At 32.8% G+C, this 56,790-nt stretch overlaps 7 protein-coding genes, 2 non-coding genes and 1 pseudogene across 9 annotated transcripts; 7 read left to right on the top strand and 3 right to left on the bottom strand.

Moving 5' to 3' along the window:
* The first annotated feature begins 4,240 nt into the window (after nt 1–4,240).
* Nucleotides 4,241–8,078, top strand: LOC105435455 (ankyrin repeat-containing protein ITN1). Its single transcript, XM_011656595.2, has 5 exons — nt 4,241–4,305; nt 5,700–6,176; nt 6,315–6,467; nt 6,560–7,011; nt 7,128–8,078. Exons 1-5 carry the CDS (start codon nt 4,263–4,265, stop codon nt 7,878–7,880), a joined length of 1,878 nt encoding a protein of 625 aa, XP_011654897.2. The 5' UTR covers nt 4,241–4,262; the 3' UTR covers nt 7,881–8,078.
* A 2,446-nt stretch (nt 8,079–10,524) lies between these two features.
* Nucleotides 10,525–15,374, top strand: LOC101206772 (monocopper oxidase-like protein SKS1). The gene is made up of 9 exons (XM_004143574.3): nt 10,525–10,879; nt 11,639–11,748; nt 11,891–12,161; nt 12,241–12,379; nt 12,736–13,102; nt 13,590–13,955; nt 14,055–14,133; nt 14,775–14,974; nt 15,090–15,374. Exons 1-9 carry the CDS (start codon nt 10,733–10,735, stop codon nt 15,190–15,192), a joined length of 1,782 nt encoding a protein of 593 aa, XP_004143622.1. The 5' UTR covers nt 10,525–10,732; the 3' UTR covers nt 15,193–15,374.
* Nucleotides 15,375–16,844: 1,470 nt separating this feature from the next.
* On the top strand, nt 16,845–20,578 carry LOC101206527 (probable mediator of RNA polymerase II transcription subunit 36b). Its single transcript, XM_004143573.3, has 7 exons — nt 16,845–16,985; nt 17,193–17,503; nt 17,809–17,904; nt 18,003–18,080; nt 18,159–18,335; nt 19,956–20,024; nt 20,118–20,578. The coding sequence occupies exons 1-7, from the start codon at nt 16,970–16,972 to the stop codon at nt 20,292–20,294; spliced, it is 924 nt and encodes a 307-aa protein (XP_004143621.2). The 5' UTR covers nt 16,845–16,969; the 3' UTR covers nt 20,295–20,578.
* Nucleotides 18,770–18,841, top strand: LOC116404205. The gene has a single exon (XR_004217141.1). It is a non-coding gene; the product is annotated as a small nucleolar RNA snoR60 (small nucleolar RNA).
* LOC116404206 lies at nt 19,759–19,830 on the top strand. Its single transcript, XR_004217142.1, has one exon. It is a non-coding gene; the product is annotated as a small nucleolar RNA snoR60 (small nucleolar RNA).
* A 305-nt stretch (nt 20,579–20,883) lies between the features above and the next one.
* Nucleotides 20,884–22,729, top strand: LOC101207249 (aspartyl protease family protein 2). The gene has a single exon (XM_004143654.3). The coding sequence runs from the start codon at nt 21,125–21,127 to the stop codon at nt 22,502–22,504; it is 1,380 nt and encodes a 459-aa protein (XP_004143702.1). The 5' UTR covers nt 20,884–21,124; the 3' UTR covers nt 22,505–22,729.
* A 7,930-nt stretch (nt 22,730–30,659) lies between these two features.
* On the bottom strand, nt 30,660–36,724 carry LOC105435456 (pentatricopeptide repeat-containing protein At4g13650-like). The gene is made up of 6 exons (XM_031884975.1): nt 36,423–36,724; nt 33,350–35,866; nt 33,127–33,191; nt 32,981–33,038; nt 31,900–32,024; nt 30,660–31,130 (listed from the first exon to the last, which is right to left on the bottom strand). Exons 1-2 carry the CDS (start codon nt 36,535–36,537, stop codon nt 33,570–33,572), a joined length of 2,412 nt encoding a protein of 803 aa, XP_031740835.1. The 5' UTR covers nt 36,538–36,724; the 3' UTR covers nt 30,660–31,130; nt 31,900–32,024; nt 32,981–33,038; nt 33,127–33,191; nt 33,350–33,569.
* Nucleotides 36,725–40,603: 3,879 nt separating this feature from the next.
* LOC101206050 (transcription factor TCP7) lies at nt 40,604–42,243 on the bottom strand. The gene has a single exon (XM_004143572.3). It carries the CDS (start codon nt 42,093–42,095, stop codon nt 41,325–41,327), a length of 771 nt encoding a protein of 256 aa, XP_004143620.1. The 5' UTR covers nt 42,096–42,243; the 3' UTR covers nt 40,604–41,324.
* A 6,366-nt stretch (nt 42,244–48,609) lies between these two features.
* On the top strand, nt 48,610–50,865 carry LOC116403723 (annotated as a pseudogene).
* A 2,770-nt stretch (nt 50,866–53,635) lies between these two features.
* On the bottom strand, nt 53,636–56,010 carry LOC101206773 (sugar transport protein 10-like). Its single transcript, XM_011656598.2, has 2 exons — nt 55,061–56,010; nt 53,636–54,954 (listed from the first exon to the last, which is right to left on the bottom strand). Exons 1-2 carry the CDS (start codon nt 55,514–55,516, stop codon nt 53,863–53,865), a joined length of 1,548 nt encoding a protein of 515 aa, XP_011654900.2. The 5' UTR covers nt 55,517–56,010; the 3' UTR covers nt 53,636–53,862.
* Between the last annotated feature and the right edge of the window lie 780 nt (nt 56,011–56,790).

The following is a 56,790-nucleotide window of genomic DNA, read 5'->3' on the forward strand; positions in this document are numbered from 1 at the left end:
CTTCATAAGACATCCTCCAAGATTGCTTCACGACGCTGCCAGTGAAGGAAATGTGGAGTTTTTGTGTTTTACTGATTCGTAGATATCCAGATATTGTATGGGAAGAAGACGATGATGGTAAAAGTATATTTCACGTAGCGGTTGAGCATCGACTTGAGGACGTGTCCAATCTAATATATGAGATTGGTGGCCTTAAGGACTTTTCTGCAAAATATAGAATAACTGTCAAAGGAAAATATAATATTCTACATTTGGCTGCAAAACTAGCTGCTCCTAACCACCTCAATAGGGTCTCAGGAGCAGTCCTTCAAATGCAACGTGAATTACTTTGGTACAAGGTAACTTACTTAATTATCAAGATGAATATACCATCCAAAACTTTTGGGACAATTAATAATTAAGTAAGTATGGGTTATTGGATTCACTGCCACAATAATGCAAATGTATGGGTTCCTAAAATAGTGGCTACCACAACAATTGATCCAGTTTGCTGCTTTTGCGTGCTGCAGTTTAAACTATGGGTGGATATATATCACAACACCTATTTGTCTAAATATCTTTTTAGACAGTCTTTGCCCTCTCGATTGCTTATTGGATTCACTGCCACAATAATGCAAATGTATGGGTTCCTAAAATAGTGGCTACCACAACGATTGATCCAGTTTGCTGCTTTTGCGTGCTGCAGTTTAAACTATGGGTGGATATATATCACAACACCTATTTGTCTAAATATCTTTTTAGGCCTCGTCAACGTAAATTGTCATCATCTCCTTTCACTTTACCCTTACCTAAGGCTATTGCTTGTTCTGAAGCTAATTCTGCAAGTTAATAGTTCTGCATTTTATTTGTAGGATACTACATTTACTATTCTACGCCTTCAAAACCAAATTGAAGGTTTTTTAGAATACAAACTTAGTGAATTAAAATCAGTTGAAAATTTCTGTTGAGATGATTGGTGTTTATATCAACTATAAAAGTGAGTAAAACAGAGAGCGAGATAGTTGTAAGAACTCATCTGAGAAAGAATTGAAATCTTCTCCAAGAAAGTACAAAAAATCTGCTCCAATCTTCCCATGGACGTAGGTCTTTGCTTCTCTATATTTCTTCAGAATCTTCATAGATCTTGTAATTTCCTCATCAATGTGTGTAGTTATCTTCTGCCACGAAACGAGGAGTATCGCCAAAGCCGTGAATAAGTGGAAGTTCTTTGTTCTTATTATCCATAACCTCAGCATGCAATTAATAATTACAACTCCGGAAGCAGCTGCAAAGCATAATGCAGCGTTCTTATGTCTATTTTTCTTACAGACTTCCTCTTTGATCATTTGTTTTACAAGCTTTTCCACAAAATTGATGTGCTTTGCTCCTTGTCTCTCGTTAAACAATGATTCGTTATCGTCCAAAATAGATAGAGCATTTTCCCAATCACCCACAAGTGCAGTTCGATGCAGATTAATCCTTTCTTCAAGATTTTCAATTCTTTCTCCTGAATTAAAACATATTGACATGTTTTATTTTCTAATGTAATACAACACGTTTATATAGTCTATTTTGTGTTGTGATATGCTTCTATACAACCAAATATTATACTTCAAAATGATATACTTCATCATTTTCAGATCAACAATATGATATATATATTTGCTAATTTCAGTATGTCAATCAGGAGAGAGTCATTGAAAAGATAATTAGATGGATTTTGTATATATTTACGAGAAGAAGAGGTACAATATACATAAAGGCTCATCTAAAACCAATCGTAGTTTACTATGTTCACCCCCAGTATGAGCAATTATGGGTTTATAACCGAACTAATTGAACCTTTCGTTCAACTGAAATGGAAAAAAAGACAAGAAAAAGAGTTTAGAAATGATATAGATTTACATACTTTGTTGAACAAAATGGGAGGAAATGTTGGAGTGAGGTGAGGGGGAGGAGCTTCTGAACCGTGGGTGTGAATTTGAGTGGTAAAATTAGCAAGTGGGTTTTGGGGAATCGAAGCTGGAAAAGTCGAGATTAGGAAGGTGGAAAGTAAAATTAGTTGATGAATTATTGTTATTGGTATTTTGTTGCTCTGTAACCTTCATTCTTCTCAACAACATGCAACAACAATGATGGAATTAAAGTAAAAAGTGGAAGGAGCAGTTAGTATCTTCCGCTCGTTTCCCCCCGCAACTCACAAATTCAATTTTCTTACTGAAGGAGAAGCTTCAGTACTGCACTAGCCCTCTCCCTCTCTCCATTTTCTTTTTTGTCTCTCTGAGCTTTTTTATGATGCAAATCTTCGTAAAGCTTCTTGTTTGGTGAAGTTGCAGTCAGTTCAAGGATACAACAATGGCAGCTTCCATTTCGCTCACTAGAGGCCAAATGTGATGATTGATGATCCTCTCAAGTTGACACCACAGGAGTTATTCACTAAAGAGCACAAAGATCTTCGAAAAGATGGGGGAGGCGTGTGAACAAGAAGCACAACGAAGTCTTGCACGTTTGTTTCAACTTTAATTGTTACATTCATTTTTGCATCAGCTTTCACATCCTGGTGGTAACAAAAGTGAAGTCACCCATGCTTGGCACGATCTTTGATCGAGAAGTGGGAGAGTTCGATCTCATTTTCTACGATTGTTGTATTAAAAAAATAAATAGTTTAATAGTTTTTTTAGTACAATTGTTGAATGAAAGTTTTAACATTTCACATATAAAAAAAATGAAAAATTATGTTAATTATCAACTAACCATTGCTTTTTAAGAAGACGATTTTGCAATCTATCTAAAGATCATGAGTTCAGTTGTCATCAATTTAGAGTTACATTAGAATAGCCCATTCATTCAAGTCCATTTACTATTTGTTTGCTTTATTTCATATATGTCTTTCTTGGCTCAATGTATTAAAACCCATATGTGTGTTGTAGATTCAAGCTGTTCCAAGAGACATGATTTGACGTGATGAGCGCAGTGCAAAGTTTTTCTTCTCCTTAAATATTTGAAGATTCGTAGAATATCATATATGAAATGATAAGCTTTAAGTTAGACTCGAACATTTATTGACGTATAAAGACGGGAAGAGAGAATTGCAATAATATAGTTTTAAAAAATACAACATTTACAAAAAAAAATCTGGAAAAAAATTTGCTGTTAATATATATGTTTTGAAACTAAAATTATGTAAAAAAGAAGACTACAAAATTGGGGTGTTTTGTTATTATATTCCGAAGTCGATGCCTCAAAGGCTAGAGTCATTAGTCACAAGTTGGCCACTAATTTTGAGTTGGAAAATTTGAAAATGGTTTACCCTACAAATTTTCTTTTCATTTTTTGTTTACAATAAAAAGCTTATAAAGTCAACTAATAAATGAACCTAATTGGAAAGTTCACCGAACCTCGACTATCCTTATATTGATGCTTTCGTTATTAGATATTATATTAAATTTGATTTTCACTTAAATGGATAATTTATTAAAATGATTATGTGTTTTAATGGTGTTTTATAAAACCACTAAAACACACGACAAAAACTCATTACTTATTTTGCTAGTTTGTCAATTTTACCATTTTTTACAGCTCCCCTATTACTACTTATACAATTTTTTTTAATATTAAATTGAAATTTGTATAATTTAAATTACAAACTGCATTTTCAATAGGTAAATTATAAAGATCTTATATGACAAAATATAGAAAATCTCACAAGCAAAGATGAACAAAATTTCCAGGCTATTTAATTAAAGCAATATCCCTAATTTAATATAAACTTTAAATAAATAATACTACAAATATATTAAACATAAAATTATATAAAAAGAAAAATCACCCAATGAAAAACGAGAGAAAAGAAGAAAAAAAAGACAATTGAAGAAAAATCCTGAATTTCCTTGTATATCTTACTAAATGGTTATTTAAAGAGAAAATTAAAAGGTTTGAAGTGATTTTACAAAGATTTGTCACAAAACCAACTTACTAAACCTATAATTAATTACCCAATTGCAATAACTAAAACATATATATTGTATATTATAGCAAAAAATTCATAATATCAATTATACGTGTTGAAGTTGGAGGCTAGTTTCCGTGTGCTTCCCTGCCCTAACATGTGAAGAGTAATTTGTTTTTTATTCAAAGAATTGACCAAGAAAATTTCCTAGTTTTCGCCATGTTCTTAATTAATTAATTAATTTCATGGTAATATATATATTTTGGTGTGTTCGTAGCCTTAAATATTCATCATTCTTGAAATATAGTAAGGAGAAGGAGGTGGAGGAATAACAATGAATCCTACACCGCGGGTCGTCGGACATATTTTGAAACAAAGTATGTAAATTTCTAACCCCAACCAACCATTTTTTCTTTCTCCTCTCTGTGGGCATGTGCTTCACCTCGGTTAACCTTTAACCAGAACTGAACCATGCACTCGTCTATCTCGTCATTATCGTTGTTATTGTTATTTTTTTTTAGAAGTCTTTCCTTTTGAAACCAATAAAAGTGGATTATTTGGTTTCAACGGGGGCTTAGTTCGAACTTAAATCCATTTTTGCTTTGTTTTTTTTAAGCTCAATCTTCAACATGATGTTAATTTTATGAGGAAAAAAAAACTGGGAAAATGGTTAGAAATAGTTTCATTTAATTTCAACTTGTTTTCAATTTCAAAACTACTATGTTTTTTTAAAAAAACCCTTTTTAAAATATATTAATTTTTTTAAAAAAAGATTTGTTCCTTATGATCAATATATAGCAAATTTTAATTTCATTTTTTTAAATGGTTCCAATGTATATATATATATATATCAAATCTATTAATTTTTTTTAGAAAATTAAACTGAGTTTATCAGTTTTGTTTTTTAAAATTTTTTGTTCCCTATATATATATATATTTGTTGCCTGCATATATATATATATACACACATATATCAATTTTTTCTAAAGTTGGTTAATATACCAAAATCTATATAAAAAAAAGTTTAAACAAATTTAAAGAGGAGTGGTCATAAATAGAAAAAAAAAATGGAACCTAGTTACAAAATATAGTTTAAAAAAAAAAAAATCTAAAATGAGCTACATAAATATGGATGATTTTATAATTGTAAATAATTTCAATTTTTTTTGGCTGAAAATGTCCCAAAATTAAACGTGAATATATCAATTTTATTTCTAAATTTTGTTAGTTCTCTGTATATATTTTTTTAAAAAAATTTAAATGTGAATACGTCAAAATCTATTAAAAAAATTAAATACGAACTTATGTTGTATACAATAAATGTCTATATTTCTATCGATGATTTATAAAATCAAATCAAAATTTGAAAATGGTCAAAAAGTTATTTTGTTTTTTAAATTTAACTAAAAGAATTTAATCTTTCCATTTAAGAAAGATACAAATGAGAAAATAATAATTTTTAAAAATAAAATGGTCATAGTAGGTTAAGAATTAATTTAGCTTTTTCTATGTTATCAGTTGTTTTTTCTTTCTCGATCGATGAGATATCGGGTAGTACTAAGATTAATTAGATTTTATGATTTTCTCAAATAGTATATATATTTCCAAAATTTATATCAAATGTTATATGATGATGAAACGTAAAAGTGGTCTATATATAAAAAATGTTTGAATTGATCTATTTTAGTGATAAATTATCAAAATATATAGTTTTTATCTATGATAAAATCGTATTACAGATGAGTTGATGATATGATTTTAACTAATTAAGGGGAAAGAAAAGAAAATCTTGAAGAAAGGATTAATCTGTATCGAACTGCACTTGACGGTGATTGGGATAATGCTCTATACATTTTGGACCATAATCCATCGTTGTTAAGTGCTTCAATAACGAGAGACAAGGAGACAGCTCTTCATATTGCTGCTGGAGCCAAGCACACCAATTTTGTGGAAGAGCTTGTAAAAAAAATGAGCAAGGAGGAAGTTGGTAAGAAAAATAGACATGGAAATACTGCCTTGTGCTTTGCTGCTGCTTCTGGAGTTGTAAGAATTGCTGAGCTGATGGTGGAGAAGAACCAGGATCTTCCACTTATTCGTGGCTTTGGGGATGTTACTCCTCTTTTCATGGCAGTTTCTTACAAATGTAGACCCATGGCTTTGTATCTCTTGTCTGTCACTGAACTCACTGAGCTAACCTCCCAAGAAAAGATCGAGCTTCTTATTGCCACCATACATAGTGACTTTTTTGGTAAATATAGTCAACTTCTTCATGCATTATCATACATATATATAGTATATACACACAAAAAACCAATCACATCACACATGTGGTTATCAAAATTGATGAGACATTATCATATTTATTTTTAACTTGTTTTCTTTACAGATATCAGTGTAGAAATCTTGGAACATGATACAACTTTGGCTACTAAGAATGACACAAAAAATAACAACGAGACAGCATTGCATGTCATGGCTAGAAAACCATCAGCAATTGATAGAGGAAATCAGCTAAACTTTTGGAAAAACTGCATCAATTGTTAGTTTATACGTTTATCCTTTTAAATTCTTCATTTTGTCAATATTAATGGCATATAGAACCTTTTTTTTGCTTCATCTTTGATTGCACAGCCGTGAAAAGAGTCTCCAATAATGAAGAAGAAGAGATGAAGACATTAGCCCGTGAGTTAGTTGAATCATTATGGAAACATGTTGTATATGAGTTGCCACAAAAAGAAATGTTGAGCTTCATAAGGCATCCTTCAAGATTGCTTCATGATGCTGCCAGTGTAGGAAATGTTGAGTTTTTGGTTTTGCTCATTCGTAGATATCCAGATATTGTATGGGAAGAAGACGATGATGGTAAAAGTATATTTCACGTAGCGGTTGAGAATCGACTGGAGGATGTGTTCAATCTAATATATGAGATTGGTGGCCTTAAGGACTTTTCTGCAAAATATAGAACAACTCTCAAAGGAAAATATAACATTTTACATTTGGCTGCAAAACTAGCTGCTCCAAACCATCTCAACAGAGTCTCAGGAGCCGCCCTTCAAATGCAACGTGAATTACTTTGGTATAAGGTAACTTAATTTACCAATTCATACACACATTTGTGTTAGCTTCAGCTTAAACTTTTGAGACGGTTAATTTAGCACAAACTTTTTTTTCTTATTCGCTTTCAAATTGAATAATGAAGGAAGTGGAAAAGATAGTTCTGTCATCCCAACTAGAGGCCAAATGTGATGATCCTCTTAAGTTGACACCACGAGAGTTATTCACTATAGAGCATAAAGATCTCCGCAAAGATGGCGAAGCGTGGATGAGAAACACAGCAAACTCTTGCATGCTTGTTTCAACTTTAATTGCCACAGTCATATTTGCAGCAGCATTCACAGTTCCTGGTGGTGATGATATTGAAGGCACTCCTATATTTCGAAGGAAGTTTTGGTTCACTATTTTTGTTATATCAGATGCAGTTGGTTTGATCTCTTCATCATCCTCTATTTTGGTGTTCTTGTCAATCCTAACTTCACGGTACGCCGAACACGATTTCTTGCACTCCTTGCCCTCTCGGTTGCTTATTGGATTTACATCGTTGTTTGTCTCCATTGTGTGCATGGTGGTGGCGTTTAGTGCAACCTTCTTCATTCACTACCACAATAATGCAAATATATGGGTTCCTACAATAGTGGCCACAACGACGATTGTTCCAGTTTGTTGCTTTTGCATGCTTCAGTTTAAACTATGGGTGGATATATATTATAACACCTATTTGTCTAAATTTCTTTTTAGGCCTCGTCAACGTAAATTGTCCTCATCATCTCCCATTACTGTTTTTTTCTCATCTACGACCATTACTGGCTCTTCCACTTTACCCTTGGTCGAGGCTATTTATAATGAATCGTCTGAACGTACATATATTGAGCATCCCCACTCTACCCCTCGTTGAGTGCCTTGCATGCTGCAATGTTGTCATCTACTTGACCTTCGGTCACGGATAGATAGTAATGTATAGGCTATCATTCATAACTTAAGTATTCTTTATTATTATTACCAGTGATAATCTTCTATTTTTGGTGTATAAAGTAATAAAAGTAATATATCCTTCTATCATTAATAGTAGTAAGAGCGATAGTTTCTACGATTATCTATTAGTTCTCTATAACTAGTACTAGTGATAGAAAGTTGCGTGTTTAAATTATTAATAATCAATGATCAAAGTCTTCAAATATTGTCTATTCAAATACGTTGAAAAATGTACTTCTTGTCAACTTTATTTTAGTATCGTTAACTTCCATAAACCAATATTCTATTGATAGAAGATAGTTATTGATAACTATGATGTTGGATTATATTGGATTATATGAATAATCTTTTAGGTACAGTTGAGGTTGGATTATATCAATAATGTGTAAATAACACATTATCAAACTATTAGGTTGGATTCAATTTCTTCCCACTTTTCAAGCTTGTATATTTGATTTTTGTTTCTCTTCTCAATTTGATTCTCTTGGTCATTATCATCGTAAACTTACTCATATTACAAATACACATATGATTAGTAATTTAATTAATGAGTCACTTGTAAAAATGACAAAATAAGTTATAATAATTAAGTTCATGACACACACATTTTATATTTGCAAAAATGACAAAAATGAAGTCCAGCCCACACATGAAGAAATAAAATGTCACAAATGTCATTGTTACTCATACAAGTCTAATACACCTTATACAAGTCTAATACACCTACTAACACTCCTTAATATACCTGATACTTCTTGATATATTTGATTGATATACTTGATGCACATGATACTTTTTGATACACATTTGAAACATTACTAATATATGTATGATATACTTGATACACTGAATTCTTTACTTATACAATTGATTGATTAAGTGCACTTGATATGTTTGAAGTTCTACTTATACACTTGATATACACTTGTAAACTTGATTTATATCATTGATAGTAATGATTCACTTTACTGATATGTTTTAACAATATATTGTTGATATACTTGATAATGATACACTGAGTTACATCATTCATATACTTGATAATACTCTAATGAACTGCATAAAATTTGAAAAAATAAAAATCACGTAGTAAGTATATTAGCCAACTAATACATGTAATATAAGTACATCACACAACACTGATATACGAAATTGTGACAAAGTAAAACAAAAAAATTAATGTAAAAAAATAAAACAAAATCATTTGGAATCAGATTCAATTCAAAATACACGAAGAAAGTAAAAAAAAAAAAATCACAAATGAAGTTAAATTACTCCGATCAACAACTATTATATTATATTTTATATTGCAATTATTGTACTATTGATATTTTAAAATTAAGATTTAGATAGAAAAATAAATAATTTTTTATAGTATACAAATAAATAAATAATTAGGACGTTAAAGAGTGAGAGAATAAATAAATAATGAGTAGGACATTCAAATGAGGAAGAGAAATAAGATATATTGAATAGTAGTTTAGTAATAATAACAAATTTAAGATGAAAAAAGTGAAAATTTTGTCATATTTGCAAAATTCTAAAATAATGTGCTATAATTGCTATATCATATTCTCAAAATGTCCTCCTATGCAATTTTCCATAAATAATATTATTTTATGGTTAAATAATTAAAACATTTTCAGAATTTTCATAATTAACTTCACAAATTTAATATAAAAACAAACTATTTCCATAAAATATCCTAATAATATTTTCATGCACAATTTCATTATAATCTTATGTGTAGACGAACATTTATAAAACCTTAAACCCAAACCACTCTACAAAGTTTATAAGATATTGAAATTGATGTTTATGTTAGTGGTGTGACCTACATCCTTGAAGTAAATTAAGGAGTGAAACTTACAACTTCATACACCTTATTCCAAACTTCTTGCACTAAATACATCATAAAATTGTTCATACACCTTATTCTAAACTTCTTGCACTAAATACATCATAAAATTGTTACTCAATGCAATTAGTCTATCCATATGTATGTAAAATTGAAATTTTCATGTGGAAATTGATAGTTTAAGGGTAAAATAAAGTTTTCATCCGTTGGACACCTTTAGTCTTCAAGTTTGGTTTGAATAATAGTTTTAAATGGTGGTGGAATGGATCCATTTGAGCGTTATAATTGCTACTTGCTACTGTCCATCTCCTCTCCTCTTGAAGCAATTCGTCTCTTTCGTGAACGAAGCTAAGACTTTTGAGAATATCAACAACAACTTCAAACAATCTCTAAAATGATTGGGATTTTTTTTTTTTTTGTCAAAATTTGAATCTCTTTGGGCAAGCATTGAAAGCATCACCCAGATGTTTTATCTTCAGTATATCAATTATTATGCACTTCCCTAACGCATGGGTAGAAAAGGGTGGATATGAAGAAATAAAGACATAATCTTTCAACACTTGATCATCTTATGTATGGAAACTTTTAGAATTATTGTAGCTTACTTTTGGACTAAAAGTGCCTATTTATAAAGGTTCTCTCAGTAATCAAATAAAATAGCTTACTTACTCACATGGTATATACCTCCAAGTAATTTGAATATTTACAACTTTGGCCATCACCTTTTCATATTCTCCTACCTTCCCTTTCGTTTCCCCCTCCCCACTCACAAATTCAATTTTCTTACTCAAGAACAAGCTTCACTACTGTACTCACCTTCTCTCTCTCTCACTCATTCTCTCCCAGCTTTTGTATGATGCAAATTTTCGTAAAGCTTCTTGCTTGGTGAAGTTTGCAGCAGGTTCAAGGATACAACTATGGCATCCATTTCTCTCACTACCTCTCTCTTCTGTCTCATTTTCACTGCCATTTTCCCCTGCTTTACCTTTGCAGGCGACCCATATGTTTTTTATGACTTTCGAATCTCTTACATCACTGCTTCTCCTCTCGGCATTCCTCAACAGGTCTGTTTTTTTTTCACTTTCTTTTTGTTTCAGGCTGTGTACCACGCTAGTTTCTGATTGGAACTTAGGATTTGTGGGTTGCTGTTTGTTTCTGCTTTCGATTTCGGTTCCCTTTGTTTGGTTATCTATTGGTGGTCACTTTCGTCCCAGATTTTGGTTTGGTGCTGTTGATTTTTCACATGGATTTGGAATTTCCTGAGTTGTTGACTTGTGGATGTATTTATCATTTTTTGGACTTGGGGGTTCCTTTTCAGTGATCTTCAAGATTAATGTCATCTCTAAAGTGATGGTTTGGGTGAACTTGTGTTTAAAGATTTCTAACTGAATCTTGAACTGATTTCAGAATCTTTGTTTTAGGACTGTCGTTTGATTAATTAACAGAGAATAATGCTGGAGAAAACGGATACACGTTTCTCACCGTGATTTTTATTTTATTCTTTCTGTGCCTCATTGATTTACCTTTTATGGTAGTTTTAAGACACTCTCTTTGTTCTTTAGGTTGATTTTCCTCTTCTGTTAATTTTTTCTATTTTATTTTATTTTATTTGAAAGGTTGCATCTTACTGCCTATGCTGGTGTTTTTTAATTGAATTCTTCTCTGATTCGATTGAATTTTCCCCTCTACTTATAACTTTATATTGGCCCTTTTCACCACATTTTCACTTTGTTAGAGTTTTCAAGTTTTGTAGATGTGAAATTGTTAGTGCATATATGATTTTGAGTGACTTAACCGAGTTTATTAATAAATTCTTATTGTAGGTCATAGCAGTTAATGAAAAGTTTCCTGGTCCCTTCATCAATGCCACAACGAATAACAATGTGGCGGTTAACGTTTGGAACCATTTGGATGAAGATCTTCTTCTGACTTGGTAGGTTGCTTTTGGAAACTGCATACTTTTTTACGCGTCTGCATCTTGCCCATGGCAATGATTTTGTGTTTAAGCATGCCACAACGAATAACAATGTGGCGGTTAATGTTTAAGCATGATTGGAGATGGTTCGTTTTGACAGGCCTGGAATTCAAATGCGACGTAATTCGTGGCAGGATGGTCTTCTTGGCAACAACTGTCCTATTCCTCCAAAGTGGAATTGGACTTATCAGTTTCAAGTGAAGGATCAAATTGGGAGCTTTTTCTATTTTCCATCTTTGAACTTTCAGAGGGCATCTGGTGGTTTTGGTCCTTTTATTCTCAATAACAGGGAAGTAATCCCAATTCCTTTTCCACAACCAGATGGGGACATTATAATGCTCATTGGTGATTGGTACACTCAGAATCATAAGGTCAGTCTTGAGAAGGATTTTTATGTTATGATGTGAATGAAAGTAAAATAACTAGCAGTTCAATTCTGTTCCCTCTCAGGCACTAAGGGCTACACTTGATGCCGGAAAGGACCTTGGAATACCTGATGGAGTTCTTATCAATGGAAAGGGACCTTATCAGTACAACTCAACTCTTGTTCGTTCAGGGATTGAGTACGAATCTGTTCCAGTAGACCCTGGTAATGTTTTATATAAGCTATCAAATTGTTGTAGTTCTGATGATTCTACTCCCTTTTTCAGATTTTTTTCCCATCTCACCTTGATATAGAATTTTGACTACATATCATTTTCAGAAATCACCTTAGATAGCTCTCTATCAGATTATGTATCACATTATAATATGCACAAAAGAAGACATGACTCATGAGGAACTTTATGCTATTTAGATATGTTAAAACAAGTGGCCTTGTTCTTTTGCACATGTAGCAGTGAGCTTATATTGGAAGCACTGCAGGCTTTTGTTACATGTGTGTTCTCCAAAATATTAGTTTTCGACTATAAGGATATTGATTGATGTTGACATTATGTGGTGCAGGTAAAACTTATCGGTTTCGTGTGCATCATGTTGGCATTTCAACTAGTTTGAACTTTAGAATCCAGAATCATAATCTGCTTCTCGTAGAAACTGAGGGACATTACACAGTTCAACAGAATTTTACAGATTTTGATATTCATGTTGGGCAGTCTTATTCGTTCTTGGTTACCATGGATCAGAATGCTAGTTCTGATTACTACATTGTTGCAAGTGCTAGGTTTGTGAATGGATCTACTTGGGAAAGGGTTACGGGAGTTGCCATCTTGCACTATTCTAATTCTAAAGGACCAGCAACAGGTCCTCTTCCTGACCCACCTAATGATACGTATGACAAAGATAGATCCATGAACCAGGCGAGGAGCGTAAGGTATGTTCTTAACTTGCTTCAAATTTTTAGTTCTTATAGATCAGCTACTGATGAACATTCAAAGCTTTGCTAGAGGGTTGATTACTTTTACATTGATGAACATTCAAATTTTTATGTTCTTAACTCGTTGTACAATGCTGATTATTTTTACAATGAGCATTGCAAGAAATGTTTTGAGGTTGGACGAAAGAACTTGGTTTACCAACTATTTTGGTTTTAACTATTCGATGGTATGTAGCAATCTTGCACTTTTGGTGCAATGTCAAATTCCACTATTTGAAAGTTTATCTGACATGGACATGTTTTCTTCTTTACGGTGTTATTATCTATATCTATCAAAGTCCAACTTTTTAGTGCTGTTATTGTCCAGATTGCTTTCCCTTGGGCCTTGTTACTAGAAGCCTTATTCTTAGTTATTATTTATCACTTCAACATGTTTCTGTTCTGGCTATGAATGTGTAACAAGTTTCTGAATTGGCTTTGTTAGGCAAAATGTAACTGCGAGTGGAGCTCGTCCTAATCCTCAGGGATCGTTTCACTATGGTCAAATTACTGTAACACAAACATATCTATTGGAAAGTGCACCATTGGTAACAATAAACGGGTCACCTAGAGCTACCCTTAATGGTATCTCATTTGTCAATCCCGATACACCCATCAGGCTTGCTGACCAGAATAATGTGAAAGGAGCTTACAAGCTTGATTTTCCTGATAGGCCATTTAACCGGAGACCACATACTGATAGATCAGTTCTTAATGCTACATATAAAGGTTTTATTGAGGTTGTATTTCAGAACAATGATACAACAATGCAGAGTTTTCATGTGAATGGTTATTCCTTCTTTGTAGCAGGGTGAATCCATTTCCATTAATGTTTTGGACTTTCAACTTACAGTTAATAATCATTCTTTTATTGAAACGTTTTTGAAATCTAAAAGATGCTTCTTCTCAGGATGGGCTATGGTGATTGGTCAGAAGACAAAAGAGGTTCCTACAATAAGTGGGATGCAATCAGCCGCTGTACAACACAGGTTGGTTTTGGTTTTTTCTTCTCTTCTACTATTAGGTTGGATCACTGAAAGCTCATTGTTTTTTCCCCCTTATACACAAAAGGTTCACTGTTATTTTAATTTATAGAATGTTCTACATGCTTAAAATGTGAGAAGTGAAGTAATTTAATAACTTACCCTTTAAAAATAAAAGTAAAATATTTTAAAAATAAATGAAATATAACTATATAGAAGCATGGATTTAGATATATTTTTAATATTGTATCATTCCGTAATTTTGTTCTTATACCATTTTAGACTTTTAGTCTTTGTACTGTTAAATGGTTAAATTCTTTCCTGTAATTTGAAATTTTTTACCAATACTTTTTCTTTACATATCAATCTCTTTTGACACAAACATCTAAAGTTGCATCACGCCATTTCATTCAAATGACTCAATTTAAGTGCATGGGTCAATGTATGAATGTATCATGAGCGGCAAGGTATAAGAATTAAATGTGCAATTTAACCAAATGTTAACCATGCTTGCTACGCCATGTCTTAGAAGTCTTCTTTAGTTGTGTAGTCAACCTAGACGACTATTGAATATTGCCATGCCATGTAGTAGTGTTGCTTTTGTTTCTTACAATTATTCTCTTGTATTATTCGTGTCATACTTTTAGGTTTATCCGGGGTCTTGGACTGCAATCCTCATTTCGCTCGATAATGTTGGAACATGGAATATAAGAGCAGAAAATCTCGATCGATGGTATTTGGGCCAAGAAACATACATGAAAATTATCAATCCTGAGGAGAATGGGGAAACTGAAATGGCTCCCCCTTCAAATGTTTTATATTGTGGTGCCCTACGGAGCCTACAGACGTAAGCAGCTTCAAAATTTGTTATAAACCCCTCCCCCAAAATCTCCATCCTACACTTTGAATTGTACTTTCCCTCAATGTCATTTTGATTCTCAGCTCATTTGTTTTCCTGTCAGGCAAAATCGACATAGTTCAGGAGGACCAACTTTCACAGGGACGTGGAGATTTGGCAACATTTTACTCATGGCATTACTAGGTTTCATCCTCATTTTTTATTGAATTAGAGTTTTGCTATGATTTTGTAGTAGGCTTCACTCTAATTGTGTGGGGTGAGATGATATTATTGAAATTGTTTGTCATGTAGACGTATGTACAAATAGATTTTTTTTTTTGTATCTTACGTTCGTGTAGTAGAGACTTCATTTGATCTTTAATATCAGTAAATTTTCACTTTTTCACTTTTTCACGTTTTCACATTTCCAAGATTAAGATTAGCACTTAGTTATGTGAAATTGATCATTCTTTATTCAACTTGCAATGTTAAAAGTAAGTCATCTGGCCAACTTTTTTATAATACCAGATATGGTCGCAATGTAATTTTTTCCACATGGAAGATATAATCTTTGATGATATTTGCAGTAGGATTGTAGAATATTGAACTGTTGGTTCAAGATTTATGATTGGACCCAATGAAAAGGTAAATATTGAACTAGAGTTTGTTTTGATGTTATTTCCCACTAAATATGCTCTCCAAGTCTCTTTTTTTAATTTATTTTTTCTTGTTGGACAAAGGGATCTTTTTATTTTTGAATTATTGATACTCAGAGAGCTTCACAACATAAGAGAGTTGAGTTGAGATTTAGATTATTTTAACTCTGTTAAGTTTCGCAAACACTTTAATTAGAACAACCAACTTAGCTAGTGATACATTTTTAGGCTTGTAATTTCTATTTTTTAAAACTCCAGCCCTAGGATTTGACTCGATTGTCCGTTCATCATGGTCACATAATGTCTAAGAAAAGATTTAGGATGTATTGATATATTTTAGTACTACACAATCTAAAAATAATAGATTATAGATCAAATAAGCTTTTACAAGACACAATGCACAATTTATCAAGCACATGTAGATGATACAAAGAGAATCTTGAAATTTTGGAATCAATTTGACTGATATTTGCATGAAAACTGTGAAATTGATTGCAATAGTAAAACGTCTTATCAGACAAGGAGAAAGTTCATATTACGTAATCAACCAATAACAATTAAAAAATGAAAATCGTTAACTGTTCTTGATGATTAATTTTTAAAAGATTCTCCATTTAGTCAATGGTAATGGCAAGATAATTAAGAAATAAAAGTCATGTTTTGATGGTCAAGTTTGTAAGTTTCACAACACAATTTTGAACTATAGTGGGATGACTTCTTGATATGATTTGGTGACTCTTCTTCAACTTTTACACCATTTTCGAATCAGAAGGTAGAGTTTAGGTACACTCTTGATTCATTTGATAAATCAGAGAAGGTTACGTCTAGATAAGAGATTTGGTGAAAACATTGACTAGTTGTTGATGAAATGATACATATCAAACTAATAAAAATTTAAGGGTCATTTTCTTGCTTACAAAGTGATAGTCCAATCCAATTTTGTGTGTTTGGCATCATTACCTTACAAAGTGTAGTCTAATTATGCAACGATATCTCTACAAGGGGTGTGCAAGTTTACCCGATTCAATAACACGTGATAAGTAGTTTGTCATATTTTTTTAAAGCATAATTCAAAGATTTTTTTATATTTAATTTCTAAGGTAATTAGTAAACTTAAAAAAAAAAAAGAAGAGAGAATTTAGTAAAAATCAAAGCTGTAGTAAACAAAAGTAAGAAAAATGAAAAACCAAAGACCAAAAAAGAAGTAATTGAAAAAAGAAAAGAAAAGAGAAAGAAAACCCTAGCTTCCTCCGCTACTTAAACCCCTCCAATTTTCAAACCGATTTCTCTGCTCTTCTCTCTGTTTCGCCGCGCCGCTCACTCACTCTTTTCTTTCTCGTTTACTAAAATGAGACCTCCTCGAGGTGCAAGAAACATCCACCTCTTTCGCTTCTCATGTTTTCAATTTGTTTGTATATGGCTTTTCAACAAAACCAATCTTCCTAACCGTGAAGAATAATGTTCATTTTTTATAGTTTGCTTCTCAATCTGCTTCTGTACACTTCCAATATCTTTTTCACTTCATATATTTATGTGGGTCAATAGTTTTGAATGAGTTAGGATATTTGCAGGCCGTGGTGGTGGTGGTGGTGGTGGTGGATTCAGGGGCAGGGGTGATGGAGGAAGGGGCAGAGGCAGAGGCGGTGGCGGTGGAGGCAGAGGTGGTGGTGGTGGAAGAGGTATGAGCCGCGGTGGTGGTCGCGGAGGAGGAAGAGGCCGTGGTGGAGGAAGAGGAGGTGGTATGAAAGGTGGGAGCAAAGTTATCGTTGAACCCCATAGACATGAAGGAATTTTCATAGCCAAGGGTAAAGAAGATGCTCTTGTCACCAAGAATATGGTCTCTGGTGAATCTGTCTATAACGAGAAGAGAATATCCATACAGGTGATTTGTTTTTAACTCTTAATCTGTCTTTGACATGTTTGTTTGTTTATTTCGATCCTACTCTTACACAGTCTGAGGCAAACTATACCTTTTGAAAATTCGGAGATAAGTCTTTGATGTATTATAGTTAGCAACAATGATTTCAAATTGTTTTGGGTGTATCTGTAACATCTAGTTAGTTCTTGTAAATTATTTTGAAGGGAATCATTAACGAATAGTTTTTTGTTATAACCTAAATTTATATAATTTTGGCAAGTTTGCAGCTCTATACTTTACTAAATGCTTTATTTTTACCGTTATTTCAGAATGAAGATGGAACAAAAGTTGAATACAGAGTTTGGAATCCGTTCAGGTCGAAGTTGGCAGCCGCTGTTCTTGGTGGTGTTGATGACATATGGATTGTATGTGCCTCTTATCTCCAAATTTGATGTTCTTATCTCTCGTCTGCTGGTTTTAAATTGTACTTTTTTTAATTATTATTATTATGTTTGAACTGTAGAAACCTGGTGCTCGAGTGTTATATCTTGGTGCTGCTTCTGGGACTACTGTATCTCATGTCTCTGATGTTGTTGGCCCTGTAAGTACTTAGTTATCGAGTATATGTAGTAGTATTTTATAAAGTGATGGTGCGCTTAACTATTGCTTTGGTTTGCAGACTGGTATTGTGTATGCCGTGGAATTCTCTCATAGAAGTGGCAGAGATTTGGTCAATATGGCAAAGAAGCGGACTAATGTTATACCCATCATTGAAGATGCCAGACACCCAGCCAAGTACCGGATGTTGGTTGGCATGGTGGACGTAATATTTTCTGATGTAGCTCAGCCAGATCAGGTTCATCCTTTTGCTTCTTCTGGATGGTCTTATTATTTTTGTATGTTAGAAGCGCCACATTTGTTGAAACTGATGGCATGGCTCTATGATTTTTTTTTTTTTTTGATAAGTATGAACTTACTATTATTTTTCCTTTTACCCGATTAATCTTTTTGAAAGTGGTAGGTGCGATGCAATTTGCTTTTAGGCTACGTTGTTTTTTTTATATCATTGGATTTGTTGCTTATCTTCTGTAATTTTCTTTAGGGTTTATACTCTTGGCTCAAAGCTTTTTTTTTTTTTTGGGGGGGGGGGGGGGGGGGTATAGTTTAGTTACCGGGGTTTCTTGTTGGAAGTTCTTTTCTTCCTTTTGCGTTTTGTATTCTGGCTTAAAAAAATATTATGTATCTTGGGTTTTTTTCAAAATTCCTTTGGGTTCAAAACTTCAAATTATTAAGCATATGACGAATTACTCGGATTCCCCTTCAAGACTTCTTGAATGATGCAACTTTCGAGTGTCCGATGCTTCAGGAAAGCTCACTTCTCTATTTTCTTCATTGATTATTTCTGAAATTATATTTTCCTCATACTTCTTACCGTGTTTTCCATTCCCAATCATGTTTTTCATTGTTTTAAAATGTATTCCAAATAGATGGTATCAAACCAATGCATTCTTGTTTATGTTATAGACCCCTTCTGATCGGATTGGAGTTTTTGAATTTCATTCTTCCTATTACTTCCGTTGAAGTTCTTTTTTTTTTTGGTTATTCCTATTACTTTTTCATTGCCATTTCATTGTTGGTTGGATTGGAAACACCTGTTTTTTAGTCTATATTTTCCCCATATATTGTTCTCTCAGCATTTATAGCAATTGATTCTGAATTTGTCTCCAATACAGTCATAATGCCATTCTCACCTGTACATTAGGACATCCTCATACTCACATGTTGCATCGTATACCTCTTTTTGGGTATGTTTGAAAGCCATGATCTTTAATAATTATTTTTGGAATCAGATGATGAATCTAATTATATCAACCACTTTGGGTCATTCAAGATGTGGTCTCTTTCTGTAGAACCTAATCTTTCTAAATTTTCCCTCTTTATAAAACATTTCATAGTTTTCCAACTATTATATTGTTCTTACATTATATATCATTATTTATTTGCGACAGTGATCTACTTTGGATCTTATTATATGGTAAGTTCAGATCTGGAGGCTTAGATTCTCTGTGTGTAGGTTCTTTATTACTTATTTGTTGTTTAGTTGTGTGATTGTACCACGTACCTATTTATTTATTCTCTAACCAATTGCAGTTATCATCAATACTATCACTTAGTAATTTGATCATTCATATTTCTGGTCATCCTGCTAGTATTATTCAAATGGGCATTATGCTATTTATCTGCCCACGTTTTTACATTTTAGGCTCTTTCTATTTGCTAAGCATGTGATGAATTACTCGGATTCCCCTTCAAGACATTTAGAGTGATGCACAACCCGAGTATCTGATGCAAACAAGTACATCTTGTTTGATATAACCTTTCATTGGTTACCAAAGTTGGATTTTGGCTGGGCAAATTCTTTTTTACTTGAACTCTCTAGTGTTTTCTTATGCTTTTAAGCCTCCCTTCAATGCAGGCAAGAATTTTGGCTCTTAATGCTTCATATTTTCTAAAAGCCGGTGGTCATTTTGTCATATCAATCAAGGTGAGTCACAATTAACTTTTTCATAAAAGTGAAAGATGGTATAGTATAACCCATACATCCAAAGATGATATGTTTTATATTTAACTTTTGTAGGCTAACTGCATAGACTCTACCGTTCCAGCGGAGGCAGTGTTTGCAAGTGAGGTGAATAAGTTAAAAGCAGATCAATTCAAACCAACTGAGCAAGTAACTCTTGAACCATTCGAGCGAGACCATGCCTGTGTTGTCGGTATTTATCGGGCGCCAAAGAAACAGAAGGCTGCCGCCTAAGTTTACAGAATAAGATTTGGATAAGTTCGTTTGGTATCCATCGAATAGTAGTTTATGGTTGTAGGCTAGACCATGTTGAAGATCATTATCTTATCCAGAGAAAGTTTTGTTTAATTTTCATTCTTGTGGAGACTGATGATAATCGGATGAAGGGGATATCTGCTCTTTATTTTGCTTTGTTACATTCTAGATTATGTATAATTTGGATGCTGGCATTTTACTCGGAACTTACACCATATGGGTTGTATTTGATAAATTGTTATTGTTTTTTTTCTTTTGTTTGAGTATTTGTTTTTGGATTTTGGTTCAGAATTCAAATGCTTGTAATTACATCGATTTTTCACTTTTTTTGTTGGAAAGTAACTACAGGGTTGTTTTTCAAAGATAATAAATGAGCAAAAACGTTTATAAATATTGCAAGGCTATCTTTTATAGTGAAATTATGGCCAATAATAATGAAGTGTATATGAATATGTATTGTAATTATAGTAAAATCTATAAATGATAGGTGATAGGTTGAGATTACATTTTAAATGTGATTAAAGCATCTCCATTTCTATAGCTCATTGCAAAAGTGCACCCAGTCCAATCTTTATTTAGAAATGTTATATACATAAATCAACCAATATCTTAGAAGGATCTATTTAAAATAAATAAATAAATAATAAAAGGAAAAAGGAATAATGAAAAATGAAAAATGAGATTGGATTGGGCCCAAAAAGAGAGCCCAACAGTTGAAAGAAGAAGAAGCAAAGTTGTTCCCTCGTGTGATCCGCTTTCATAGTCTTACAGATTTTGATTTGAGTTCGAGTGTTCCTTCCAAAACAACAATGCCAGTCCTCTCCATTTCCCCATTCTTCCTTCTCATTCTTCTCTTCTCCTTCTTTCTCACACATCTCCCCAACCCCAATGCCACCGCCGTCGCTGCCCCCGCCGACTTCCTGAAGCTCCCCCTTCTTCACAAACCCCCCTTCTCCTCCCCTTCCCAATCCCTCTCCTCCGACACCCACCGCCTCTCCCTCCTCTTCTCTCGCCCCAACCCCACTCTCAAATCCCCTCTCATCTCCGGCGCTTCCACCGGCTCCGGCCAATACTTCGTCGACATCCGCCTCGGTACTCCTCCCCAAAGCCTCCTCCTCGTCGCCGATACCGGCAGCGACCTCGTCTGGGTTAAATGCTCCGCCTGCCGCAACTGCTCTCACCATCCTCCTTCCTCCGCCTTCCTCCCCCGCCATTCCTCCTCCTTCTCCCCTTTCCACTGCTTCGACCCCCACTGCCGTCTCCTCCCCCACGCTCCTCACCATCTCTGTAACCACACGCGCCTCCACTCCCCTTGTCGCTTCCTCTACTCCTATGCCGATGGCTCCCTCTCCTCCGGCTTCTTCTCCAAAGAAACCACCACATTGAAGTCGCTCTCCGGGTCCGAAATCCATCTTAAAGGCCTCTCGTTCGGCTGCGGATTTCGGATCTCCGGTCCCAGCGTTTCGGGGGCTCAGTTTAATGGTGCACGTGGCGTCATGGGATTGGGTAGAGGCTCCATTTCCTTCTCTTCTCAACTCGGCCGCCGATTCGGCAACAAATTTTCTTACTGTCTTATGGATTACACTCTCTCTCCGCCGCCCACCAGCTTCTTAATGATCGGCGGCGGCCTCCACAGCCTCCCTCTCACCAATGCCACAAAAATCAGCTATACCCCTTTGCAGATTAACCCTCTTTCCCCCACATTCTACTACATTACCATCCACAGCATCACCATCGACGGCGTGAAATTACCCATCAACCCCGCCGTTTGGGAAATCGACGAACAGGGCAATGGCGGCACGGTGGTGGATTCAGGGACAACGCTAACCTACCTAACGAAGACAGCGTACGAGGAGGTGCTGAAGTCAGTAAGACGGCGAGTGAAACTACCAAATGCTGCAGAGTTGACACCGGGATTCGATCTATGCGTGAATGCGTCGGGAGAGTCGCGGCGGCCGAGTCTGCCGCGACTGAGATTCCGACTGGGAGGTGGGGCGGTGTTTGCTCCACCGCCGAGGAACTATTTTCTGGAAACAGAGGAGGGAGTGATGTGTTTGGCGATCCGAGCGGTGGAATCGGGAAATGGGTTTTCGGTGATCGGAAATCTGATGCAGCAAGGATTCTTGTTGGAGTTCGATAAGGAGGAATCGAGGCTGGGTTTTACAAGGCGGGGATGTGGGCTTCCATGAACGAACATCATCAACTTTTGGAACTTTGTTTCTTTATTTTTGTTAACTCGACTCACTGAGTTTGGAACTCGCAATCAATTAATTTTCGATTTGGTAAAATTATTATTATTATTATCATTATCATTATTAAAAAAGAGGTTTTTAAATTTTTAATAATAATAAGTTTGTACTTTGGATTGGATTCTCTTTTGTATACTACAAAAACTCATTGATTTTTGGACATTATGTTTTATTTGTATCACACCTTCCTTTTCTTTCCCCCCAACCTTACTTATATTTATATAAATCAATCCATTTATATCTTGGTACCTTTTCATTTCATAAAACTAGCACAACTTTTTAAATATCGTTCAAATAATATTTCTAGGTCCATTTTGAGTGAGTCACGACCGTAAATTTTTGGGTTTGTGTTTGAAAAGGTAATAAGTTATAATACTAAATCTACAAAGGACTTAGGATTTGGAAGTGTGTTAAAAAGCGTAAGTAACCAAAAATTGGAATGGAAGTGAGATCATGGAGGATGAAAACAATAAGAAAGAGGGTTGGATTGAAATATGTAAGAGTAAAATAAGAGTTTTGTATTATAAATTAGATCCAAAGTGTTGTTAGAGCTTACACAACTTTCAATTTTATGTTTAGTAGATTTTAATAATTTTTAAAAATGTTAGAATATATAGAGATGAATACACTTTTGTTTAACTAAAAAAGGTGGCTTGAATAATGGAATATTTTGAAAAGAACAGATCTTTCTTGATGCACATGTTACTTACTGTTATTAGAAAAAAAAGTTCAATTTACATCTCTAGAATTTAGAGATTGTCTTGAGCCAAATTATGTATTAATGTCAACATTCTCAAACATTAATAAGTATATCAATTAAAAAAGGTTTTTTAAAACTTTCGTTCGAAAAGAAAAATAGGAGTGAAACTAGATTATATTTTTAATATAATTATTGTTTGTAACATCTCATGTCTAGGATTTTCATGCACCTCCTGCGATCTGCAACATCATCATTCTTGCTTGTCACATGAATCCTACGATAATCACCTAATACATAATTGTTTTAAGTTAAGCTTGAAAAATGTACATTGTTGGTATAGATAGTGACAACACTCACCTGCATCATAGGAAAATTGTTCAAAACTAAGCAAACTTAACTTTGAAGTTTCTCTGATATTGAGTCACTGAAAAAGAAGGTGCATGTTGTTGGTATAGATAATAACATTTAATTCTTTTAAGCTTTTCTTAACCTTATTTCCATGTTCTCAGGATCTCTCTCATTCAGATGTGGTATCAATTAGTTCATAAATTTCGCTTAAACTCATAGTGTTGCAATTATAGTGTGAAATAAGTCCGGTAAACATTATGTAATTTAGTCATTCAACAAATTTTATTACTTTTAAACAATTTTCATTATTTAAGGATATCCTTATTATTTCAAAGATTTGTTCGAGTGTGTTTCGAATATTATTGAGTTGTAGATGAAAAAAGAGGTCATGGGTGTGAAGTATGATTGTAGATGGGAGAAAATATCTTATCAAATTATTCATTTTGAGAAAGCAGCTAAATGTTAGAGAATTATTTTACTTTGCCTTTTCTCTCTTGTTTTCTTTTGTTATATTTTCAACATGCACAAATTAAATCTAGACCACACAATCCCATTATACAAATTAAAATATCTGTTTTCTTTTTTTTTTTATATATAAGTATGTATGTATGGATATATAAACTCTAGGATTTAGAGAAGAAATCTTGAAATACTATATAGTTAGAATAAATCAATATTCATATGGGTAAACCTAAACCAATACTAGTCTTTGAAATGAACTATTTATAGCTTTGGTAAACATTGCCCATCAGGTAGCAGAAAATTGTTAGTCTTAAGTGAGGAATCATTTCTTTATTTCATGTCCAATTTGAGAGGCAAAGAAGAAATTCGAGATTCAAAATCGTATGCTAAAAAAGAATATTGACACTTGTTAGATTTTTTTTCTTTAATTTATTGTTTTTCATCATGGATTGTTCATGTTTTAGTCCTAAGTGATTGAACTCCATTTCATAGGGAGTAATGTAACATAATAGCTTAATTTTTATGTTTGATGTATTAAAAGACATTTTTTACATTGTTTCAACAATGGATATTAATCATTTAATTGTGTGTGTTTGCATTTTTAGTCTTCTAATCAAATATATTAATTATTATGTAAGTTTTAGGTCGAGAGAATCAAATTTAGATTACAGCAATGAATGCATGCATGATAGTTAGGTAGGGGTTTCCTTAGAAGTCATTAAAGAAGGATCACTAATGCATTTGTTATTAAAAGTTAGACAGATATATATGTTATAGGTTTTTATAGTTATGGGCAAATTAAAAGAGTTAATATTAAGCTCCAGTAAGTCATATGAATATAAATTTATTTCTTTTTTACTTATGATTCCATGCATGACAAATTTAGACTGTGAAATAAATCTACGACATACATCTAATTGATCGATACGAAGTTAAATCACGTTGAATTGTTTAATTTTATGAGAATAATATAATCCAAGATTCTCATACATAGATGAAACATATTTGAATTGTCACGTTTGTTTTTATTAATATAAGATACTCTTATATTTGGAGATTCTCAAACTCGCATCATACAATTTTCTTATGGAGGATATTGTGAGCATATTAAAGATATATTTTGAGCATCTAAAGATTCTAGCTAGTTTTTTTTTCTTTTTTTTAAGAACAAACGACTCCCAAAATGATTTATATAACTAATCCTACATACTTGAGTTGATATTCCGATTGCAAATGAAGTTTTCTTTGAGCATATATAGGAAATGCCCAATTGATATGTACACGTGTAGTGATTCGAATTCCCCCACCTTCTATTATACTAAAACAAAACAAATAGAGGACAGAGGGGTGGGGTGAAGTCGCAAGGAAGCTAAGTACTAATGTCGATCGATAAAAGAAACCAAATTGCCTCAGATGGTACGTAGAGTGTGTAATAGTTGGTTGAAGTCAATTTTCCTATACCAAACTGCCACCAAATTATCAATTATGATCAATTTAGTAAATGTTCAAACCGACTTCGACCATCGAGAAGTGCAAACCAATTACCATTGATCGGTTGATTTTATTCTTTATTAATATTTTATGAGAAAATGTTGGTTTGAATTTTTTCAATTTAATCATACTCACTCATACATAGAAGATTAAGTAAACAACAAATAGAAATAATGCAATAATCAGAGGTCATTCAACAACAAAGGGAAAAAGGGAAGACATCCAAACGGATGATTGTTGCCATGACGTCGTCTATAAAAACCCATACATTTAAACTATTATTGATTAAAACCCGAAAGCTTAAGCTAATGGATGTGTAAAGGTAAATTTAGTAATATATTATCTAACAATCACCCTCAATCGTGGAATTGTAATATATATATATATATATAACTCCCAAACAAGTGAAAATCAATAATAATTGAGAGGAAAAACATTGGAGCATTTGATCATTGGACTACATGCATGCTCTGTTATCACGTTAAGCTAACAATTAATCCGGCCAAAATATAAAAACTTATGTTGATAAACGAACTAGAAACATTAACAAATTATCACAAACTTGTGGTTTGCTTCAAAATATGTGCAAAGGGAGGTTTAGTTCCCAGCTGCACCTTAATCTGTGTCACAAGGAACGTTTGAGTGTGATTGGCTTTTGCTTAAGAGTTGGACACATTGATGAATCAAATATGTTAATAAATAAAGCTGGAAAGTGAAGCACATGCCAAGATTTCTTGACGGACTCGACAAAGATATTGGGGACATGGTAGATCCCTCACCCATACAACAACTCTTCCAACAATTCATTTATTTTACTTCACCATCCTTTGTGTGTGTATATATATATATCAATTAAGTACATCAAATTTATATATATTCTATCAACTCCTTATATTGGATCTTAAAAATTTGAAACTTCCTAAACTTAACACAACTCATTATTTACTATTAAATTCCTTAACTCCAAACACCTTCGATAGACTATTATATCACTAATAGACATACTAACCGATATCTAAAATGATTTTGATGTAATAGTATAGATTTTTTTAATCATCCCAACCCATTAGAATCTTGGTTATGTTTGAAATGGTTGGGAAGCTTCCCTAGGAAACATGAGGAGAAAAGAATCCATAAATGTGTCCAATTAGATTGGTTTGGAGTGGCATTTAATGTTGAAAATTAAGAGAACAAGAAAAGAAAGGACTCTCAAATGTTAATATTTATGTACCCAATCAAACATACAATGTTAAATAAATAAATATGAATAAGAAAAAAGAGGATGAAAACCCATAACCCACTTGCATATTGTTTTAAATAATTTTTTGCAGCTGTCTCCTTTTCTGTCTACTACATTTCATGTGACTTACATAATAATGTACCATCAATCTTATCCTATCCAATACACATATATAACACACACACATACACATATCTTTTCAAACTTTTCTAATTTCTATTTGTTTTCTCACGTTCTTCAAATATTATGCCCTTTTTTTTTTTTTTTACCAAAACAGAAACAAAATTTTTAAAACTATAATTGCATTTTTTTTTCTTTCAAAATTTGCTTCATTTTTTCTTACGAGCCTAATTTTTGTTAGAAAAAAGAAATAGTTTCATTCCCTATTTTTTGTGAAAGAATGTGAATTTTTAAACTCTTATTATCATCTAATTAAACCATTTAACTTTAAATAGGTGTTGAAAAAAATAGTATACTTGCTGGTTATTATGTCTTTGAAAATTATTGTAGGAAAGCTATGAACTCTTTTGCACATTTTGTTGCTAGGGGTTGTTGTTTTTATTACTCGGTTTAATATTTTCTAGTGTGATTTGGTAAGAATTAATTTTGTTTGATTAATTAATCTGTGTACAATAATGATCAATCGAGAAAATATTGAAAGAAATAATAGTATTTGAGGAACAAAGGACCAAAACTAGCTACTAGATATAATAACATTAGCAAGATATCACCCTCATTAATTAGTATATGAATCTTTTTTTTTTAATTTAAATTAAAGGGTTAGGAAAATATGAATTTATATCAATTAAAATTCCAAAATATATAATAATTAGATCAATATTTAAATTCTAAAGTCTACTATTATATTAAAAAATAAAAATAAAAATAATTACTTATATCGTAGAAGAATTACTCTTCTCATTTGTATGGTTTAAAGATAGAATGGTGTCATGAGTTATTGAAACTTAATAAAAGGTGGGTGACATATATTGGTGTTAAAGGACAAATGTACTTTATGCCAAACAAATAATAATTCAATAAGAATAGATAATAATAATCAATTGGAGACATGGAAAATTTAAATACAATCGTAATTATTATTCTAAAGGTTGTTTAAAAGGATCCCAAAACTTCTTCTTTTTTTTTTTTTTTTTGTAATAAAACATTTGAAACTATTCAAAATGATAAAAGCTTTTATAGTAAAATTTCATAATGTATGGATGATAAGAAAATAATGGACATCTCTATTTGTGTCTATTAAGCATTTATCCATGATAGATATGATAGTAGTCAAACTATCAGTGTTTATTATCAAACTCTAACTTTTACATAATTTTTTAAAACTTTAGATGCGTAGTGTGATCCATTTTAAGAAAATTGGTCATTATAATATAATGATAATAAAGTGACAAGCTCGGGAGATAAAGTTACAAAAGTTATACAAACCTATAACCATTTTTGTGTGAAATTTAATAGAAATAAAAGGAAATGTGATGACTAACAGGATTGAGTTAGGATTTGTATAATAGATATGATAATGTGTAATGCAATAAGTTATAAGAAGAGAAGGTTAAATTTTATAGGTTTGTAAAGGAAGGGATCATTAATAATTATCATTAAAAACATATGTGAAAAGGACATGGTAAAAAAGGAACCGAGAAATTGTGGGTATGGGGTGTGAAAAAAAAGTGTGTTTATCGTGAAGATAGACTAAAAGTAAAAGAGACAGTGTGTCCTTTTGCTTTACAACTCCAAAATCGCAAGAAAATGTTCATATGCTATTCTTCTCCATTACAGTTGGTATTCCATCTATTTACCCATTATACCCAAACAAAAGTGGGGGAGTTTGAAGAATAATTTTGTGGTATAAAAAACTTTGGTTCTCATCTCTGAGTTTTGTGTCTCTTTGACAGCTGTGTTCTAGGAGAAAATAACAAAAATAACCAAATAAATAAAAATGAAGAAGAAGCTTTAAAAATGGTAGTAGGGTTGGTGCTGTTGGATGGAGGGGCTCCAAATATGGTCTCCATGTTTCAAATACTCAAATCAGGATATGTATTTACTATTTGTCTTTGGATATGTATATATACACATACACACTTTCAACTTTATTTTAGAAGGCTAGCTAGCTAATATTATTTTGGTCGGTAAAAATTTTAATTAAAGGAGAAAGAAGGGGAAAATAATACAAGTATTTTTGCGTTGATTTAATAGGAGGTTGGAAGTGATTTTTAAATGATTAAAACTACGTTTAATTGTTGATAAAGGTCGGATGTTCAATTTTCTACTACGAACTTGTATATTAATCTTACAATAAACTTTAGTTGAGAGATGAGATATATGTGAAACAAAAGAAGGATATAAATGTGGGTTTAAAAAGAGTTTGACGTAGGAAATCTTTAAATTTAAAAGTTGGGATGAATTAGAAGACAAACTGTACGATGGAAATGCCAAATTGTATAGTTGTGTGGTTGGGGCCATGAGTTGTGTTTGTACTGATTAAAACACTGCTACTTTATTTATTGAGGCATAGTATAGTATAGTGGAGATGATGGGTTGTTGTAGTTTCTTTTGATGATTATGTTCAAATGAAAAACATTTTGATCCATAATTCAGTCATATCAATTCATTGCTACTACTACAAGTTATTTATTCATTCCCAGCTGCAATATTGCCATCAATTAGTACCTTCTTCCCTCTTCTCTCTTCACCACTTTCCTCTCACCTTCTCTTCTCTCTCTCCACTAATTTCTTCTGTCTTATTTGTCTTTTAATTTATGAGATCCCATCTATGTATATATATATATATATTATATTTCTGTTTTGCTTTCAATATGAATTCATTTAAAATTTGAACAAATCGTAAATAGCTAAAAAAAATAAGTGATCTTACAATGCCAAAAAGTTTTACATTTAACAAAATTTCTATAAAAGTGGGATGTAAAGTCATAGTTTGGATTTAGGGGGTGTTGGGTTTAATATATTTAAAATGTTTAACTCTTAGAAACACAAAGTTGCCAACCAATCCAAATAATTTTTTTAAAAAATAAAAATAAAATGAGTATAAGTTGCTTAGAACCAACAATAGAAATCAAATTTTAGAAAAAGGATGTTTAGTGTTTAACCGTGAATTTCTCTCTAATTTGTATGCTTTTTAAAATTATCAAACTCTCTTCAATAGTCCTCTATCTCACTTTCAGTACATTTCCGTAACCAACTCAATTGTTGATGATCATCGCCATTGACTAATGTAGTCTTTATTCTTGCCGTAAATGACCAATCAAATGATCAAGTAAGTACAAGTGACAAGATTGGGTTAGAAAGCATGAAGATTAATTTTTCAAAAAGTAATTATTTAGTTAAAGTGATAAATGAGGGGAAGGAGTTTGATGTGGTCTAAATGAATGTGCATAAAAGTAACGATAGAAATGCAATCAAACAAAATGTTCTAGCTTTAGAGGAGTAGAATCTCCAATGTCATTTTGATTATTAAATTATCAAGATATGATTTTTAACTCCTTACTTATGCATAGTTCAATTGATTATAAAAACTAACAAATTTAATTAGATGAGAAAGTATCCTAATCATTTAACTAACCAAATTATGTTTTAGGGATTAATTGTGCTAGGATAAATTTCTAATAGGAAAAGTCCAAATATTATTTTTAATTTAGTTTTCCGTAGGTCAATAGAAGAACAACATGCTTTTTGTTGTTGACCACAAAATTAAAGTCTAAATTATTACTTCTTAGAGATTAACATACAATTATATCTAGCAGCATGGAACTGCCAATCAAGCATTTGTTTTGTCAATCAGTAGCAAAATCATATATAGTAATCAATAGATAAAGATCAATAAACAAGAAATCTCAATCATATTATCAAAATACTCCTAAAAAATACGCAATGAGTTCTTCTAAAATCCTCAACATTACTAGAAAGAACGAAAATCTTACCTTTCCATAATAGTGGAAAAGATAGACGCACATTGTTTTGGGGCTTGATCACAAAGAATAGATAAAAGTAAACCTAATGTTGTAGATTGATTGAGGACAAAAAACGAATAAAATGAGTGGTCATGTGCCCAAAATACCCACCTAGATAAAAAATAGGACCTAAAAACAAATATACAAATTTATATCCACCCAACGGTGCAAGACAGCGTCGCAATGCCATCACAAAAACACAAATTTTGCATCCCTTTTAGTTGCAGTTTTGTAGTTTTTTAGCCTTTTGGCCTAATTTCTTTGTTAGGACTTCGAATTGGTTCGTTATCGCCCAATTTTCTCCTTAATGCTCAATTCTACCTCTTTAACTTCCAAAACCTATAAAATAACCAAATTGAATGTAAAGTCATAGTGCGATACCAAATTAAACAAGATTAGATATAACACAATCTTTACGCTATTACAAACACGAAGCTTTAGCAATGACCAACTTAGACAGCCAACTTCAATGACCATTATTTAACATTGACATTGATATTTGGTATCAATAATGAAGTTGTAACTCTCTGGAAAGAATAAAACAAATGCCCCGTAAAATAGAGAAACTAACACTAGTGTGGTGTTTGGCTACCACAACACTTACAATCAAAATCAGTAATTGTTAAGAGAAAACTACAGAGTATATGCATTCGGATGTATTTAAGTGTCACATGAGACCTCTCGATTATATAGAAATAGACTTTTGTTACGATTACTTACTAATTAATTTCTCGAATTATTAATCAAGCTGTTACTAATCATTATAATCAATCACACGTGATCTATATTTTACTAGTGACTCAAGCATTGTGCAACAAAAGGACAATACTTAGGTCGACCTCCATACTTGGGCATTATACGGCTTAATGGTCGACTCTTTAGGTCCGTTTTCATACTTAATCAAAGAAGTATTCATTTTTTCACCTACGACATTTAATATTTTATAATAATTCGAAAGAAATAGAAACAGGATTCCTACAAAGTTCATTTTAAATAGAGATTTTTTTTTTCCTTTTTATGAAAATCTTTGAAATGATAATGAATTTTTGAAAAGTTTTAAACCCTTGGATTTTAAATAGATATAAGATACAATAAATGGGTACCCTACCTGAGTTTGACAATACAATTGATATCCACGACCACTTTTTAGTTTTTATGGGAATCTGTTTATGCCTTTTTTGTCCTTTTAAAATGCTATTTTTCTTTCTATACTATTATGTCCAAATGAGATTGCTGCAAAGAGAAAAGAGGCCTTACTGAGATTAAAGCTGCCATAAGAAAAAAAAATGACAGTAATATTCTAATGCATAATAGTTAAAGTCATATTGATTCATTATTATGAGTAAAATTTTAGTTCGTGAAATTTAGTAAAAAATGCTTTAGTACTACGATAGTACTAGAAAGGTGTTTAACTGTCTATTAGCCATTTGGGTAGGGCTTTAGAAATGATTAATGGTTAAAAAATTAAATAAGCTAAATAAGAGTAAAGGCAATGTTATGATTATTGATGATATAAGCTGATTAATATAAAACAAATCAATTATATATTTGTACCAAAGTCCAAACAAAAACAATTTATATTTAAAGATAAAGTTTCAATCTGTTTTGGGCATTAGAACTTAAGAAAGCAAAAGAATGATTAAAGCATATTTTTACTTATTTTTTCAATTAATAATAGAAAACATGAAATGATTTATAAATTTAGTTTTTAAAAGAATAAAAAAAATAGAACGTTTAGGATTGGATACAAACCAACATTTTGGAGTTCGGGTCAACTCGTGGGCCGGTTGTTTTGATCCATATCAGGCCCAATCCAACGGTCCAAAACAATTTTAATCTGATGGATTTAAGTCCAAAAGGACCAACCCAAAAACCTAATTTGTTTTGGATTTTTGTTGACTTGTGTTAATTATCTAACTCAAAGAATTTGGCTGGACAGATGACAGTGTATGAATTCATATGATCCACTAAAAAATGCTGATGCAAGAAAAAAAAAAACTCACTTAACTTCAACTCTACAAATGAAATGAAAAAGGTTTGTTTGGAATGACTTTTCAAGTGCTTAAAAATACTCTTCTAACCACTTAAAAAGTATTCCAAACACATCTTAACATTTGTGTTATAATGAAAAGATGTTATTTCACTGCACAAAAAGAAAAGTGAACAGGAATGAATATCAAAGGACTTACCATGATGTTTCATTCACGTCTCCATTTGTCTATCAGCATCAACAAGAGACGTTGCATCCTTCACAAAAGAGTTCAGCCATTAGTGGAAGTCTGGTTAGTGACTTGATGTCATTCCTAAAATATAATCCAATAGGAAACCGACTCACCTTCTACGCAAGCCAAACCAATATCTGATGTTCGATGCTTGTGTCCAGGCTGGATTGTCTCTTATCTGAAATAATAGAAATATAGTGTTTGAATTAGTTGAAGAAGGTAGATGTATAAACAGCTACATTTAGTCTTGTTGAATATCATTTGTTGCTCAAGGAGAAGGCACAATCAAGTCATTTCATTTTTCAGAGGAAAGATTTTGAATTGCAAGTAATCTACCTGTATTTAACACTTAAAAACTTTGGTGATAGGTGTAGACCATGGCAACTCTTGGAAAGAGATTTTTGCCTCGATTGCCGCGGAGCTTCATAGAAGACAAGTGAAAAGCATGTCGAGGTTTCACATGAGAATTTTGCAAGCTGCTTTGAAACAATAAGTTTCAAAATCTCCCAGAATCATAGTTAGGGAAATCAATGCATCTGATTCTATTTCCTTTTTCTTATATCTCAACCCTGCTATATCCTGGGTCTTTCAGAACCCCTCTATCCGTCATCTCCTTTCTTATATTTGCAGCATCTTCCCAACTATTCCCTTCAGAATAAACCTTTGATAATAATACATGGGTTGCATCATTTTGTGGAGCCAGTGAAAGTAATTTTTCAGCAGTCCATTGCCCCAATTCTACATTTCCATAGATCCTACATCCACTGAGCAAAGATCTCAATATGGCAGGCCAAGGTGAAAATGGCATTGACTCAATTATATATCGAGCGTCATAAAGGAATCCATTCCTTGACAGCATATCGACTAAGCAACCGTAATTGTCACGAGATGGTGTCATATTATAATCCGACTTCATTGTTTGAAACAGAGAACGACCTTGTTCTACAAGACCCATGTGACGACAGGCTGATATAACTGAGACAAATGAGGCTTGACTAGGCTGTACTTTAGCTATCCTCATTTTCTCAAAAGTTTGGATCGCTTCCCAAGCAAGACCATGATGAGCATACGCCATCATCATAGAATTATATACAATAACGTCATTGGACTGACATGACTGTTCGAATGCTCCTTGTGCACTTCCTATATCGCCACATTTTGCATATGCATCTATAATTGCACTAGCAACATGCACATGGAAGCCAAATCCCATCTTTTCTACAAGTGAATGGATTGCTTTTGTTTGGTGATAAGCCGCCCTGCTAGAGCAGCCATTCAATATGCTGCCGAAGGTAAATTCGTCTGGCTTCTTGCCAGATTCCATTAGAAAATTCAGAAACATAATGGCTTCATACATATAATTTTGGTGAACCAAGGTAGATATCACAGCTCCATAGGTTGCCATGTCTACGATCTCAAGTTGATTAAAGATCTCAAAGGAACTTTCAAGAGATCCTATTAAGATATAGCATTTTATCAATGAACAGGACACATACTTGTGAGAACCAAAACCAGCCTTCATTGAAGCACAATGAAGTTGTCTGCACATCCATGGGTTCTCAAATTTGCAGGCAGTCTCTATAATGATGGAAAAAGTATACTCATTTGCTACAACACCATATCTCAATAAACTGGAAAAGGTTCTGAAGGCTTCCATTTCAAAAGAATTCAAACTATATGCCAAAATAAACTGATTCCAAGCAGATACAGGTTTGAAAACTAGAGAGTCAAATACTGAGTGTACCATCTCCATTAACCCGAATTGAGAAAACATACTAATAATTGAGCTCAACACCCTAGTTTCATCAAGAAAACCTAAATGTACTGCAAGAGAAAAGAACTGAAACCCAAGTCTGGAATCAAGTAGTACTCCACATTGCCGAAATAGCACTGAGAAAGTGATATGGTTAGGCTTCATGCCTTCTATCACGAACTTGCCAAACAAGTCCACAATTTCTTTTTCATTGGAGGAGCCTCCAAATACTGTGTTCCATGATATAATGTCTCTGGTTTGCATACTGTTAAAGATTTTTAGAACAGAGTTCTTCCTGTCACTTATTAAGTACATATCCATGAGACCATTCATTGCTGCAGTGGATATTAATCCTCGCCGAAGGATGAACCCATGAAGCTCTTTTCCAGAATCTAAATCCTGAATTAACGAGCATGCTTTGACAGCACTAACAATGGTGAAGTTGTCCATCTTTATACCCTCGCTGTTTAACAAAGATACAGCATTCAGGGCTTCCAAGCCAAGACCACAGTGAGTATAGCCTCCAATCATGGCATTCCAACAACCAACATCTACTTTCTCCATCCATTCAAAAACCAACTCAGCTGAAGTAATATCCCCAAGCCTTGCATACATGCTCAAAGTTGAACCACCAACAAAGACATTCTGCTCCATCCCAATTTTCCAAGAAAGACAATGAACACCGGAACCAAATCCATAGGCTTCAACATCCGCACACGCCTTCATAACACTACCAAAAGCAAACTCAGTAGGCATCAACCCATCCCTCATCATCTCCAAAAAACTCTCCAAGCACAATTCAAACTCACCATTCTCAGACAAACTTGAAATGATCAAACTCCAAGACACTACATTTCTCTGAGGCATTTCTTCAAACACCTTAAAGCCTTCACACATAAACCCACATCTAAAGTACATCTTAAGCAGATTATTCATGGAGAAAGTATCATAATCGAACCCCAACTTACACATATGACCATGTACTTGAGCACCTAAAATCAATGATTTTGTATTTTCAGATAGAGAGAGAGCAGTGGCAATGGTTTTGGGGTCTCTACCAATTGAGATATTACAAGAATAAGATAAGAAGCGTTCAAAAGATGGATGGGGAATTGACAAAAATAAGCCAAAAATTGAGTAGTTAAAGACTTTTAGGATTGATGGTAAAAAAGTTGACATTTAGGACAAATTGAAGGTGAAATGACGAAAATACCCTTATTTAAGATTAAACATTTCAATTTAAGAACCTGCGAGATGTCTACCAGATGTTTGCGAGATAAAATAATAATAATAATAAATTGCTAGCATCCTTTGAAACATCTCTAAAACAATCTTAAATCAACCATAAATCAACTTGATACATTTAAGATGCAAATATATATACATATAACACAATTCATATTCGGATTTTAAAAAAAAAATAAAACAATTAAAACAATTTATTATTATTATTATTTTTATCTCGCAAACATCTGGTAGACATCTCGTAAACATCTCGCAGACATCTCGCAGGTTCTTAAATTGAAATGTTTAACATGAAATGAGGGTATTTTCGTCATTTTACCTCCAATTTGTCCTAAATGTCAACTTTTTTACAATCAATCCTAAAAGTCTTTATCTATCCCATTTTTGGCCTATTTTTGTCAATTCCCCAAGATGGATGGAATTTAACAACTCTATTAGTTAAAAGAACTAAACCAGTTCCGAATGCTGAGATTTTCATGTCATTGAAGTCAAATTCAAAAGCAAACGCAACGTTGTATAAGCTCATTAATATAAAACAAATCAATTATATATTTGTACCAAAGTCCAAACAAAAACAATTTACATTCAAAAACAAAGTTTCAATTTTTCTTCGACTTTAGAACTTTAAGAAAGCAAAAGAATGAATTATTATAAAAAAAAAAAAACAATTTTTTTCAATAAATAATTGAAAACATGAAATAATTAATAAATTTATTTCTCAAAAAAAGAGAAAAGAGAAAAGAAATGAATAGAAGAGTTAATCCCATCAAACAATTTAAAACCTAGAAATCAAAGACTAACCTCCCAAGGGCCGGTTTGTTTTGGCCCATATCGGGCCCAATCCAACGGTCCGAAACAATTTAAATCTGATGGATCAAGTCCGAAAGGCCCAACCCAAAAACCCAACTTGTTTTGGATTTTTCCTGACTTGTGCGGAGTGTGACAATATAGAGGAGGTTATTAGTTGTTTGTCCATTATTGTAATTTACTAGTTTTTATTTAGGATTTTCATGTATATCTATATATTCAGCTCTATCATATCGAATAAATGAATGAGTAATTTCATATTTTCCTCTAAGTTCAACTTGGTATGAGAGAATTTGATAAAGTTAGGGTTTGGGAATTTAGAACCCTTTTGTAACATCTACGGTTTTATGGAGGGGTGGGTTAGGGGTGTAATTCCAATCCAAATAACCTGACAACTCGGACTATCCAACCTATATTGGATTGGGTTAGTTTAAAATGTGGGTTGGGTTGGGTTTAAAATTTTGGTTTTTTTCGAGTTGGGTTAGGTCTCGGGTTGGGAGTTGAAAAATTCAGTTCAATCAAACTCATTCTAATCCGAATTAGTGTATTATTTATTTAATAAAAATAAAGTTAAGAGTATTTTATTAAACGATTCAAGTAGAAAGTTAAACAATTGTATGAAAATTAGTTAGCTGATCGTGTAAGAAGTAAACGATTGTTTGAAGGTAGAAAGCTTAATGATCGTGTAGGAGGGTAAACAATCGTATAGTTGGGTTGGGAATGAAAAAAAGAACAATATAACCTGACAACACAACCCATATTTTACTGATTAGGTTGGAGAAATTAATTCTGATTACCAACCCAACTAACCCGAAAATATGGGTTGGGTTGAGAATATCTCCCAACTCAGCCCAATCCATTTACACCCCTAGGACGGGCTTATACTTTTGCCCATTGTCGTCTTCATTAATTTGTTCACCGTCCGTCAACTGCCGCCACCATTGTCTGGCAGCCGCTGTTAAAAGTTTGTTCTTTTTCAACACCACCAAGCTAAAAGAAGAGTCCAACGTTGATCTACCAAACCCAAATTTTCAAAGCCATAGGACCAACGTGTGAACCTCGCGCCGTGCCTCTTCCTCCGCAACAAGATTCATGCACCGACGTGTGGGAATGCATGGAAGGATCCATTTTGTGTTATGTTGACTGAGTTCATCTCCATTTGTGTTTTCTAGTTAATATGTGTATGTGTATTTGGTTCCTTTAAAATTTAATCAAGTGTGAGGGTCTTTGAAAAAGTACCCCCTTGGTTCTTCAAATTTCTTGCATTTTTGTTCTAAATCAGACACCAGCGAATTTAACATAGGCTCGGGGGAGGCTCGAGCCCCCCCTCAATTCTATTGTCTTTATATAATATATATAAACAAAATCAATTAATATTTAATATTTATAGGCAGTTTCGTGGAAACTATATTTGTTAGCCCCTTCCAACCAGAGTTCAAGTTTTATTTGTGCAGCTTTTTTTCCTAGATTTTTTTTTCCTATAAGTTACAACTCGAAGCCCCCTGTCAATAAATTTTATGGATCAAGTCAGAAGCATTAAAAAAAATGGATGGAATTTAAGGGCTCTATTATATATATATAAACAATATCTCTACAATGATAGATATTATCCACACTTTAGACATACCATACCAATGGAAATATATAGTTGTCTTCACTTATACTATATAAGTTCCAACAAACCATGACTCAAAAAAACCAAATCATTTAAAATATGAACAATTGGATGATTCAAAAGTATATACAAGAACAAAAATAAATTAAATGGCAAGGATCCAAAGGTGAACATTAGAATGAATAGTTATAAAACATTTGGATTAGTGTAGCATCAATTGCTCCTATAGATATCTAGCTCAGTGGTAGAGCGTCATTCGTTCCTGCATGGGGGCAGTTTTTTATTTTAATTTATCAAATACATTTTTCTTTTGTTCTAAAAGTATTGGTCCCATTCCCATAATATAATCACTTTTCCATTATCTATCTCAAATCCAATATCAAATGGGTTTTCTTTTTCCCATTGCATTCTCTCCTGCAATATGTACCAACACAAATATGCATATAACCAAAGTAATCTTTAACAAATATGCATATAACCAAAGTAATCTTTAAGTGGATTGCCTCAGTGTTGTCATTGAATGATTATGTTTCAACATTCTTTGGTACAATTTTTTCTTGAGGAAATAGAAATCTATATAATTTTTTAACAACATTACGCAATCTTTTCAAATATTACATAAAATCTCTCTTAATCTTACAAACTTTACACTCAATTATTTATGTTTCGAATTTTCAAACTGACTTACCCATTATTTAAAGAGTTGTTTTTAAATATAACTTAATAAATAAAATATATTTATAAATATAGCAAAATTTTATTGTATATAACTATAAACACGGATAGACTACTATTATTTATCATTGTATATCGAGATCAAATTTTTGTCGAAGATGACTAAAGATCCAATCATTTTTGCTAATATTATGCCATTCTTCTAAATTTCTTGTAATATTTGACAACTTGACTTTTAAAAGATTAGAAAAATTAACTAAGATTTCCAAAATCTCATGCTTCACCAAGAAAGCTGAAGGAATCAGCGGTATGGATAAAGGTTGAAAAGGTTAACTTTTAAATAAATCATAATGGTTAATCTTAGAATGAGAAGCACTTATAAAAATTGCTTTAATGAATTTTCAAAGAAAGGTGGTACCCTTATCTTGCCTTGCTATCTTTTACCATCCCTCTCGGTGACACGTGTAGACAAAATCTTATATCATAGAAACTTTAAAGTTAAACGTGGTTATCATTTGTTGATTATATATTGGACGGTCTTTGATAACCATGTTTCTCATGTAGAAATATTTTTGAAAATATATGATATAGGAATACTTAAATAACTTTTTTTTCTTTGTTACGTGAGATTTTCAATTGAAAATGCCATAAATTTACCAAACTTCCAATAACACATTTATGACTATTTATTAGACTCTCAAGATGCACTCCAAAAAAGTATTCTAAGCTACCCAAGAGCCACTAAATGTCCGGACACCTTACATTACTATAAAACAAACACGATAATTCAAACGTCAAACGACTCTTAGATATTAAGCATTTCTTATCTCCTACAAAATGGATGTACTAATCATAAGAACTCTTCCACTAAAACCTTCAACAAGTAACAACAATAATAGGGAAAAAAATTGAACACAACTAAAATTAATCCATATAGATTGTTACTCTCGTAGAAGTTTAAAAACAGAAGGAAAAAATTGAAAATTAGTTAAGATATGTAGATAGATGATTCCAGGTATAAGATGTGTAGATAGATGAGAGTCAATTAAGATGAGTTGAACGGACTCCAAGATGGAGTGGTCTTTACTAAAGCAGTTGTGAGTTTTTCACATTTTGAAAATAAGTATGTGCTTTCAAAAGAAGCAGCAGGTCATTTCAGCAGTTATGCCTATAACCACCCACTTGTCTCCCTCTTCATTCTAAGAGAGAGAGAAACCCCCAAATTTCACTCCTCAAAAACTTTGCCATTAACAACACACAGCTCAATTTGTTTTCAAGTAAGGAAACAGATTCATTTCCACCCCCAACTCATCAATTTTCCTACCACTGCCTTTCTTGTTCCTCAAAAGCTTTACACAATCTTAGATCAATACACATGCTCTGTTCATAACTACCAAACACACAAACAATCAATCAAACTCTTATCAGATACTCGAATGGATGGATGACAGCGAGAAACGGCATTGGAAAGAAAGAAACAGATACTAATCAGTGATGATGTAATGTAACAATGTTGTTTACTTGCAAAAATGGTAGAAAAAACCAATGGGATTTTTATTCACATCAGAGAAATCCCAGAAACAATCCACTGACATAAACAAGAACAAGAAAAAAAAAATAATGAAAATAATAATAAACACCCATTATTGTCAAGCCAACAAATTCTAAGAATACAAATGGAATTCTTTAGAAGAAAAAACAGAGGTCTTACAGAGTGAGAGATTGGAGCTTCATCTTTTCAAATTCAAATGGTAGTGACCATTGAAGAAGATAGCTTCAGAATGGTCTTCAATGGTGTCGTCGCAACTGCAATAAGTAAGCCGATTCCGGCCAAAAACTGAAGCTCCGATTCAATGTTCAACAAATCTGCTTCCCCTGTTCGAGTTCATCAATCGTCAATTCGCAGCAGCGATGAATCTTGAATCTTCTTCTCACTCTCATAAGATGGAAGAAGAAAAATAAAACCCTAATTTTTGTTTCTAGCAATTTCAAACCCTAAAGTTCTAATCTGAACGAACTCATCCATGGAAAATCGAAAGTCGATCTACGAATTCTGATTTCCAAGCAAACTGAAACCCTAGAATCCTACATTCCCACTAGAATTAACCCTTTTTCTTAGCTGCACACAGGAAAGCAATTGACACACATAATTTGTACAAAATACGACGACGACGAAGAAGAAGAAGAAGAAGAATATCCCCAACCCATTACAACAATTAACGAGGGTCATCTTCCCGCCGTCCAGAACCACCTCCACCGGACAAAGACGCCAGTAAATTCAGATGACCAGGAAGGTAATTCCCCACTCTGGCCGCCGACGCCTCTCTAATCGGCTGCTGCTGTTGAGCAAACAACGAAGCTTGTTGAGCAATCCCCCCTGGTTGAACCACCATCTCCGACGGAGCCGCGGCAGCAAAACTCCAAACCTGGCCATAATCGGGTCTAGCCGGAATCGCCCAATACCCACCAGGCCCCGTCGGACCCACTATGGACCCAACCGCTTGACCCACTCCTAAGGCATCGTCTTTAGCATCATCGTCGGACCTAACACGCTTGCCGAGAATAAACGGCGTGGGACCGGAAAGAGGTTGAGGACGTGAGAGGGAAAGAGTAGAAGTAGTGGAAGAAGGGGAAGAGAGAGAAGCAGAGCCGCCGCCATTTCCTCTAACGGAAAGAGAAACAGAGGAGAAATTAGCAGGAGTAGTACCAGTACCAGTAGCAGCAATAATAGAAGGCTCAGCTTGACGAAGAAGCCACTCGATGGTTTGACCGTCGGACTTATGACCAAGTTCACGAGTGAGCTGGAAAACTCGAGCGGCACAGATGATAGGCATACGGATACGACGGCCACGACCATCAACCTTACTATGACGATCCTTAGAAGGAGGCTTTTTAACAACGAGAGCTCCATTGGAAGAGGAGTGATTCTTGTGAGTGTCGATGGTAGCGCCATTGGAGACGCCATTAGTATGATCAGAATTAGACATGAAGAAGAAGAAGATGGGGGAAGTTGAGTAATTGGGAGTGAGATTAAAGAAGGGTTGGGTTAGAAGGAGGAGGTAGTAATGGGTGCCATTGTTGAAGGTGAGAGGAGAGAGAGAGAGAAGGAAGAAGAAGATGAAGAAGAATGGAAGGGGTTTTTGTTAAAAGGGAAGGGGTAATATGGGAAGAAAAGAGGGCTAATGATTGAGAGAGGCAGGAGCTGGTGGAGACAGAAGGAAGGCACATGGGTGGTGGGCTCCACTATTCATATCCCCACAGCTCATACTCTCTTCTTAAACCCTCACTCTCTCTCTTTCTTCCTTTTACTCTCACGCGCTTACTATTTTCATTTTACCTTTTTTTTTCTTTTATAAACTAAACAAAAACATTTTTTATATTTATTACTATATGGTTCAATATATAATTCATTCTCTTAATAACTATAACTTCATTTTTTAAAACTTGGATTGGATATAAATGTTTTGGTTCTCTTTTTTTTTTTTTATTTAAATCACGGTATCAATATCAACCATTGACGGGTGGAGGGAGAAAAGATAATCAAAGATTATATGTAAAAAATATTTGAAAAAAACATACTATTTGGTTTTGAGTTCTTCAGAATAAGTGCATATGCTCATCTTGTTTCAAGAATATTTTAGTTTGAGTTTTTCAATCCTTATTTAAGCAAGAGCTTGAGGTGGCTATATCATTATCATGTGGGCATTGTGGAATTACAAAAATGCTAATCTTAAATGAATGTTAAAAATTGGCTTGAATAAAGTATGTTTTATGATTAGGAAGCATAATGTTAAGCTTCTTCCAGTTGGGGTCCATCTCAAGAGGTGTGCATAGTTGTTGACATTCAATTGAGTCATCAATGATGGGAGGCCTTGCCGTGTGACCAACGTGTGTCTTGTTATGCATGCACTGAAGTATCGTAAGAGGTATCATGTAGATTGTTTATAATTCCATGAGATCTTTTAGTTGTGTTAGTTGTGCCTGGATTTGTAGGCACGGATCGATCACTAATTTTAGGCTTAAGACTTTTTTTGAGTTGGAGCGATCCCCTTTTCCTCAATTGTTGAGTCAAACTAGTTGAAGATGTCAACCTTTTTTAATTGGATCAATGTTACTTTGTTTGAGAGTTTTATAGATGGAGATTGAGGTAGGTGTTGGCCCCAACAATCTCTCTCTATGTGCTCAATGAAGTGTAATGATGTTACCTATAATCTCACCTCAAGCGATGATCGTTGATTGTATGCATGCTTGGACATGATGCTTAGTTTATTTATTTAAAAAAAATAAAAAAAATAGTAAACGATGTTTATTTTTAGTCATTGTTTAGATATTGTGAACTTTCATAACACTGTTATGCTAAGGTCGCATATGTATGGACGATCTTGTTAAGTTGAGTCTATAGATGTATGGATTCAACACTAATTCAAAGTGTACATTCCACGAGTCATCTTAAAACAAACACGTGGTATCCTTTCTAAAATTTAAACTCCTTGAAAATTAATCGAAAAAATAGTTATTTCTAGGTATATGTATTCAGATTTTTATTTATTTTCTTCTCTATTTTACTTTTTAAAATTCTGCTGCAAAATAAAAAAAATGAGTTTTACAGCTCAAAATAAGAATTGAAGTTGAACTTTACAGTCTTGTTCCAGCAATTTTGTAAAGATAAAGTGAAATCCTAAGAACAAAGAAAATAAATAAATAAAATAAAGTGAAATATTAAGAACAAATAAAACAAAGTGAAATATTAAGAACAAATAAAATAAATAAACGATAGACATAATTAAAAAATGACGTGTCACATGATCAACGTGGATAAGATATTTTAATTACTTAAAAAAATCATAAATATATTAAAAATATTGATGGAGTAATTTTTTTTTATCATTTTAAATAATCAATTTTAGAATAAGTAGAAAACTAACAAAAAAAAAAATATACGTAGTAAAGAGAGACCAAAATATATATTCTTTAAAATTCAAAGACTAAAACACAAATTTTATGAGAAAAAGATAAATGAGATATAAAAGAAGTAATTAAAGAAGATATTTTCCCTCCTATTTGTATATTTCATTTTCAATATGTTTAGAAAGTTCTTTTAAACCTATTTTTGGAAAAATAATATTGAGGGTGTGGCATATTCATACCTTTACAATTATTTGTGTGTATACATATTTAATATCTAATTTAATTATAGGTATTGTTTTTTTTAAATTATTTTTTCTCATAAAGGTTTTCATATCTATTGAAAAAACACTCAATTTCCTAGTAGAAACATTAATAAAATTTTGAATTCTTTTTTATTGTTTGATATTTAGTTTGGCTTTAAAAACTAATAGCAAAATAAAAAATATATATATTATTTCTAAATCTAATTTTTGAAAGAAAAAAAAGTCAAACGATTAATATAACTTTAAAGATTTATAAAATTTAAGTTGATTTTTTTGTTCAAAAAGTAGAAAAATAAACAAACTTCATATAAAAGAAAACTATAGGAAATATTTGGTAACTTTTTGACAATTTTTTTTAAAAAAAAGTCTAAAAATAAGATTTTATCTCAGGAGGAAAAATGAGTTTATAATTTAAATTTTAGTAGTTTATAATTTATAAATATAGATCAATTTGATGTTTCAATTTTTAAAAACACCTTTTTGTCTTTGAGTAATTTCTTTTCCTACTAAATGTATATAGCTTATTTTCTATTGCTATGATTTTTTAAATTAAAAAAAAAGTTTTACATCTGATGAACTAAAATTAAAAATGCAAAACAATAAAAGTATTTAAGATAAAAGTTTAAAGTTTTGGGAAGAATTTTCTAAACCTATTTTTCAAAATTGAAAGAGTAAAAAGATATAGATGAGATTGGAAAGTTGCATTGCAATGATACCCCTAAAGAGTACTTAAATTAGAAGGGGAGAGAAGAAGAAAAAGGAGAAATTAGAGGGGGGGTTTGATTGATACATTTAGAAACAAAATAATAATTAGTGATGATTAGACGAAAACCAATGGTACTTTGCCAACAAAATCCCGTCTAATGCGGCTTCTTAATCAAATTCAACTCTTTCCATTTCATTCATTTTTCTTTTTAATTTTATAAATGATGGCAGCAAATGTCGTCTTTTGCCCTTCCCTTCTTTTTCCATTAATAATAATTCATTACTTTCCTTTATTATTCTCTTTCTTCTTCTTAATATTAATATTATTATTATTAACCACTACATTATAATTTATTCTATTAATTTAATGTCACACGACGATTTTTGAGGATTGTGTGATTATTCATATCATATGTTGTACTTTTTTTCTTTAATATCTTTTCATTTTTCTCTTTTAATCATTTTTGGTCGAACATTCTTCAATCTCCTTTTATTAATGTGCTACATCATCAGCCCTACTTTTCTTTTCTTTTTTTTTCAAATTGGAGAACAATTTAATTATCTTCTACCCCTCCACTTTTTCTAATTGCATTTTAATTATAAGATTTTATTTCTATATTTGTTCAGACTGGAATTAGTATGAAAATTTGAATAACCATCCCGGTTATATTAGTCATTGTTTTAAAATATGAACTTTTGATAATAGAGTTTATGTCACAATTTTTTCTAAATTTGTAAAAGTAGCAAATTTAAAATGATTGCTTCATGATAGTTTTATGATTATTGTTTGATAGTTGTATGATAATACTGATTTTACCATATTCACAATAAAAAAAATTGGTGTCATAAGTTGTTTTTTTTTCTAAATGTTTTTGTTATTTGATGTAATTTTTCTTTAAAATATTTATGAAAGTTTAAGAGTAATATTGTAACTATCGAGTGTAGATTGATGTTTTTTAAAATTTAGACAAAGTTCAAAGATAATTTATTACTTTTTTAAAAAAATTAATTTTAACTTTAAAACATTAGAACCACGTTTAGATTCTAAACCATACTTTTATCAATCTCATATGAATTTTCTATCCGGTTCGAAATTTATGATAATTATGAGTAGCAATTTTAAGAATAACCACCAAAATGTATAATAATATTATTGAGCAATTTTAAGAATAACCACCAAAATGTATAATAATATTATTGATTTTTTTATATTTGTAAATAATTTTAATTTTAATTTTAATTATACGTACAAGTATAAATTTAAGTTTATATCTAATTTTCACATAAGACACGAAATTAAAAGTTTACTAAACTGTCAGAAATAAAAAAATTCTTTTATTTAAAGTTAGGAAAGTAAACAAACACAAATCTGAAAGATGAAATTTTAATTCAACTAATGGTTTATAAATATTAAAAAAAATATGTTTGAAAAGAACACATATAATAATAAATAATGATAAAGGAAATCCAATAAGATGGCATACTGATATAAATATGTTACCATCTTACGGAGCTTTTTTTAAAAATATCAAATATATTAATGAAGAAGCATTCAATTGTGGAAATATTTTAAAATATTAGAAGGAATTTTAAATGAAGAACAAGATCCACGTTTTGTCCTAAAAAACACTTTGCAAATAAATTCAGACTTTTTAAATACTATATTTGTGTGTGTGTATATATATATATTTTGGAGGACTAAATATATATTTAATTTTACAGAATGGTAAAATTTAAAAAAATAGAAATAGAGATCACTATATAAATATATACACTCACTTAATTATTGATAATATATTGGGCAGGGAAATAGAATATTTAATTTTGAGCTTGGAAAGTTTGTTTTTTTTTTTCTTAAGTAACATTTTTAATTTTAGAAGACGCTCCCAGTTTACATACAAACGTTATTTTTCTTTAAATACTTATTATGTTGTTATTGGCTTTTGATGTTCGAGTTTGGATGTCGATCCAATCGACAAATTAAGGAAGTGATTTTTGAATTTTTTTGTTAAAAAAATAAAATTATACATTTTAAAGTTAAAGTTTGAGGCCAAATAGATATTATTGAAATCGGTGTTGATCACTTTTCGAGAGAGGATGCGTCGAGAATATTTTTATATAGATGAATGTGGTTGCCTTTTGAATTTATGTTTGCATTCTTAAGTACTAAAGGAAATGATTTCATGCATTATAAGAAAAAAATTAGAGAATTTTAATCCAACAAAAGTTGTTATTAGGTTAAAAAAATCCGTAAATTAGGTAGGGAAAAACCTTCCACTATTCACAAATAGTTTATCCGAATAACTACATTGTTCACATGTTTCTCGACTAATGTAAAAAGATGGTAATGAGTGTAATAATATACATATAATTGTAGAGGATATATATCTAACCAATTAGCTATAACTAGATAATGTTCATTTACACGGCCATATGAAAATCACCCCAAAACGAGATTGAGAATCTCCAATTTGGATGGTAAGTAGGAGGACGGATCGTTGAAGAAAATAAAGTATTTTATATTAAATCATATAAAGTCATATTAATCTTTACACTCCATAGATTTTAAAAAAATAAAGTTATGATCATATAATTCATCGTTCCTAATGAAAATACATGAAAAAAACTAAACTAAAAAATATATAGATGGAATCTCAAACTCATAAGTGCATGGGTATCAATCAAGATCGTAAACTTTCAATCGATTAATTTAGACTTCACTGTATTTTTGTCTTACAAACTGATATCCATAATTTACATTTCTATATTACATTTTAAAACGATAAAGAAATGAGATTTATAGGAAAAGAATGTTGCAGAAACAAATCAATAATATCTCAATATGTGTTAAAGAAGAGAATTTACATTTCTATCTTTGTTAGGCTACAGACCACCAACGAAGAGAAGATACGTACTACCATCAAGAAAAATATAGGGTTACAGACAACAATAATTCAAAGAAGAAGAAAAAAAGCTCTAATAAGAAAGTAGAAAGTTGCGGAGGAAGATCTTGAGAGGGAGTGTTAGGAGAGAGAAATGGTGAAAATGAGGTGTGAGGGCGCGAGAGAGAAGATTATTTCAATTTTCACCAAAAGAACAAGAGCTTTTCGTGATATTTTCTAACCGTCAAGAAAAATATGAATACCACAACCTAAATTCCAAAGTTTAGGGTTGGAATAAACAATAAATTCAATTTAATATCATCCAATTTATCAGTTAATTACTTTTATGAATATGTAAGATGAAGAACAAGAAACGCTTGAAAAGTTTAAAGTTCAAAACCTATTAGTTTGAAATTTTGAAAACTAGACATATAAGGCCATAATCTAAGGATAACCAAGCAATAAATTAAGAACAAAACAACAGATGATGACAATGATGAATGGATGCACAGAATTAGAAGAGAAAGATAATTTGTAATATTATTCTAAGAATAGGCAAAATGGGAAAACTAGTTGTGTTTAAAGAAATAGAATCCACAGGAATTGGTCTTAAAAATGGAGGGAGAAACCCATAATTTAAGGATAATATTGTTTGAACAGTAAGATAATAAAATGGGGAAAAAAAATACTAAAAATGGAGAAGTGAAAAAGGGTATATAAGAAGAGAAGTGAGGAATGGGGAAAAGTCAAGTTCACAGGGAGAAATTGAGGATAAAGCTTTGATCTTTCTAATTTTCTTTCCTGAGAAATGACATAACAAAGGGATTTACATTTTTATTTTTGTATCAATTCTTTCTTCTTTTATCTCAGTGGATGTAAGGGCTTTCAGTTACAGTTATTAGATATATATATACTACATACATACATGTGTATATATTATACTATTACTTGTTAGTTAATATTTGTATATATATATATATATATATGGTGGTACTCTGTTTCTGAAAGACCCCCATATAATCATCCATCCACTGGTGAAATCTTTTCTATTCAAATTCTACCCATCAACTTAAGCATTTTCGAAAGAATTGATATAAAAAGAAAACATATTTTATGATATTGACAGTGCAGATTAATATACAATCTGTGATTCCTAGTTCTTAAGTTAATCCCTTTTCCTTTGATATAATTTAATTTACATATTTGATTTGATTTGATAAAAAAAATAAAAAATAAAAAAATGGCTGGAGGAGGATTTGTTGCTGAAGGGAGATCAGGAAGGAACTATGAAGGAGGAGTGACTGGTTTCGTGATAGTCACATGTTTGGTGGCTGCCATGGGAGGTCTTCTCTTCGGTTATGATCTTGGAATCTCAGGTGGCGTTACTTCAATGCCAAGTTTCTTGGATCAGTTTTTCCCATCTGTTGTTAAGAAGATGAAAGGTGCCCATGAAAGTGAGTACTGTAAATTTGACAGTGAACTCCTTACTTTGTTTACCTCTTCTCTTTACCTTGCTGCGCTCGTCGCTTCCTTCGCCGCCTCTGTCATCACCCGTAAGTTTGGTCGGAAACCATCTATGTTCTTTGGAGGTCTTTCCTTCTTGATTGGTTCCATTCTTAATGGTGTTGCTAATGGCATTGGTCTCCTCATCATTGGTCGATTGTTGCTTGGTGTTGGAGTTGGTTTTGCCAATCAGGTAACCTATATATATCCTTAACTAATTCCCCTTCCATACGTATTTATATGCATGTTTATGAATCAATCATTCATTCTTGGGTTTCGCATTCTTCTTGTTCTTTCAGTCTGTCCCAGTTTACCTTTCTGAAATGGCACCAGCCAAAATCAGAGGAGCTCTCAATATGGGCTTCCAAATGGCCATTACAATCGGCATCTTGGTGGCGAGTCTTGTCAACGTCGGTACATCCAAAATCGAAGGCGGATGGGGATGGAGAGTCTCGCTCGCTCTCGCCTCAGTCCCCGCCGTGATGATGACCATCGGAGCCATCTTCCTTCCAGATACTCCCAACTCCATTCTCGAAAGAGGATTCACAGAGAAGGCCAAGACGATGCTCCAAAAAGTCCGCGGTACCGATAACGTGGAAGAAGAGTTCAAAGACCTTCTGGATGCAAGTGAAGCTGCAAAGAAAGTAGATCATCCATGGACCAACATACTGAAGCCACAGTACAGACCTCAACTCGTGATGTGCACCATAATCCCATTCTTCCAACAACTCACCGGCATTAATGTTATCATGTTCTACGCTCCTGTTCTATTCATGACTCTAGGATTCGGCGACGACGCATCTCTAATCTCCGCCGTCATCAGCGGTGGTGTCAACGTCCTTGCAACCTTAGTTTCCATCTTCACAGTGGACAAATTCGGACGCAGAATCCTGTTCCTCGAAGGTGGAGTACAGATGTTCATCTGCAAATTCTAGTAGGAACTCTAATCGGAGTTAAGTTTGGACTGAACGGAGAAGGAACCTTATCGAAATTCGACGCAAACCTGATTCTGTTCCTGGTGTGCACATACGTAGCGGCATTCGCTTGGTCTTGGGGACCATTGGGTTGGTTGGTACCAAGTGAAATCTGCCCGCTGGAAATTCGATCAGCAGGACAAGCAATAAACGTATCAGTGAACATGTTCTTCACGTTCATAATCGCACAAGTGTTCCTGGCGATGCTTTGCCACATGAAATTCGGACTGTTCTACTTCTTCGCAGGGTTTGTGTTGATAATGACGGTGTTTATATATTTCTTCTTGCCGGAGACAAAGAATGTGCCGATTGAAGAAATGAATAGAGTGTGGAAGGCGCATTGGTTTTGGGGGAAGTACATTCCCGACGAGGTGATCATTGGCGGCCCTGTGGGGAAGCATGACGACGATGCTTGATTAACAAATCTACAAACCTTCACCCAAAAAAAAAGAAAGAAAAGAATGGAGAAAAACAAGATAGTATTTTATTAAACCTATTATTAACCTCATCATCGTCATCACCATATCTTTCTATTTGTTGGGGTCCAGCCCTTGTTTTCTCCTTGTACATTTCTTCTTTTCATTTGTAAATTAATTTAAAATAATATACATATTTATGTTTATCTACTTAATCTGTGTTGTTATGTTCTACTTCTACATGCATATTGAAACTTGGATGTCTTAGAATTTAAAAATATTAAATATGCATGTCGCGTTGAAACTAGTCTAAAATGTATTTGAAGCAATGAAAATGGGTCACAGTTCTTGAAGCAAATTAACTAAAGGTAGTGCATGCATTCATAAAGTTCAATGGAAACTATATATCAATATAAAGCATTCGCTGATTACACAACTTCTAGTTAGGAAACATTTCTTTTGTGCTAGTCCAATCTCTTAAATGTCATTTGAATTTATGTTTTCCCCTCCCATGGTATAGTAGAAGCTGAGTCCACCTTACAGGTACTTCATTGTTGCCCATTTCTTTGTTTATGAGATTGTGAATGATGCAATAGTATGTGATGATCCCACGTTGGGTGTACAGAATAATGCGATTTTCCTCCCACCAAAATGACTGGTGTGTGTATTTTTTTCCACGCCATTTAGGATAAATGGTAGAGTTCTGCGTTGGGATAGCTAGACATTGTCTTATTTATGACACTGACTTGGTAATATAACGGGTTAGATTGAAAAGTACAATATTGTAATACCTTTTAGAGCTTTTAGCCCGATTGGGTGTGATATTATTACATCTCTAAGCACTCAAGAATCAATTATTATGGACCTTCCCACCCTGTTAGCATGAACATGAACATAAAAATCTCCCTTCATATTGTCCATACAACACATATATTAAAATGATAGGTACCTCGAAGGATTTCTATTATGACATTATTGGTTTTGGTCTTTTCAATCCTCCTATGGTCATTTATTTAGTAACAATTGTAGCATTACACTGGTATCCTTTTCAAAAATACAGTTGCAGCATTACAAGTAACTAACATTGAGAACTTCGAAAGACCATACTCAATAATGTTGGCAGTTCCTGCAGGAGCATACTAATAGAATCAATACTAAAATGCAACTGTGACCCACTTGTTATTGCATCCATTATGAACCCTACTTTTAACTCTCACGCAAACTCCTTGAAAAATGGTAAATTGCAATGATGCCAACAATGGCTACTATGGTTTAGGATTTAAGGACAAGGGAATTTAGAGTTTAGAATTTAAGATTCGAGGTTTAAGAATTCCTATTTAAGGTTTAGGAGGTTGAGTTTGGGTTTAGGTTATAGATTTAAGGTTGGAGTTTGGAGTATTTGGTTTATTAAGTACTAAGGTCATGATATTTGGTCATCTTTCATATCTTTGATTATAGCACAAAAGGGTTTCTGTTGAGTTTACCAGTTTTTTCTATCTCACCTTTAGTTCCAATTTTCATTTAATGTTTGGTTTATTTTCAGTTTTTAATTCAAGTTAATTATTAGTAATTTTAGTATATCTTTAATTAATTAAAATTAACTTTAGGTTTTTGTTCTTGCAAAGAGAGTTTGACGTCTCGTATAAAATATGTATAATAATTTTGTGTACCACATTTCACATTTTTGTATATCACAAATTTTTTCCTACTTCGATAAAAAAAAAGTTGTTTAATTTCGATTTCATTTTCTTCTTTCTTCTCTTGATTTAACAAACATGAGAAATTGATAGGCTTAGGTAAATAAAATAAACTGCCACAAACCCTAGAAAAATAAATAAAGTGTCACATACAAGTCTCCAAGTGTAAAAAATGATATATAACTAAACGCTTTCATACAATTAGAACCCTTTCTTAATTTTGTCCAAATTTAAACACATTTTACGGAAATATATGTAAACGTCGCAAATCTCCAAATGTAAAAAAACACACACACACATAACACCATAGCCTCAATTTACAATGTCGAACACATATATGAATCGATTCTAATGCAACCAAACTTTTAAAAAAAATATAATATGTACGACAAACTTACTATCATGATCCAAATGTTTAAATTAGGGTATGCAATAAACGAACCTCAAACTAAGAACGTGATAGCGGTACGTGTTTGATGTTGTAGTAAGAAGAAAACAAACAAAATGGTAAAAGAGTGTATAACCCTAAGGTTCAACAAAAGTGATAGGAGATAGAGTATTTGTTAAAGCACAAGTTCATTAATGAAATTAAACCTCAAAATTTTGAGGTTGATAGCACAAGTTCATAACCGTTCAAATATGCACTAAACTTTGTATTAATTTCTCAAAATCAAATGGCAACATCAAATCCACCCGACCACTAATCCCTCACATCACCATTTAATCTCATATTTTTATATTATTTAAACTCAAAAAACTTTTTACCACTACAAATTACCATAATTCATCTTTGGTTTACCGTTTTATAAATGCTAATTAATAAAGTGTCTAAGAATCAAATAATAGCGTGTTTGGTTATAGATAGAAAAAAACATTATTAGAGAGTTTTATGAACAAAAGTTAATTAGTTAACGGGGAGATATCATTTAATATATTGAATAAAAATGTTAATTAATTAAGAACTAATAAATATGTGTATGCATTACATTAACTTCCATCTTAATTGAATTCCTTATTGACCAAACTGCCTCTAATTTTTTTGAACAATTTTTTAAAAAAATTTAAAATCACTGGCAACATTAATTAAACCACGACTGATTTTTTTCTTCTTATATTTGTATTTTTTAAATGTTGTTATGTAAATATACATGTTAATATACTTTGGATATAATTGGTATGTTTGTAGGTAAATATAAATATGATATATATAACTATGAATTAATATACAAATGAAAGACGAAATGTAGAGAGGAGAAAAACAAGGACTGGACCCCAACAAATTGAAATGTGAAGTAAAGAAAGATATGATGATGATGAGGTTAATAATAGGTTTAATAAAATACTATCTTGTTTTTCTCCATTCTTTTCTTTCTTTTTTTTTGGGTGAAGGTTTGTAGATTTGTTAATCAAGCATCGTCGTCATGCTTCCCCACAGGGCCGCCAATGATCACCTCGTCGGGAATGTACTTCCCCCAAAACCAATGCGCCTTCCACACTCTATTCATTTCTTCAATCGGCACATTCTTTGTCTCCGGCAAGAAGAAATATATAAACACCGTCATTATCAACACAAACCCTGCGAAGAAGTAGAACAGTCCGAATTTCATGTGGCAAAGCATCGCCAGGAACACTTGTGCGATTATGAACGTGAAGAACATGTTCACTGATACGTTTATTGCTTGTCCTGCTGATCGAATTTCCAGCGGGCAGATTTCACTTGGTACCAACCAACCCAATGGTCCCCAAGACCAAGCGAATGCCGCTACGTATGTGCACACCAGGAACAGAATCAGGTTTGCGTCGAATTTCGATAAGGTTCCTTCTCCGTTCAGTCCAAACTTAACTCCGATTAGAGTTCCTACTAGAATTTGGCAGATGAACATCTGTACTCCACCTTCGAGGAACAGGATTCTGCGTCCGAATTTGTCCACTGTGAAGATGGAAACTAAGGTTGCAAGGACGTTGACACCACCGCTGATGACGGCGGAGATTAGAGATGCGTCGTCGCCGAATCCTAGAGTCATGAATAGAACAGGAGCGTAGAACATGATAACATTAATGCCGGTGAGTTGTTGGAAGAATGGGATTATGGTGCACATCACGAGTTGAGGTCTGTACTGTGGCTTCAGTATGTTGGTCCATGGATGATCTACTTTCTTTGCAGCTTCACTTGCATCCAGAAGGTCTTTGAACTCTTCTTCCACGTTATCGGTACCGCGGACTTTTTGGAGCATCGTCTTGGCCTTCTCTGTGAATCCTCTTTCGAGAATGGAGTTGGGAGTATCTGGAAGGAAGATGGCTCCGATGGTCATCATCACGGCGGGGACTGAGGCGAGAGCGAGCGAGACTCTCCATCCCCATCCGCCTTCGATTTTGGATGTACCGACGTTGACAAGACTCGCCACCAAGATGCCGATTGTAATGGCCATTTGGAAGCCCATATTGAGAGCTCCTCTGATTTTGGCTGGTGCCATTTCAGAAAGGTAAACTGGGACAGACTGAAAGAACAAGAAGAATGCGAAACCCAAGAATGAATGATTGATTCATAAACATGCATATAAATACGTATGGAAGGGGAATTAGTTAAGGATATATATAGGTTACCTGATTGGCAAAACCAACTCCAACACCAAGCAACAATCGACCAATGATGAGGAGACCAATGCCATTAGCAACACCATTAAGAATGGAACCAATCAAGAAGGAAAGACCTCCAAAGAACATAGATGGTTTCCGACCAAACTTACGGGTGATGACAGAGGCGGCGAAGGAAGCGACGAGCGCAGCAAGGTAAAGAGAAGAGGTAAACAAAGTAAGGAGTTCACTGTCAAATTTACAGTACTCACTTTCATGGGCACCTTTCATCTTCTTAACAACAGATGGGAAAAACTGATCCAAGAAACTTGGCATTGAAGTAACGCCACCTGAGATTCCAAGATCATAACCGAAGAGAAGACCTCCCATGGCAGCCACCAAACATGTGACTATCACGAAACCAGTCACTCCTCCTTCATAGTTCCTTCCTGATCTCCCTTCAGCAACAAATCCTCCTCCAGCCATTTTTTTATTTTTTATTTTTTTTATCAAATCAAATCAAATATGTAAATTAAATTATATCAAAGGAAAAGGGATTAACTTAAGAACTAGGAATCACAGATTGTATATTAATCTGCACTGTCAATATCATAAAATATGTTTTCTTTTTATATCAATTCTTTCGAAAATGCTTAAGTTGATGGGTAGAATTTGAATAGAAAAGATTTCACCAGTGGATGGATGATTATATGGGGGTCTTTCAGAAACAGAGTACCACCATATATATATATATATATATACAAATATTAACTAACAAGTAATAGTATAATATATACACATGTATGTATGTAGTATATATATATCTAATAACTGTAACTGAAAGCCCTTACATCCACTGAGATAAAAGAAGAAAGAATTGATACAAAAATAAAAATGTAAATCCCTTTGTTATGTCATTTCTCAGGAAAGAAAATTAGAAAGATCAAAGCTTTATCCTCAATTTCTCCCTGTGAACTTGACTTTTCCCCATTCTTCACTTCTCTTCTTATATACCCTTTTCCACTTCTCCATTTTTAGTATTTCTTTTCCCCATTTTATTATCTTACTGTTCAAACAATATTATCCTCTGTCTCAACTTTGAAAATCTTCTTCCTATTAATTACCCTCCATTTTTAAGACCAATTCCTGTGGATTCTCTTTATTTTAGCAGAACTGCTTTCCCATTTTTCCTATTTTTGGGATATTTATCATATCATACATTTACTCATTATCTTCTTTCTTCCTTTTTTTCAGATTTAGTTGGCAGATTTGCTTCTGTCCAAATTCAACTTATTTCATTAACCAAAATGAAAGGTGTTCGAGTTATTACCACAATTCTTATCCCTTAGTTGTTGTCTTATAAAGTATAAAAATTGTATTATCTTAATAGTGTATCATCCAAATGAATTACACTGTATTTTACTCAAAAACATAGTGTTCATATATACTGCTTGTGTCCTGTTGAGGTTGAAAAAGGCTAAACTTGTGTTTTGATATACTTCTCAAGTCATGTTAAGGTTAAGAAATGAAATTTTTATCAAGAAAGTAACGAAATTTTTTAAAGCTGAATTCAAATGAGTGCCGAATTTGATCAAATAATGCAAGAACATGATCGTTGTATTTAAAATAATGGATAGTTTTTTTAAGCCTAAGTGTTAAATCAATAATATTCATTAAAATTAGTAGAGAACAGTGAAGATCCTAAAGTGAAAAGTGAAGCTATTTGTATAGCTACTAATAAATTTGAAAAATTTTGAATT

This window comes from Cucumis sativus, chromosome 5 (genome assembly GCF_000004075.3).
Source record: "Cucumis sativus cultivar 9930 chromosome 5, Cucumber_9930_V3, whole genome shotgun sequence".
In the NCBI taxonomy this organism is placed as follows: Eukaryota; Viridiplantae; Streptophyta; class Magnoliopsida; order Cucurbitales; family Cucurbitaceae; genus Cucumis; species Cucumis sativus.

Excerpts from the sequence above, each read along its gene's own strand:
- LOC105435455 (XM_011656595.2), top strand. The coding sequence starts at position 4,263 with ATGAATCCTACACCGCGGGTCGTCGGACATATTTTGAAACAAA. Across the intron at positions 6,468-6,559 it reads TTGGAAAAACTGCATCAATT|CCGTGAAAAGAGTCTCCAAT; the intron begins GTTAGTTTATAC and ends TTGATTGCACAG. Across the intron at positions 7,012-7,127 it reads GTGAATTACTTTGGTATAAG|GAAGTGGAAAAGATAGTTCT; the intron begins GTAACTTAATTT and ends TGAATAATGAAG.
- LOC101206772 (XM_004143574.3), top strand. The coding sequence starts at position 10,733 with ATGGCATCCATTTCTCTCACTACCTCTCTCTTCTGTCTCATTTTCACT. Across the intron at positions 12,380-12,735 it reads ATCTGTTCCAGTAGACCCTG|GTAAAACTTATCGGTTTCGT; the intron begins GTAATGTTTTAT and ends TATGTGGTGCAG. Across the intron at positions 14,975-15,089 it reads GCCCTACGGAGCCTACAGAC|GCAAAATCGACATAGTTCAG; the intron begins GTAAGCAGCTTC and ends TTTTCCTGTCAG.
- LOC101206527 (XM_004143573.3), top strand. Across the intron at positions 17,504-17,808 it reads AGAAGAGAATATCCATACAG|AATGAAGATGGAACAAAAGT; the intron begins GTGATTTGTTTT and ends CCGTTATTTCAG. Across the intron at positions 18,081-18,158 it reads TCTCTGATGTTGTTGGCCCT|ACTGGTATTGTGTATGCCGT; the intron begins GTAAGTACTTAG and ends TTTGGTTTGCAG.
- LOC101207249 (XM_004143654.3), top strand. The coding sequence starts at position 21,125 with ATGCCAGTCCTCTCCATTTCCCCATTCTTCCTTCTCATTCTTCTCTTC.
- LOC105435456 (XM_031884975.1), bottom strand. The coding sequence starts at position 36,537 with ATGAGCTTATACAACGTTGCGTTTGCTTTTGAATTTGACTTCAATGAC. Across the intron at positions 35,867-36,422 it reads AGTTGTTAAATTCCATCCAT|CTTTTGAACGCTTCTTATCT; the intron begins CTTGGGGAATTG and ends TTCCCCATCCAT.
- LOC101206050 (XM_004143572.3), bottom strand. The coding sequence starts at position 42,095 with ATGTCTAATTCTGATCATACTAATGGCGTCTCCAATGGCGCTACCATC.
- LOC101206773 (XM_011656598.2), bottom strand. The coding sequence starts at position 55,516 with ATGGCTGGAGGAGGATTTGTTGCTGAAGGGAGATCAGGAAGGAACTAT. Across the intron at positions 54,955-55,060 it reads GAGTTGGTTTTGCCAATCAG|TCTGTCCCAGTTTACCTTTC; the intron begins GTAACCTATATA and ends TTGTTCTTTCAG.